This window comes from Chenopodium quinoa, unplaced genomic scaffold (assembly GCF_001683475.1).
Source record: "Chenopodium quinoa cultivar QQ74 unplaced genomic scaffold, ASM168347v1, whole genome shotgun sequence".
Lineage (NCBI taxonomy): Eukaryota > Viridiplantae > Streptophyta > Magnoliopsida > Caryophyllales > Amaranthaceae > Chenopodium > Chenopodium quinoa.
The window spans coordinates 2,790,406-2,862,494 of NW_018743977.1; the positions used below are offsets into that span (position 1 = coordinate 2,790,406).

The following is a 72,089-nucleotide window of genomic DNA, read 5'->3' on the forward strand; positions in this document are numbered from 1 at the left end:
TAAGAAATAATCGTGAGGAGGGTGTGCCCATTGTAGGGGAACCTCTTCCTTTATGCCCATGGCCCTTTAAAAGGCTAGAACTTTACACTTTTTTAAGGTGTATTAGGATTTGAATTCCTGACTGTTTGGGGGACCTTGAATTAGAATGATTCTATCATTACGCTTTTTTGTAAGAAACTAATAAGGAGTCGCCAATGAGTTTTAGGAAAACTCATAAACCTCGTTCATGCCTTTCTCCCAAGTAGGTTTTAAGGGATATTTAACTTGAATCATAAGTTTACCCATGCCCAAATTGGTCCACTTGTACCAGAAATGAGTTCGGGAGCGAGGGTACTAAAATAACATTCCTTTTAAAGAGGAATCACTATTCTAGCCCAAGTGCAGCCTCTACTAGCTCTTCCTTTTTACCATTTCATCACCAAAAAATATATGCAACGTGATACCTAAAACTAAGTTAGTTGATTTTATTTACAAGCATTGATCACATAAAGATTACATTGCGACGAATGTCGTTATTCTTTGTTATTCAAATTCGTGGAAGGAACAAGAAATAACAATTTCGTCTTGGCTTAGGTGATAAAACAATCAATTAATTAATCAAATTCTAGTCTTGATTAACACAAGAGTACTATGTGAAATTAATTAATCAAAGTTTATTTAAGGTGATCAAACAACACTAATTAATTAATTAAAGGTTATTTAAGCAAGAAAAGAAAGGTGATTTATCTGAGTGCTCGAGAATTTACCACTTTTCCTTGCTAGATCTTCATTTAGAACACTTATGGACTAGTTGTTCGGGAACCTCCACCGCAAAAACAAAACAAATAAAGGGTGAGTGTTTAGGACAAGAGGGATGATTATTGCATAAGTTCACAAAGTTACTGCTTACTTTTAGGCTAATTTATGTGTGTTCAAAGCTCGTATTGAACCTCTTATTTATAGGGAATGGGTGAGTTTAGGGTTTCAGACATTCTACCGCAGCAGGTTGCGCGCAGCTGCTGCGCGCAAGTGATTTAGTTGCGCTGCACAAGGCAGCGCAACCTCTGGTCTTTCGCGTGGCTTTATGGTAAGATTCGATTCTGTATATTTATGAAATTATGAATCTTCCGCAAGCGCATCTCTGGAGGTTGCGCTGGGTGTCATGCACGACTTTGCATGTTGCGCACGCCAGGCTAGCGTGACTCCTTGAGTTGCGCGCGGTTTTTCCTGCGGCAGCCCTAGATTTTAACCTAGGCGCTTCTAAATCCGTCAAAATTAGGTTTAATATCGAGATTAGGCCTAATTTCTGATCGGGTTTAGTATTAACAAGCTTTAGTTAATTTCGTTTGGGTCAAGGTAGTTGGTTTTATGTGTTTAGGCCTTAATTAGTAGTCCATAAGCATTCCTTACTCAGCTCCAATCTAGCACAAAGATGGAATTTTTTTATCGTCATAGCACTTTCGGTTGGGATAGGAGACCAAAATTAGATGTCTTCAGTTAGCCCCCACTTTGATCGAGTTTAGAATGGACGATGATCAAAGTAGCCAAGGAAATGAATCCGAGACTCATTCTGCAAAGTTCCTTAGGGATAAGGAATCTTTCAGTAGTGTTGAGAATGTCGAAACTATTCTTGATTCGCTAAGTGTTCAAGACAAGCAAGTAGCTGCTAAGACCAGAAAAGGTTTTTTCTGGTTTTAGTGCGCTAAAGAATCTAGATTGACCCTATGCTAGCATAGAACTCTTTTACAAGTAAAGGCAGTCCTGGGTGGTGTCATGTTATGAGAAGGTACCGGGTTTAAAAAGATTAAAAGGGGATGATACCCTCTCAATATGTCATCGGCGGTCTAATGTCCCTCAATCTGTCATTGGAACTCTAGTCCATGATTTTAACAAAGTAAAAGATGATAAAATGGGGGGTGCTTCGGCATTCGTAGCCTAACACTTGAATAAAAGATTGGCATACGCTTGTAAAACAAATACTCGATGTCCACAAGATAGAAATACATCTCTCGGGACTGGAGGCACATATCCAAATCCAGTAAGAGAGAAGAAAATCGGCAACCCTCTCAGCAGTTTTATCCACAAGATGAAAACACGCTTCTCACGACTAGGGGCACGTGTCTAAATACCAACAGGGGCCGCTCTTTATACAGGGGGTGGAAGGACACCCTAACTGTCCGATAAAGTTAGATTGTTTCCTAGCTAACTGTATTTGCTTCCAACAGGGGGCGTCTAACCCTGATGGTTTGGCGCGCTCGTCAACTCGTTTAAGATAACGCCTTGACAGAAATAGAAGTTCTACCATTTTTTACAGGAGGCAGATCACGTTGCTAGTGCAATTTTACGCAGCACATACGCCATACAATTTTATGCTATACGATACGCTGTATTTTTGTTATGGACGCCAAAAATATCAAAAACGTGACATTTCTAAAAGGGCAGTACAGGAAAATGCCAAACTTTCTATGGGAGCTCTTACGTAAAGCACCACTACATGATATTTTAAGACGCTTCACGAAAAACATCCAAAACGTATGCTTGCGACAGGCACAAAGTACGGTGTGCATGCAAGATGATGTAAAAAACTATCAAAGAAGAAAATAAACTACAAAACTCAAAGCAATTTAAAAGGATTTTGATGATTCGCGTGTTATTACGTCTAACAACGCACAAAACCGTTAGAAAAAAATTTTAAAACGGATTAAAATCCGGATACCGGTCTTTGAAGTGACCAGTATCCGCGCGCAACTCAGTAAGTAACACTGGCCAAGCGCGCGCAAGTATCTGAGTTGCGCTGGCTTGTTACGCATAACTTACAGAGTTGCGCACGAAATTTAAGTCAGCAAAAAGAAATCGTTGAGCGTGATTTTCATTTCGCTCTTTCTTCTCCTTCCTTCGCCATTTTCACTTCTTTCTCTCTCTAAATAGCTTGATTTTTGTTGCTTTTTGAAGCTGAAGGAAGTAGATCTCGTATCCCCTTCATATTTTCCAAAATCCAATGTAAGTTTTCTTGTTTTTTTTGCTCGTTTTTGGCTGAATTTGGGGAATTTCGAACCGAAGAACCCTAAATTTCGAATTTGGGGGTTTTTTATTCGATCCATAATTCTTGAAATTGTTTGTTCCAATGTTGTCATGCTATGTTTAAGGAGTGTTTTGCAACAAATTTCATGAAAAATGGTTAAGTATTGAACCTTGTATGAGCATGTTCTTGTTCAAGTTCGTTCTTCGCATTTTTTCAATTTTAAGTTCGAAACTTGCTGTTTTGCTTGCTCAATTGGTTATACTCGTTGTTTATGAGATGAATTATAATGTTATGCCTACAATTATGCTCATGAACCATATTTCTGAAAATTATGATTTCGAGAAATGGCGCGAAATGCATGTTTTTTTTTCTGAATATTATCGTTTTCAAGTTTCAAAATGATTGTTTTATAGACGATAACTATATTTAGATGATTTTTATTCATCTACGAACTTTTAATCCCAAGATTTATAGAACAAATCTTTAGAATAGTTAGTTGAACTGGTGTAGGATGGCTTTGTGGGTGTTTGAGCCCTCATTTACTGAGTTCAATCGCAGGTGTCATAACCCCCAAGCATTGGGTGGCTTTCGACTTAGCGTTTTTCCCTTTTGCAGCTGTTATGCTGCCGAAATGGGTCTAGGATTCATCCTTATGCTTCTTTTAAGATTTAGAAAATATATTTAATCGTGTAATTCCTTAAAATTCCATCGATTGTAGCATGGACTCTCCCCGGTTCGTTGATGCCGAGGAGGTCTTAGGAGGACCAGTTCCTGATAAGGTGGTTCACCCTCGAAAGAGGGTGACACATGCTCGTGAGGAAGGCCAGGAGCGGCGTGTTGGTGCTGAGCGACGTCGTCACGAGGAAGTGGTTTGGGAGGCTCCTCCCAACTGGGATCCGCAGGTCCTTAAATGGGACCCGGGTCACCATGCTTTGATTCGAGGTTGGCGCGGCATAGTGAGTTTCTTTGCGTTTTATTTTCTAACCCCCCCTTTTTGTTTCTTTTCAGACCCGTCATAATCGAGTTTTCCTTTTTGTTTTTTTTAGAGTGAGCCTAGCATACTCCTGTATGGCTTGGGTGACCTCAGAGGTTGGTTTGAGAGCTTACCCGATGTAGCGAAGGAGGTGATACAGTTTTCGAGGGTCGGTCCTCAGCTGGCAGCTCTTTGGGATTTATCGAGTCACCTTGCTTCACTTGCTTTCCTTCGCGGGTTGTTAGAGTTTTGGTGCGATTCCACCAACACTTTTCACTTCCTGTAGGGAGAGATGACGGTTACCCCTTACGATTTCTCCATGATCACGGGTTTTCTTTTCAGAGGCTAGCCCGTGGTTTTGGAGAACGTGAAGGGGTTAGACGAGAGACTGCGTGACCTCGTGGGGAACGTCTTGCGGCGACCCTCCATGCGTATGCGCAGTCCTGTCCGTTCTCGATTCTTGCCGATGTGTTGTCGGCTTATGAGGTCAACTGGCAATGTACTCCTGAGCAGCTGGCACGGATATACATTGCTCATGTTCTTTCCGTCACTATTCTGAGTGATCAGGGAGAGCATTTCGCCATCGGATTACATAGCTGGGCGAAGGTGTCGTATGCCTGTATGCTTACTACTATGGGAAAGGCGACTCAGGTGATGGATTCCGCGGCAACTACTGAGGTGCCCCGGATCTCCATTTCATGGCACGGTCGTATTCTCGAGGTGCGTGTTCATTCCTTCTCTCTTTTTTATATCTTTTATTTATCTTCCACTGTTCTTTTAAGCTGATTATGTTTTGTTTGTTTCTTTAGGCCTGGGGGTACTCGTACCTGCCTTTCTTAGCCCCCAGGAAACTTGGGCCGACTTGTTTCCCTATTGGCCATCGTTTGGCCATAATAAGGAAGAAACGAGCTACTGCAGCCGGCGACTTTCGCCAGAGGATTCTTTCCGCAACTCGTGCGTCGATGAGTATAGTTTTAACACCATATGTCCATATTTCTTTGTTTAGTCATCACCATTTTTGACATGAAGTTGTGTTTTGTAGGTCGACCTTCGCCCTTGGGACTCTCTTTGTTTCACCGGACGGATGCGTGATTTTTAGGCGACCGCGTCGTCTGGCAGTTCGAGGAGCCTTTGGTTCCTGCGGACCCTCCGATCCGGATGCTGCGTCCAGATCTGCTGTCTACCGGGGATCGAGCTCAGGCGATCCTTGGTTATCCTGCGGAGCAGCTGGTGCTGCCTGGAGCATTTTATCTAGCTTTCATTCCGGTTAGTCTTTCTTTCTCTAGATTTTGTTATGTTTTTTCGACGTTCGGATATTGACCCCTTGTTTGTTTTTGCTTTATTTTTTATAGAGGGTCGAACTAGTGGTTGGGTGCCTCCCGTGGCAAAGATCTCGTATACCGACGCCTTTGGATTGGTGATTCACGAGACTCTTCCGGCTGTGGAGGATGAGGACATACCGTTCGTCCCAAAGACGGTCGAGTCGGTATGTTTTGTTTCTCATATGTACATAAGTTTTTTTATTTATCATACACGTTTTTATAACTTTCCTAATTTTTTTTAGAGCAGGTTCCGCAAGAGACCGTGAACGGCATGGTGAGGACCCTTTGAGCTTTCCGAGCTGCTTATCAGAGGGCCCTTGTGGCTTTGTCATGCCGTGATCATCGGATGGTTACGGTATATTTTCTATTTTCTTCTCTCGTTTTTTTTTATTTCATCAAAAATATTACATAAATGTGTATTAATCTTTGATTTGGATTTTGCAGGATATGCAACAGCCTTCCGTGAGTCGCCGAGTACCCTAATTCCATTATATATTTTCTTTGATTTATGGAACATGTATATATATTTTTTTTACACATACGATTTTTTGTACATACGAAGTATTTTGTATATATCGTCATTTGTCTTTTATCGTATTTTATTTTTCCATAAAATATTTGCGCAAAAATAACGCGAAAAAATTCCCGAGGGAGGGAAAGGGTTCCCAACTTTCCCCCCTCGAAAAAAGAACGAAAAAAGGAAAGGAAAAGTTAAAAAGAAAAATAAAAATAAAAGGAAAAGGAAAGGAAAGGAAAAAAGGAGGAAAAAAATATATAAAAAAAAAAGAGAAAAAAGAAGAAAAACAAAAAATAAAGAAAGAAAAAGGAAATTAAAAAAATAAAAATAAAAATAAAATAAAAATAAAAAAAAGGAAGTATATAATAAAAGCAAGCGTGTGAGTTAATCATAAAAACCGTAATAAGATTTCCATTATATATTAAGTAAAACACGGAAATAACCAAAAATAAGCTGCGACAGATTAGGCGCGTGTAACCCCGTAGGTTGTGCACGGGTGTCGCGCGCATGTGAATTGGTTTCGCGCGGCACCTGCGGGTAAACTTTCATTCGATCGAATTTTGCCAAAAATCGGACCATTTTGGTTTATTTAAACACGGTTACGTTAGGCTTTTGATCATCTCACATTCATTCGATACCAACAACTAGTATTACTCAAAAGGCTTCTTATTACTTTCTTTTCCTTCTTAATTATTACAATGGTGAAAACTTTTAAGCAACGATTGAAACAATGGGTCACCTCCCTTTCTAGTGAGGATAAGTTAGCTTTATACCATCTAGATGCCCTATTAAGTTATATGCAACTCAATATTAACTTTGATTTTCTTCATGCCGCTGTAAACCATTGGGACTCTAACCATCATCTTTTCCTCTTTAAAGGGGATGAAATAATCCCATTACCCGGCGAGTTCGAGGCTCTACTAGGCTTCCTGCAAATACTCTCCCTGTGACTTATGCCCTTAACTTGTAAGATTTCAAACTTGCTTTTCAGCGATTTTTTGGCTTGAATGACAATGATATGGCCAAAATTGATACGGAGCATGGCGTGAATTTAATTCAATTCATCGAACATTTGGTAACTCCTCGAAAAAATGTAACTAAACAACGCTTTAAAATTCGTGCTTTATGTTTTTGTGTTGTTGTCAATTGTTTACTTAGGACAGGCAAAGAATATGGAGATTATTCAATGGTGTCCATAGTAGAGCAAATAGAAAGGTGTCATTCACCCGCTCCACTGACCTTGGCGGAAACTGTGCTTTGCTTGAATCGGCTAAGAGGAGATCCAAACGAGAACGATTACACCGGAAGTCCACTCCTCTTACATGTAGGTTTTTTTTAACGTATTCGTCAACGCACGCAACTCTGGAAGTTGCACTGGTATGTCGAGCGCAATCTTCACAGTTGCTCGCGGATGGCGCGCCACCTACTGTTGTAGCATTTGCAATCTAACTTTCGTTTTTTTTTTTTTAGATGTAGCTCATGGAGCGCTTGCGAATTGTTGATCAGCCACAAAATCTCGAGGCTAATGGAGTGAGATCATTCCCTGGTCGTCGTATTCTTTACAAACATAAGAATGAAGAAAAATGGACGACCTTTTTCTATCATGGGGTTCCTAACATACACTTTGTGATTCCTTGGTGAAACATAAATAGTATGGTCGGGAATAGTTCTAATTGTCCCAATATTCGCCTTTTGGGCCTTTCTAGTAATACTTACATATTTCCTTGTAGGTTTATGAGATAATACAGGATGAAATAACTTATCCCTCCACAAGATTGTGATGCTACCAAAGATGTGAATTTTAAGGATGAAAGAATTCCCCGTTGGATTGAGTGTTGGACTAGCCTTCCTAAGTAAGTAGTGCAAAATCCCACGGCAAGCATAGTTTTATCTTCCTTTTACAAGACTTGGATGAATGCGGCTGACAAGGGAGAATTGAATAAAGCTCGTCAACAAAGTCAAGCCACTTTGGCTCGCAATCCACCTAAGCCTTAAGTGCAACCGGCCACCACTATTCCTACTAATTGCCAAAGCAAAGGAGTGAGGAGAAAATTGGATTTTTTTCCATATCTCCTAAGGCTCGTCCAAGAGAACCTAAGAGGAAGGTTGCTCCCAAACCTGCACAACAAGGAATAAAAATTAAAGAGCCATCCTCAATCCTCGAAAAAAGGTTCCTTCAAACTCCAAAGAGAAGGGGAAAAAGGTAGAAAAGGGCTCCTATTCCAAATTGAAAAATAATATGTGGGTCAAAAAAAAAAAAAAAAAAAATAAAGAACATAAAAAATAAAAAATAAAAACCTACCACCTTGATTCCCTTTTTTGGCATTTTATTCAAGTACACTCCATTTACTCACATTTTCCCCACCTTCCTCTACAATTCACCCCTTGGAAATCATCCTAGCCTTCAAACTCCTCTTTATCCAACTAACTACAAGTCTACAACCATCACTTTGATCATATCTAAACGTTTCATTTCACCACACGGCCATACCAACACTGAGTAATCCACCATCACCACCCTTTCCAATACACCATAGGCACCACCCCATTTAACCCCCTGAAATCACTGATAACCATCCCAACATTTTTCGCCAATAATCCATCCGCCCACCCAACGCCAAAAATCCACTTACCAACATTAAAAATGATCTACCCACACTCAAAAACAACCTAAACGCCATTGAAATTTCACTCCATCCACCCTCTTCGAATATACAAGTAAATCACAACCTAAGGTGGTAAGCCTAAGTGCTAAGGGGTTGTTTGGGGTTGTTTGGTTCATTGCAAGGAAAGGAATCAGCAATGGGTAAGGAGAGGAAAGTAAGCCAAAACCCCCCTTTCAATTTCCCTCTTTTGTTTGGTTTGGGTGGGATAGGAATGTTGTTTCCTCATTGAGTGTTTGCTGCAAGAAATAAAAGCCCCTTCTTCCTGAATTTTTCTTCTCAGTCTTCTTCCCCACTACCACACATCCTCTACATTCTACAACTATCGACTAGACAAACCACCACTGTTACCATCTATCATACATCCACGATTCTACATCATTGACATCAAATTCCACCACCACCACCACTACCCGTTGAGATAAGGCTTACATGGTCAAACTCGTTCATAAAAGCTCCAGAGCTTTCATGGCCAAATTTGACCATTAAAGATCCTAAATCCTAATTAACCATGCTATGAAGGTATTTCCCACTCTACAATTGTTGATAGTAGGGCTGGCAGACGGGACTTGGAGAGTGGGTAATTAGGGTATTGGATAGCATAGGTGGTAGTAATTGGCAACAAGTGACAACTTGCGGCCGGCAATGGTGGTGGTTGTTGAGACTTAGTGGAGTCAATCATTACGAGATTTATTGTTAGTGCTTGTAAGATTTAAAGTGGCTAAGATGGTGGTAACTGGAGTAGAGGCTAACAACTACAAGTGTTGGTTGTTGACATTAAAGGCAAACTCCATGACAGTAGTAAATGGTGGTTAAAAGTATTATTAGAAACTAAAGACGAATAGGGGATGCAAGCCCAATTAGGTGAAATAAATGAGTTCAAAAAAATCAGTAACCCAACACACTGAGATGACGAGTGTTTTAATTACATTTGCCTCGCCACCACCAAACATCCCCTATTACTTCACTTTTAATAATTCCAGAAGTGATTGTAATATGCCTTCTCAGTGTAAAACAGAGTAAAGATAATAAAGACCTAGGTCTCCTCTCAAGTTTAAATTCTACGAAGCATTTACATTTTACTTTCATTACAGGGTTTAGCTTTGATAAAAGTATTGCTAGTATAGTTGTACTATATTATGTTGCATGCTATCGGGTGTAGATACAGCCATATGGACTTCCCTGTGATTTACCGTGTATACAGCAACGGAAACCACGTTCCAAAACGTATACCCTGAACAGCTAGATAATATGAAACCAATTTAACATGTGAAAAGAAAGTAATACATTTCAAACTGAGTATCAGGATTATCAAGCAACTCTATCTCAGTCATAACATAACAAGATCCACAAAACATATTAGCTGCAAAAAAAAATACTATGCTAACAAAATAACAAGGTCCACAGACCACCCTAAGTTCCCTCATCAGGTCTCGACACTATCACTTCACTTCTTGGCTTTCTTGGCCCTGTAAAATATTAGGTCTCGAGTTAGATAATCATACATTAATTGGAAACAAATGTTGGTACAATTACAGAAACTCTTGAAACAGATTGCGACAATCAACTTACTGTGTTGGCTTAGGAGCAGCTGCTGGAGCGGCAGCTGCTTCAGGTTGTTTGGGTGCTTCAGCATTTGGTCCCTGTAGAATGGACAACAAAAATTATAATATAAACTAGTGGCTAGAAAATACAAGTTACAAAACATTATTTTCAGATATAACAGTATATATTGCATATGAATTTACCAGAGCCAAACGCTCTTCTCTTCTGGCCAACTTCCTCTCCCTGCTAGCCTTGTTCTTGGCACGCTTAGCCTCAAATTGGTCGGACAAGGTCTTGTCTCTTGCCTTCTCAGCCTTGGTCTTGTGGATGCTCTCCATCAATACCCTCTTGTTTTTGAACACATTACCCTTGACCTTCATGTACATGTCATGGTACATGTGCTTGTCAATCTTCTTTGACTCTCGGTACTTGCGGAGCAACCTCCTGAGAACTCTCAACCTCCTCATCCACAAAATCTTGGTTGGAAGCCTTGCCTCCCTGGTACCCTTACGCTTACCTAAAGTAAGCCAAAATCACGCTTAATATCACATAGTTTAAGTATAATCATCATCCTTCATAGTTAATTCAACTCAACTATCAACTAAATGGTTCCCATTTTATCAAGTAACAGCCAACAGGCCCGACACATTTATCACAAGATATGTCGAATGAGGGATCACTGCTAATTCCTGTGACTAGATACTTATTGAGAGGAACTTCATACACAGCAGCTACTCATTATACAGAGCAACAATTTTAGACAGCAGAAAATTTGACAATACACTTTATCCAGGTCGATGATATGCATACCGTGTCCTGAGTGACGACCCTTCCTCTTTGCCTCCATCATACGACGAGCACGAGACCTTGAATGAATCTTGGTAGGCTTCCTGATGATGAAACCATCCTTAACCAACTTTCTGATGTTTTGACCTGAACAAATCAATCAAACATAAATACCTATTCAGCCACATCTAATTACAAACAAAACCTCATTCACAAGTCAATCGGCAGCAAAATAACTAGCTTCAACTGCATAATAAAAGCCATATCGATGCCAATTAACTTCACAAAATTATTGCAAAATCACAATAATCAAGTAGCATATAACAGTAAAAATGGCATAATAAGACCTATATTGAAAAACAAGATACCTCCTTCAAACTCAAAAACAAATTTACGCAGAAAATTCGTCATGTGCAAAGCTCATATGTTCAAATTTCAAGTTCTAGATTTAAAACTGTGACAATTAAACACTAACAAAATCGATCGATAAATGCAATTCGTAAATAATTATGATCTCATCAGAAAACTTCCTACAATTCGATCGAAGATACATCAAAAGATTACCATTTTCCAGAAAAATTCACATAGACAAGCACTAAATAAACCATCTCAGAATTTCTAGGGTTCTAATTCATATAATCACCATTAAAAGCAGAAAAACATCAAAATCTAACAATCGATTGAAAAATAAATCACAATTACAAAAGAGATTGAAAAGAAAAAACGAAAAGCAATCGAAGTCAAAGGATTAAGAGAGAGAAGGAACGTACGAGAGTTAGCCATGGAAATTTCATTGCCTTCATTAGGATCAAGCCAAACCTTGCCACGACCACACTTGAGGATATCAGCGGCGAGCCGCTTCTGAAGCTTCAAAGACACCATTGTTGTTACTGCGAGTTTCTCTCTCCTCTCACTCTCTCTGTGGTGGGAGCTGCTAGAAGATGGGAAATGGAGGAAGTGGAGGCTTAAATATCACCAGTTTTCAGAACTAGGGTTTGGGATTAGGGGTTTACCCATTGCCCTTTTTTCTTGGGTTATTATTGGGTTGGGCTTTTTTTTTTTATGGCTTTGTTTAAGTATTTAATGGATTGGTTCGTATAGTTTTTTAATTTGAGGTCTAAAGAGAAAAAATACTTCGTATGCTAGATGGTGAAGTTAACATATCTACCTCGTGTATTTTGGGTGAACTTTTATCTCTATCTCATAAGTCAATTCTTAAAGAGATTGGTATTATTTTTTTTTTTTTTTAATTTTTTTTTTTTTGAAACAGTAAAGAGATTGGGGTTCTTAACAAGTACTACCTCTACCCTTTTTAAAATGTATCAATTTAACTGGCATAAAGTTTTAGGTGGGCGAGTTAAATAGAAAAGTAGAAATGGAAACTATGTGAGACATACAATAAAAAAAATATTAAAAGAAGATGTTCAAAACCAAAGTGAAGATGGACTTAAACACCATGGCAACATTCCCCTATACTTAGGAGTGTCAATTTGGGTAAACAGTTTGGGTTTGGATTGGGCTTATCAGTTTCAGGTCGTAAAGGGTCGGTTTATAACGAATTGAAATGATTAGCGGGTCGGTTTTGAAGATCATCGGGTCAGTTCGATTTGTTTTTTTTTTATTGAGGTTTCTTTTCGGGTCGGGTCCTAATCGGGTCGGGTTGTAGTTGGTTCGGGTCATAATCAGTTTGAGTTGAACCGGGTCGGTTTGAAAACGGGTTTAGCCGGTTTAAAGTGGGTTTCGGTTCAAAACAGTTCGAGTTCTAATCGGGTCGGGTTGTAATCGGTTCGGGTCATAATCAATTTGGGTTAAACCGGGTCGGTTTGAAAATGGGTTTCGGTTCAAAACAGATCGGGTGAAAATCGGAGGTTCGGTCATTATTGGTTCAGGTCATTATCGGTTTGAATTGAACTTGGTTGGTTTAAAAACGGGTTTACCCAATTTGAAGCGGGTTTCAGTCCAAATCATATTGGGTTTAAATCGAGTCGGATCATTATCGAGTCGAGTTAGTTAGATAATAGGTATGAACGGGTCATGTTATAATCAAGTTAAGTCATAAATAAGTTGGGTTTATCGAGTAGTGGGTTGAAACGGATCAGATCATAAACATATTAGGTTACAGGTTGTAAACGACTCAGTCACAATGGGTTGGGTTACAGGTTGTAAACGGTTCGATCTTAACAGGTTACAGGTCGTAAACAGTTCGGTCTCAACGAGTTACGGGTTGTAAACGGTTCGGTCATAACGGGTTACGGGTTATAAATGGTTCGATCACAATGGGTTGCAGGTTGGACGGGTTCAGGTTTATCGGATTTTGGCCTGGTTTAAACGGTTTTCGGTTTAGAATGAGTCGGGTTACTATCAGGTTCAGACGTAATCGGTTCGGGTTGTTTTCAGTTTTCGGGTTGTAACGGTTTGGCTTGATAACGGGTCGGTGTTAGTAACGGTTCGCACAAATTTGGATCAGTCAGGTTCGGATTAGAAAAAATGGGGACGGGTCGGTTTTCGGTTTTCAAAAAACGGGTTTTTAACGGTTTAGTTCCTTTTCGGATCGGTTCGAAACAGTCGGGTTTAACGGTTCGGGTCAGAAACTAACAACTCTACCTATACTACTTGCCCAATGTAGCTTCCCCCCTCCCAACATCTAAATATACGAAACAATTTTATACAAACAACTAATACAATTAGCTAGTCAAAACATATACGGAGTATAATAAACTAGTTATCTGATAATTACTAAACAACTACTAAAATTAAATGCTACTCGTAATGAAGTCTTAGATTGTGGTATTTAAAATTTTGGGTCCAATTTATTTTGGGTGAATTGTTATGGAAATTTTTTTAGGAATTCACTTATTGAATATGCACTTTTGTCTATGATTTTTCCCCTAACTTTTTACCACTGAAATTGGAAAATTTTAAGTAGCACTATCCATTTATGTTCGATAAGAATGTATGATATGTGAAGTCCACTCCTTAAATTGGTTCTAACCATCGACTTTATAATTAAACCAAATAATTTTATTCAAACAACTTCATGATTTAGTTAGTCAAAACATATAAGGAGTATAATGAACTAGTTATTCAAAGAAACTAATTTAATGTAGTCAACTCTTAATAACTAGCTATTCACTAATTATCAAACAATCCTAAATACAATAATCAAAACATCTAATGCAACTAGCTATTCACTATTTACTAAATAGGGCCTTTAGGATATGATCAAATGAGGCAAATGAGGGTAGGATAAATGGATAATGATGGAGAATTCGTAAGTGAAATAAGTATACAAGTATATAACAAATACCTTTTTTATTCGGTATGAGTTGGGAATACAATTAGGTCCATTAGGATATGTAGCAAAATAAAAATACAACTCTCCCCTTCCTTTTCTGTAAGTTGTATCATCATATCTTTAATTTCTTATTTATTTGAGATTACAAACATGTCAAAGATTCAATGTATAAAAGAAAAATGAAACAGAAGCAGGTCACTTTTGTTTAATTATCGAGCTTGTGCACGGTTCATTCATGTTGTTTAATTAATTTTCGATTCAAATCAAAATACTACATCAAATTAGTTTCAATCAAGCTCGGTTCAAGTCATCAGAATTCACAACGTCTAGTTAATTCTTAATGACTTTGCTTCATTTTAAAGCTTAACATGATTCATAAATTTCAAGTCAAAGCTAATCAGATTTTGAGTCCATTAATATCGTCAAATTTACTTTCAAGTACTTCTCAGCATTTTCTCTCAAAACCAACAATAAGTGGATCAGAGTACTATTAGACTAATATCATAAGTATATTCCGTATGCAAATAATGCAATATATAAAATTCTTAGACAAACTTAATACATAATTATTTTTGAAACACTACAAACATTATACTACATTCATACCATAATCAAAGGTATTGTGACACTACGCTTGCCATCAGTCCAAGAGACTGAACTAGTAGCTTGTTCATTTAGCATGATTCCTTGATCTTTCAAAGCCGAAATTGTAACAGAAAAACTTTGCTTATCCCATTTCTTCTTGAAACTTAATTCAAGAGGATTAACAGTCACATTAAAACCTGCAGGACTCGAAACTTTCGCGGTATACGTTGATGCAGTAGAACCCACACTTGTTAAAGTCCTATTAAACACTTTACCTTCAAAATCAGATGGCACAACTAAGGCAGGGTAGTTTAAGTCCCACTCGTTAACCTTTGATTTTTCGTCGCAAATAACTGATTTTTTCACTATGATTTTCATTTCAGTCGCATTGTACCCTGAAGCACATAGATTTTGAATGAAATCATCTTCACTGATATCATATACTAGCCCTGGATCATTCGCCTTTTCGGGATTCACGTGTCCTGCACCAGTAGCCCAATAAGACACCTGATCTTGATTTTGTGTCATCCTGCTCATCTCATGGTAACCAATATACGCCGTGGTCATCAAGGCGGACTTGATCATAGCCGGCTTCCAATCAGGATGAGCACTCTTAAGCAAGGCGGCTAAACCCGAGACATGAGGGCAAGCCATAGAAGTGCCTGACGCGATATTATACTTAGTAACCCTATGGTCCTCTTCCAACCTAGAAGGCGATACGTCTTCAGGCCAGGCAGCTAGTATATCAACCCCCGGCGCGATCATGTCAGGCTTCAGTACATACTTAGACACATTATTTGGTCCTCGAGACGAAAATGAGGCAACCACCGGAGCCGGTTTTTCGCCTATTTGAGTCCCTCGAAACACAATGGTCCCTTCTTTCACTTTCTGCTTACTTATCTCATCCAAGAGCTTTGTAGTTGCTCCAATAGGTATGGTTAACCCTGGTATCGTATACGGGTCACTTTTTTGGGTATCGTTTTCGCCTAATGTAGGATCATTCAAGGCGACAATCACACCCACTCCACCAGCTTTACCCACAACCACCCCTTTCTCAACTTTGTTGATTAGCCCTGGCGAGCAAATTACGATCTTACCCTTTACGTCAATAGCATCTAATGACCCTGGCAAACATTGTTCCAAAGCATAATCTTTTGCGAAATGTACTAAAGGGAATGTTTTATTCTTTGGTAAGGGTTCCCCTGTGTAGAGAGAGCTGCCTGAAAGAACCTCACCGTTGTCGAGGATGACATCAGCAGGGAATGTTCTATCAATGGTGCTAGCCCCGACGGAGATGTACCACGGGGCGGAAGCCGAAATTTGTCCAGGTAAAGGTCCGCCATTTCCAGCTGCAACTGACACAAACACCCCCTTTTGAAAAGCACCAAATGCGCCTATTGCAATAGGGTCTGTGGTGTAATCACGTGATGCGACGGGGCCTAAGGAGAGAGAGATGACATCCACGCCGTCCTCCACGGCTTTATCCATGGCAGCTAGTACGTCCGATCCAGAGCACCCGAACGCCCAACATGTCTTGTAGACAGCTAGCCTTGCCTTGGGAGCTATGCCTGTGGCTTCGCCTTCTGCGTACCCAAAGAAGGAGACATTTTTGGGACTCGTACGGCCTGCGATTGTGGAGGCCGTGTGAGTCCCATGTCCGAAGTCATCTCGAGCTGTTATGGGTTCGCCTTTAGGCATTGCACTAGCGAAACATCGTACGCCTACAAGTTTTTTGTTACATAGAGAAGATGGGAAGTCCACCCCTCCTTCACATACACCCTTAAAGTGCAATGGTACCGGGTCCATCCCTTGGTCGTTAAAGCTCGGGTGCTCGGGTTTGATACCCGTGTCAATGACTCCAACCACGACGTTAGAGCCTAAGTTGGAGTCCTTTAGCAAGCCTGACGGGGTATGGTACGTGTCAAGGCCAAGGAAGTGGGGTGATCTTGTGATTTGAGGTTGGTAGACTATGTCTGGAATGATAGAAATGACTTCAACTTGAGCTCTTAATGAGTCGGCATGCTCGGGCCTAAGCCGGGCCGAGAAGCCGTGGAAGACGGTGTTGTAAACATGAAGCAAGGAATCACTAGGATTAGAATTAATTCTACTAAGAATGGACTTGTACCAATCCTCAACATTGGAAAATGCATTGGGTTTGAGGTTGTTTTGGATACTAATAATGTAAATTTGTTTTTGTTGGTTACTATGAAGATTATGGTTTTGTACTGCCGTGGTGTAACGTAAGGAGAGAAAGAGTGTAAGAAAGATGATCGAAAAAATGTGAGACATTGTAAAATTTTGTGTTTGAGAGTATAAGAACTCTTGTTATGCTTTCATGCATTTATATACTACTAGGAATAGTTTAAGAAAATTAATCAACGTCAATAGAATTTATTTTGAATTAGAGTGTGAAATGACTCTACCAGATTTCATTGCATTAAGTATGCATGAGAATATGGGAGGATTTTACAAGATAATTACATAAAAGGAAATCCTTGATTAAAAAGAGGCAAATTGTTCCATTGATAAAATGCCTTAACTAAAATTTTATAATGGGGATTGATTCATAAGGACATTTGAAGGTAGATGAATAATGCGATTATTTAATACATTATGATTAGTTTGAACAGAATTAATGAGTTAATGCGCAAAATGTATTATCAATTGGTTTTACTAGTTATCGTGTCATGGGATAGTAGTTTGTGAGTGCAATGGCTCAATTTACTTAAAATGTGGAAATGAGACAAATAGTTGCACAATGATCAGATGGCATCATTACATAAATGTTGAATGGAGTTTGTTGTAGTTGTTAATTTTGTGGAATGACAGATAGCACTCTTACCATGTTTGTTGCACGAACTAGTATCTTTAGATTCTTTACCACCTTCTTCTCCACTATAGTCCACTTCCTCTGCTATGCTTCCTCTATTGCATTGGTTACTTGGGGAGGTAACTACGAAGTAATATAGCTACTAAGCTACGTCAACAAACAGCATGAGAAGAAAAAATTAACTTTGATATTGCAATGGATTGTTTAAAAGACTCATAAAAAAATAATGCTAGTTTTGGTACGGAGGATGTTTTAGTGGAGAGACCCACGTCACATAATGTTAATTGACCGGGAAATTAAGTTCTTATAATATCAAATCTGAAAAGAAATAAGTTTGTATCAGATATTCGTAGCTCCTCATCATCATCCGAGATTGAATTAAAATAAAGGTGAATCTTTCACAAGCAATGAGAAGTTAGGGTAATATGATACTTTCGAACAAATTAGTAAGGATATATAACACGTTAACTTGTATACATAGTTGATTCATGTAACTCACCTATACCAACAAGAGTTGACTCAAGTAGTAAGCAACTTGAGGTGGTTTAAGAGAGGTCTCGGATTCGAGCCTCACCTTATGCAGAAACTCTTGTTGGGAGACTCACCCACCATAAGCCAAGTGTATGATCTGAGTTGAATCCGAATTTAGTCAGAGCTAAGCTCCGATGAATTAGGTGGGCATCCTTAAAAAAAAAAAAAAAAAAAAAAAAAAAAAAAAAAAAAAAAAAAAAAAAAAACTTGCATATATGCCATGAAAATAGTCCGACTTGGACACAAGCTAGCTTAGCAATTTTGCATGTACATAATTTTTAATTATTAATTTTGGCACGAGCACTATAAATTATCTCTGCTTAATTGTGTCGAACCATGTCATACATGTCACTATGTGAGCTCCCTTACAAAAATTATAAAGCAAGTTTACAAGCGTGACACAGTTCGACACAATACACAGATTGTACTATACGTAGAAACTCCATTTATGAAATATCGACATGAACTAACTTAACGCATCACAACCTTTTTTTGACCTATTATTTCAGGTACAATTTGTTTACAAATTTTTACCTACATCCCTATGTAGGTAGCTCTGTCTGCACCCCCTTCCATTATAATGATGTCATCTTATAATTTTTCGGGTTTTGAATCACATATAAAATGTTCGTTTATATATATATATATAAATGTTCAATTTTGTATAAATAAATGTTCAATCTTGTTATACAACGTGCTACATTCAAATAAGTATATTTTTTTCCACTTTTATTTATAGACATTTTTTCTTATTGATTTGTCTTATTATTTAGTTAAATTAATAGGCTTAGTTTGAAAAAGTATCTTCAATGTTTAATAAAATTAAATCAATTACAATTATAATATCATTTTTAATTAATACATACTCATTGTTTCTTAATCATAAAAGGGAACTCTTTTAACTATTCAAATGTACACATGCTTAATTTTAAAACAATAAAAAAAAGTGCAAATCTTAAATTTCAAACATATACATATCATATATATATGTGCCTTACAAAATGATTATTGTTTTTTAATGTAATACATATGGTATAAATAAGAGTATATAGAATCATCGTCCTTGTCATACGGTTTTACCCCTTCTACTCTTATGCTGTTTTTATTTTTTGTTTTCCTTTATCATTGGCGGAGCCAGGTGAGGACTGTAGGGAAATAGGTATTCTAAGCGGAATCCCATGAATCATATTCATAAGCACCTAAACAGGATCTATGCACAACACATAAAGAAACACGTAATTATACCGAAGCGTGATTCCACAAGCGATCGACCACAAACAATTAGGAGAATAAGAGCCCCAAGTGTTGCTCCTCTACTTGGTCCACGGGCTAGGATTGAACCTCCACTAATGCTAGTTAGTCGGGCACGAACACTTCAAGCCACCTTCTATGGAGAGGGGAGGAAACGAACAAGCCACGAACCACCACCACCACCGTGCAACCACCTTGCGCTGGTAGTCTGTACTGTACAGACAAGGGGAGAGAAGGAGAGGCGTGTGAGAGAGGGAAGGAGAGAGTTTGGTTGCTTGCTTCATACTTTACTGCTTAGGTTAATTGTGACTTTTATACTTGACCTAGGCTTTGGACTATTTGACTAGCTCAAAGATCATTTATCATATCTAGCAACAGACAATGATGACAGGTGTACTTTAACCTATCAAATTTTGGCGTCGTTGCTGGGGAGACGGCTTAATTTTATTTAGCTTCTTATTTGGTGAGACTATTTTGTATATATTTTTTATTTTTTCCTTTTTTTTCTCTACTAATTCTTATGTTTGCAGGTTCTCTTGCTCTTTTGTGGATTTATTTTAATGGGTATTTTTTTATTTTCCACAATTTGAGAATGAGGTGTTTTGGAGATATTATTATAGGCTTGGTGACTTTGTTGGACCTAATCATGGAATTGAAGAATTAGATATGTGCTTAGTGATTTATGAGGGTTTAAATGAAGAAACTAGGTTTACAATTAAGTCTATTTGTAGTGGAGAATCTTTTGGTTGGGATTTTATTGAGTGGTTAGCTAGAGATACATATGAGTAGAAAATGACATAATATGCTAAACCAACTCTAGAAAATTTTTATTCCTTCACTTCTTTGACCAATATTCCATCCCCTTGCTATTGATCTCATTGCAGATCATATGATCATGATGACTCTTCTTGTCCTTACAATAATTTTTTCACGCATGTTCCAAACCCCTCTCCCAAGTATGAAGTGCATTCTATTGTAAAATCCAGTGTCTTACCATACATTTATAATGATGATAAAGGGTGGATTATGAATGAAAATTTTCAAGAGAACATGTATGAATTAATAGATGTTCATGATGAGAACAATGTGGATATGCTAGATATTTTTGAGGATGATGAACCGTTATATGATGAATTAGTGGTTGAGGAACCATAAGTTATGAAAATTCAAGCTAAAGATTCTTGTGCAGACATGCTTATAGAAGAGGGTGCGATTAATAATGGTAAAATCATGGATGTTGAGCCAACCTTACCTTCCCTTTATGTCCCATGTGTAGAGAGTCTTAATCTTGTGAATTCATCCTCTGTGCTTTATTGCTCTAACTTTCTCAAAATATCTCCATTGCATGATGGAGGCAAAGTGGACCTTGATGTTCATTCTAAAAACTTTATATTTCCCCAAGAACAAGTAGAGAGAAGTTGTAAATTCATCCCCTTTTCTTTCTATTTTGATTATTCTTCCTCTTCTTACTCTTCTTTTTCTTTTAATTTCTCTTCTGATTTTTCTAACCCCCTGTATTTCAAGATTTGTGTGCTTGTAGTGATCAAGCCATATACAGTGCCTAATGATATGTTTGCAGGGGCGTATGATAAGTTACTCAAGGTATTGGATTCTTCCGATTGATGATTTGAGTAGGGTCTGCGGGACCTTAAAATTAGCGCTAATCGGGAGGCAACCCGACTTCCTTTTAGTTTTTTATATTTCTTACTTTTTCATTTTTATTTTTTGTCATTTAACTAACAAAGCTAATGTGTGTTCAAGTGATGATGTCTCTTGTTAAGTACATGCATAACTAAATTTCTTAGTTTAGACATCTATCGTATTACAACTACCAATCATGGTGGAGGCGTCTATACCTTTTGACGCTCCCTTCGCTTACCCACCCCTTTGTGAGTTGTGCCTCTCCCTTATTTATGCTTTAGTTTCCTCTTTGTTCACATTGAGGACAATGTGATGTTTAGCTTGGGGGAGGATGATTGTCATCATCACTTTGTGCATGTTATTAATTGTGTTTTAGTTTAGTTTTATTGCTTTGTAGGTGTTATACGGTTTGTACCGCTCACTAGGGGTAGGAGTTTACGTACAACGAAAAAAAATGTATTGTTTTCTTAGTTTATTTTTGTTTTTGTTTTTGCATTATTCTTGTGCCTATCTTCCATAATTTTGACTTCGAATCGTGTGCGGACTTGGTTTGACTCTCTTGAGCTTCTTTTGATCTTAGTTATAATTCTATAATTTAGTCGATTTGTGCTATACATTGCTAACTGCTTGGCATTGTGTGAATCAATTGAATAGTTTGTGGTAAGATTGGTTGTCCCATATCAAGCGTAGCTAGCCAATTCTCTTGTTAGATCACCTTACTTTGTGTTTGTGTGATTGATGCAATATGTTATTCAAATGACTTTGGCTTGATATTTATTATTAGTAATTTGATTATGACTCACGCATGCCGCACATGATAAAGGCCATGTTCTTTAGGTAACCTTCAGATGATATTTAGATACATTTGTTCTCTTTGCTCGCCCATGTTGTTGCCTTGCCCATTTATTGATATATAGCTACATTACAAGCCTCTTTAGCCCCATTGGTTACTATTCCCAAGTCTAGCTAGCTTGAGTTTGCTTATTGATGTGTTGTCGTTGATTGTCATTGTCAAGCCTCAATTTTATGCAAAACATGGCGGGATAAAAAAAAATGTTGTATTTATAGTAGAGAAGTGTTACTTATAAAAAAAAAAAAAAAATAAAAAAAAAAAAAAAAAAAAAAGCTTGTTTATATGTACTTCATTGAAAAAGCCAAAGGAGTTGAAAGAAAAAGGGAAAGAAAAAAGGGAAAAAGAAAGAAAAAATTTATTCATGACGATGTATAGTTGATTTCAATCTTGGTTCTCTATAATGTTTTGGATAGAGTTGGTAATGTCAATTGGAGAATGAAGTTTTGATCATTATTTGGTCGCGTTGATGTTATTGGTCCCCAAGTTGGCTTTTTACTCAAATTTTCCTAAATATTTTCCTACCCCTTCACCTTAGCCCCATCACTAGTAGAAAAACTTAAATGAGCACTACCAAATGCGCACCGATTTTTAAAAACCGGTGTGAAAAAAAATAGGCGGGATTAAGGGAAAGAGTATTCGCACCGGTTCTAACCAAACCGGTGCGAAAAATGAGTTAATCGCACCGGTTCGGTTTGAACCGGTGCGAAAGCTATTGTAAAATAAAAAAAAACTGGTCTATATAATCTTCTTTCTTTCTCTTTCAATTCCTCGATCTCTCCTCCTCTCTCATCTGCCTCTCTCTCCTTCGGTTCAACAATGGAGGTTCAGTACTTTCCTCAAACTTCTTCTCTCTCCTTCGATCTCCTTCTCCATAACCGCCACTTTCCCTTTCCTTTCTTCTCTCCTTCGATCTCCTTCTCCTTCTCTGTCCGAAATTGGCGTCATTAGAACCAAGCACAACCACCATCGTTGTCGCTGTCAATTTGAACCAAATACAACAACAACAAACTTGAATCAATTATCAATTCAAAAATCACAAATTCGAGGTATGTGCTCTTTGATTTGAAATCTAGGTTTTATGATTTATTTATTTTTTTTATTATTGATGAACAATTGAAATTTTGATTGAATTTAATGGTGAGAATATGAGATGATAGGATTTCTGTTTTTTATTTATTTTTTTGTGATTATGGTGACGGTGGTCGGTGCTAGTGGTGGTGGGTTTTTGGGTGTGGTGGTGGTATCGTGGGTGCAGTGGTGGTTTCGTGGTTGCGGTGGTGGTTTCGTGGGTCGTGAGCTGCTACTACGAGTCTAGTGGTGGTGGTTTTGCATTATATTCACGCTTTCATCATTCATGGTCTTCGCATTAATCAAATCGAACATAGTCGTATTCTCTGCTCCTTCAATGTTCCTCAACGTCTCCTGGTTCGTTTCTCTTTCTTCAATTTTTATGATAATTTTTGTTGGGTTTTGTAATTAGGGTTTTTAATTTGACTCTGAATCTCCGAAATTGTTTTGGGAATGATATTGTAGAATACTGCGAATACTCTTCATGGTGGCGCAATTGCGTTTTTGGTGGATTTGGTGGGTTCGGCTGTTGTTTTCACTGTTGGAGCTCCGTCTAACAGTGTTTCTGTTGAGGTCAATGTTTCCTACCTTGATACTGCACTTCCTGATGTATGTTGAGGGTATTTTTGGGGAGAATTCGTAATTTTGTTGGATTTTTATTGCTTTATTGATGTTGATAAGTATGAATTTGTATGTGTTTTGTATATTTTGATGTTTTTGACATACTGAATTGTGGGAATGTTGGGGTTGAGCTTGTTGAAGTGATTTTATAATCTATGAAGATTGATTTACTGCTGATTTTATGAATTTAATTGTGATTTTAGTCCAATAAGGGTGCTATTGATGTAATTGTTTCTTGGGCGATAAAATTTAGGAATTTCGAGTTTTCGTTAATTGTCGGTGCTTGAAGTGATTCATCATTCAATGGAAGACTAAAGAGGGAAAATCCCTTTTTACAAGTTATAATTATGTACTTGGTATATTACAATAGTGAATGAGATTTGTTTCTATTTGTAATTGTAGTGCATTACTGGTAAGAAAGTTTAACTGTTTTGTTGGGTGAGCGAGCAATGGAACCTCTAGCTTCTTTTTCTTTTGATCAGAAGCAAACTAGGCTAGCTCCACCATACAGATTGTAGGTTGTGAAAGTGTGTATGTGGGGGTTTGATTGTAAGATACTAAGAAGTACGAAGGGTTAAAGATTAAGGAGTTCACTCTAGGTCTTTTTCGGGTTATATGCTATATCATATGATGGCTTCTACATAGATTCATTTACTTATTATGTGTGGAAAGCATTCGTCAAACTGATGCTTAATTAAATCTCTTGATATGGTGTGTTGCTGGTCAGAGTGAAAATGAGATTGGTTACTTTTATCTTCCTTGTAGGTTTTGAGGGTTATGTGGTCGTTTCTTTGCTACCTGAATATAGAAAGAAAGCAATTATATGGAAGTTACAGCATAAAGATGTTGAAGTGCTGGTTAATTGTAATATTATAGCCTTTTTAATGAAAATATGTAACTTTATACATATGTTAGTATTTCTATATCAATTTAAGTGAAAAAAATAAAAAATAAAAAAAATTTGGGCCATTTTTAGCACCGGTTCACAGAAAAAACCGGTGCGAAATCTAAGAATTGGCACCGGTTTTGAACCGGTGCGAAATCTTCTGGTTTTTGGCATCCCTCAAATTTAGACCGGTTCAAAACCGGTGCTAAATGGGGGTTTTGAACAGGTACTCATTACCATTTTTCGCCTAGTGCATTACAAGCTTATAAAGTCCTTTTGATCGGCATGTGTGTTTTGTGATTGAGTGAACATTATCTCTCGCTATCTTCATGTTACCTTTCTATTGCATCAAATATTTATATTCTACAAGGTGTGCGGCGACGACTACCTTGATTGGGAAATCGTTTGTGGCTAAGTTTGGTTTCAATTGTGGATCATAATGTTGAGTGGTTCTATTTATATCCGAGCTAGATTTTGGTCTTAATAACATTGGTTTGATCGTTTGCTCGAGAGTCGAGTCGGTCTTATTTTGGTTCCCTAGAAGTCCTATTTGTCATGTTTCTCAAATTTGAGTCTAGCGTTGCTTGGAGACAAGCAACGGTTTAGTAGCTTGGGGGAATTTGATGAATCACATTTATATAGGATTTACAGGCACATTTGTGCTAGTTTTATAGTTGCTTTTTAGGACACAAATGCATAAGTTGTTCGTATTGTGCTCCATTACACTTTGTTTGTGTTTTCTTAATATTTCAAGTGATTTCATAATCATTTGGATGCTTTCGGAGTGTTTAGAGTTGATTCGAATGATATGTGGATGGAAAGTTGATTGATCGAGTTTGTTGATCGAAGGTTATATGTTTGTGGATGTTTATTTTGAGGATTTTATGCATGAGGAATGAATATAGGATTCACAAGGGTCGCTACGCACCTTTCGGAAACGAATTTGAGTTAAAAACGAAGTTAAACGATGGTTTACAAAGTATCAAAAATGACCTTTGTCTACTCTTTTGATCATAACTTGAGTTCTACAGATTGGATTGAAGCGATTAAAACTGTGTTGGAAACTAGACTTGATGAGCTTTCCAACGATAGGTTACACTCTCCACGAAACCTCCTAGAACAAAATATATAGTGGTTTCAATCTGAGCAATGCGATCAGCGACGAAGTATAGTATCGCAGGGCTAGCAGCGAACCTGTCCCGCGACCACTCGACACCAGCAGGTGCTACTGCCTGGCCGCAGCTAGGCCTGCGCCCGCAGGTCTGGTCAAGCAGCCCTTGAAGCCACGAATAGCTTTGTCGTCCCACATCGTAACAAGTCTTCGTGCCCTGTCATCTTCTATCTTCCAATAGTATTGTAACTTGTGTATGTATTATTTTCTTATTTATTTTCTTTGATTATTTTTTGATTAGTTTTAGGATAATTTAAATACTCCAAGGGATTTTATTTTTCCCTTATGCCGCATTTTTCCTTTTATTATTAAACGTTCGTTTAGTTTTCTCTCTAGCCCTAGTTTTTCATGGACAACTCCATGGATTCTTCCATGGATTTGTCCTTGAGTTTGTTACTTTAATTTTGAGGTAATTTTATTTCTTTACTTTAATTATGCTTTCTTTATTAGATCTAGTTTTAATTATTTATTTCATGTTTGACTAGTTTTATTTCTAGGGTTTGGAAATCCATGTTTGTATGATGAATCTTGATTGATATTATTGATATGTTGATTATTGATTTCTCTAATTGATAGTGTTTTATTGTTAATCTTGCAACCTGATCAATTGTTTGATTAATTATTGTTAATAAGAGTTCGAATCGAAAGATCGTACTTTTAGAGGCTTACCTACAATTAGCAATTCTGATTATGTTAGCGATCGTACTGCACATGTTGAATTGAGAGTGTTAAGACCCGACTGTAGGCTTAGCAATTGCTCTAGATACTTGATTGATTGAATTGTACTGGTATTCTGATAGATTTAGAATTACAAGCATGGTTAACCTTAACCCTAGGCCTTTTTATTGATTTTAAAAATAACATGGACAAAATACAACTACAATATATCTATTTATTCTTATTTTTAAAATATATTGTAGTTGTATTTTGTCCATTTTTTTTTTAAATCAATAAAAAGGCCTAGGGTTAAGGTTCACCATGCTTATAGTTCTAAATCTATCAGTATACCGGTAACAATTCAATTAATCAAGTATCTAGAGCAATTGCTAAGCCTACGGTCGGGTCTTAACACTATCAATTCAACATATGCAGTACGGTCGCTAACATAATCAGAATTGCTAATTGTAAGTAAGCCTCTAAAAGTACGATCTTTCTATTCGAACTCTTAATAACAATAATTAATCAAATAATTGATCAGGTTGCAAGATGAACAATAAAAAAACTATCAATTAGAGAAATCAATAATATCAATCAAGATTTATCATACAAACATGGATTCCCAAACCCTAGAAATAAAACTACTCAAGCATGAAATAAATAATTAAAACTAGATCTAATAAAGAAAGTATAATTAAATTAAAAAAATAAATTACCTCAAAATTAAAGTAAAAAAACTCAAGGACAAATCCATGGAAGAATCCATGGAATTGTCCATGAAAAACTAGGGCTAGAGAGAAAACTAAACGAACGTAAAATAATAAAAGGAAAAATAAGGCATAAGGGAAAAATAAAATACTTGGAGTATTTAAATTATTCTAAAACTAATCAAAAAATAATTAAAGAAAATAAATAAGAAAATAATATATACACAAGTTGCAATACTATTGGATGATAGAAGATGACAAGGCACGAAGACTTGTTACGATGTGGGACGACAAAGCTAATCGTGGCTTCAAGGGATGCTCGACCAGACCTGCAGGCGCAGGTCTAGCTGCGGCCAGGCAGTAGCACCTGCTGGTGTCGAGTGGTCACGGGACAGGGGCTCAGCTAGCCCTACGGTACTATACTTCGTCGCTGATCGCATTGCTCAGATTGAAACCGCTATATCTTCTGTTCTAGGAGGTTTCTTGGGGAGTTTGACCTACCGTTGGAAAGCTCATCAAGTCTAGTGTCCAACACAATTTGAATCGCTTCAATCCAATCTGTAGAACTCAAGTTATGATCAAAAGAGTAGACAGAGGTCATTTTTGATAATTTGTAAACCATCGTTTAACTTCGTTTCTAACTCAAATTCGTTTCCGAAAGGTGCGTAGCGACCCTTGTGGATTCTATTTTCATTCCTCATGCATAAAATCCTCAAAATAAACATCCACAAACATATAACCTTCGATCAACGAACTCGATCAATCAACTTTCCATCCACATATCATTCGAATCAACTCTAAACACTCCGAAAGCATCCAAATGATTATGAAATCACCTGAAATATTAAGAAAATACAAACCAAGTTTAATAGAGCACAATACAAATAACTTATGCATTTGCGTCCTAAAAAGCGATAAAAAGACCTAAAAAGCAACTTTAAAACTAGCATAAACGTGCCTATAAATCCTATATAAATGTGATTCATCAAATGACAACCTAAAAGAATGAGCTTATTATCTCCATAATATTGATCCGTGATATATCTAGTAATTGCACTTGACGAAGACATAAATCCTTCAATCTCCCACTTGTTTGAGACAAGTGTGCAATATTCAAATTCCTTAAGTCAATTAGTGTCTGATTTGATAATATGATTGCATCACATGTCGAGATCATATTAATCTACAAATCATTTCTTGAAATTTGAGTTAGAATTGCAAAACAAATGATTACTATGTAATCTATTTGAGCACGACGATGTAATCCATTTGAGCACGACCAAGCATTTTTTCTCAATTCTCCCTCTTCAAGAGGCCACGACACATTCCTAACTAAATAGGTAAACTCAATCCATGACAACTAAAGCTCCCACTCAACTTTTGAAGTAACCAGGAAACACCCTTTATAGTTCCCTTTTACGGAAAGGCGTTTGATGTACCATAGTTAAATCAATCATTGAATGAATTCAGTGTTCCACTCATGTCAAAGGAATCCACGAATATATCCGGAAGCTATATACTTGAACTTCAAAGTAGGACAATAATTCGATCATGCATCATTCATGCATATCCATATGATTGATCGAGCATCTCTATGCCCCTATAGCCCATGAAATTGTGTTATCCAATCAATCTTACATGCCAGTCCATTTATTGAAATCATTTATGTCCAATTTAATGATTTTGAACCAGGAACTTAAATAATCTATGAATTTAGCTCACTTGTGGGGTTTCATTCACCAAATCACGTATTTGATTATCCCATCAATTCATAATTATTTTGGACATTTTATTTAATACTAAACCATGATTAAATAAAATTGAAACTTTGTTTCAATTGATAAACATAGGGAAACATGACTGATGATTTTGCAATTGTGACTCCCTAGCACACAATCAAAACCATCCATCATCATGTTGATTTCAAATGAGCCCTTTGTGTCTTTAGGCTATTGAAATAGTTTAGTTGATACAATTCATGAAATATTCTCATAAACATGAATTTTGCAACTTCTATATTTTATAATAATATTCATCTCCATACACTAAGAACCTTCCTTCATCCTTCCGCAAGGAATTTAGGGATTTCAAAATTGTATTCCAATGTTACATTGGTTTTTCAATTGATATCTATCATCACATGTTCTTAAAACATGTGAATCAAATAGATGAGTATAGTCCATGACATGCATGATGCATCCTTTTCAAAATGCACAAGGAACATCACTCAAACCCTTTAATTTCATCAACCTTTCTCAAAGCATTAAATCTTATTTAAGCAATGTGCCATGTTACATGGGATTGAAACTCCTTTCAATATAATGTTGAGCTTCATAAGAATCTTTTCAATATAAATTTCTTAACCAAGCTCAAACATCCTTCGAGACCTATCTTTAAAGATCTTGATTCCCAAATGAACACATCATCCTCTTCAAGGTTTTTCATAGAAAATGCATTATCCAACGCTTAACCCTTCAAGCATGGAATAATCGCTCTCTGTACTAGACCAAGAAGAATATATAGCTCCCACCAAACATCTTGTATACACAAGACCTTTTCTTTATTTTATGAGTATATCAAGCAATTTGATTAACTCACAAAAATTAAGAACATTAACTCCATGATGCTAACCTCAATCCATTAAAGGATCTTTTATGCATCCCTAAGATTATTGGATTTTCAAAACCATTCTGATTGTATCATATACAAATATTCTTTCATAAACCATTTCAAGAAAGCGTTTCTGAAATCCATCTACCAAATCTCATAAGGTAGAAATCACTAAAATATCTTTAATAGATCTTGGCAACATGACTAATGTAAAGGTTTCATCATAGTCACACTATGAATTAGTTAAATCCTCTAACAAAAAGTCTTTGCTTTGCTTAGAAAACATTTTTTTTTTCTTATCAGTTTTGCTTATAATGAGTCTTACCCAATTAGGCAAGTTGATCAAGTATTACACACTTGTTTTCAGACATAAAATCTATTTCAGATTTCCATGGTTTTTAAACCACTTGGAGTTATAACTTGTCAAATCATCTTTATTACTTGCATAATCATTATGTTCCAAAATTAATATTTTTGAACTCTTAGTCAATATGAAATCATATTTCTTTGGCTAAGTTTTAGATATACTAGTTATCATTGTGGGTCTTTATACAATAATTGAAACTTATACAACAACTTTGTTTAATTTTCAATGAGAAACGACAATAGAAGGTGTGCACTTGGAATGTGCTACCTTCGACACATAGTTATTATTCCCATTACACTTTAATGAGACCATGTGTTGTCATTTGTGACATGAGGTGAATCATGCTCATGTTGTTGCTTTTATTCGATTACTTCTCGAATTTCTTCAAGATTTTCAAACTAACTTTTCTCAAACTCCTTCGAGGCTCTCGAACTCTTTCGAGATTCATATACTCCCACTTGCCTTTTTTGAAGAGGCACATTAGCATGAGGTGAATCAATCATGGTTTGAACCATGTTTGTTTGTTGCTTTTCTCGAACTCTTTCGAGATTTACACTACTCCCACTTGACCTTTTGGAAATGAAATATTTTCTAGAAAGGCATTTACTTGAGCAACAAACATTTTGTGCTAAGTATGAGTTGTGTAGTAGTACCCCGTGTTCTTACATTAAACAATTTAATACAATTTTCTTATCCACATCACATATGAAGCCTTTGGTACATTTTGATTACACATGTGTAGTTTTGTTTAGTATTGTAGCTCATTTTAAAAGTATATCCCTTGAATAATGGTTGGAAGATAAGGTATTTTCATCCATTATCAAAATATATGTCATATAGATTGATAGCTCATTTCATAAACACTTCACAAGGTTTCCTTTCGGAGTTTGTTGTAAAACAATTTCACAACTCTTGAATGTTTATCAAGGTCTTGGCTTAAATTCTCATTATTACGATCATATCGCAATACTTTGAATATCTTTCCAAACAAATGTCTTGACTCAAACTTTCACCATTACAATCATATTGTAATGTATTTATTATCTTATCAAGTTGATTCTGAACTTCATACTGGGCCTTTTGAACTTTTCAAAAAAAAAAACTTTCACTATTATGCTTCAACTAAGCACAAGCGATCGTATCACAAATGAAGTTTCATTGTCCGTCTCTAGCCCGTCAATTTTCAAACTTAGAATGATATTTACATATATTAATAGATTCATAATCTAATGATATTGATAGTCCATCTCTTTGAATCTTCCGCATTCAATGTTCATTTTCATTTGAACCATTTGACATTTTAGAGACAATTTATACATATAGAAATGGTTTATCTATATCTGCCATATAGAACTTTTAACCTATTTAGCTATTCAAAACACATTTTGATTCAAATAAGCATAAAATAACAATTATACCATGTTTTTGAATCCTCAATGCTTAGTCATTACTAATATTGATTGGTGTTTTGATAATGACAAGAATAAATAACATTTATTTAATTCTAACTAATTACAAGGTGAGGTAAAAATGTAAAGTTACAACTTTTGCTTCTAAATTTGTAGAATCTACTTGTGAAGTAGCAACATTTGCTTCTAAACTTGTAGTTTTATTTCTCCCTTAGCCATACTTCTTCTTTTAGTTCAACCACATTCTCAATGAGAGAGAACTAAATATGACATCGTATGTCCAAGAAGTAGTAATATGCTAAATAAATTTCTATAATATACTTCTTAAATTGGAACATTTCCATTCTCTTATCTTCCAACTTTATGAGGTAGTTTCTAATCAAATGGAATTGATCCATTTAATTGGAAACATTTGTTGTTCATAACAACTTTTAGCATATAAGTAGTTTTAGGTTTTAGAAGTAGCAAGTTACTTGCAGTTCTTAGCCTATAACTTCTTAATGATATCCCCATATATTCTTAAACATTTCCCATTTGATCCACTTAGAACATTTCTCTTTGGTTCAAATTATTGTTTTGCTTAACTTCTTTAAGCACTTTTAATGATTTTGCTAAGTCTATTCAACATTATTCATATTAGAGTTTAATCAACTATTTAACTCCATACGAAATACATGAAGAATAATGTCATTTGATCATAGAGACTTCCTACCACTTTCTTATATTCAATAAAATTGAAGATAAGAGATTTTATTGGAATTCCATACTTGTCTTTTAAAAGGTTTGTACCTCCCATCTCATTATATCCCTTGAAACACTTTTCAAAATGAAGATGGTGTTGGCATTTCACTCACACGTTTGAGTTGAAGAAAACCAACTTTTAATTTATTTAAATTGTTTAGTGACACGCATATGTTCATTTAGATATACCGTTATGTTCATTTTCCAAGAGAGTAAAATGTTTTTTTTAGGTGTTAAGAGAGCCACAAGGACGGGGGTGAGAATCGATCCCAGGATTTTCTGGAATCGGAAAGGAAGATCTAACCACTTAAGCTATCCCTCACTCTCCCTAGAGAGTAAAATGTTCATTTCTATAAAATCTCATGACATATACGTAGTATAAATTATAAATTCATCTCTTTTTTTACAGGTGATCATACAGTATGACTAACATCACAGAAAACACGTTGGTATAAAGAGTTTTGTTTTAATATATATATATATCCTCCTAATTTTTCTGAAGTAACGCTGCCACATCTTTGATTAGAGATCCAAAAGCACAATAATGTCATCAGATAATCTACTACTCGTATCATTCATTTTTATTTTCATCTTGATAAATGGTTTATATGCATTATTATTGTAATAAATATACATCGTGTACAGAGTATTATATATATACATATATTTATAATGAACATGCTCATTTTAAGAGATATTTGTACATTTATGAAGCTACAATATGACATATGTTCATTTTCAATGTCACAAGTTGAACATATAAATATACGGTGGTTTGAGCTCTTTCGATCTCTCTCATCCTCATCAATCCTCTGATCTAGCCGCTTAATTAGTCTGACGATGAAACTTCAACTCCAGGCACAATAACTATTGTTGCCTCATCGTTGTCGTCATCACCGACATGACAACAGCAATTAAAAATCGTCATCGTTACAACCTTTGTGCAAATCTTCATCCCGACCAAAATTAGGGAATTTTGGCTTAAATTTTCTTTATTATTCTTGTGCTATTTGCTTGTTGTTACTTCAATTAGGCTTGTAATTTGCTTGTTGAATATAAGTTAGGATTATCAATTTGTGATCAATTTGGGTGAACTCGATTGACGTGCATATAAATTCGACAACTTCTCTAAATTGCTCTGTTTGGTTCCTGCCGTCGTTATTACTGTAGGGATAAGGGGTTAGTACGGTGCTACAGCCTACAGAGCAGCAGAGTAGGTGTGTGTGAAGTGCAGTGATGCGGTGTTGAGACGCGTTTCGTATGGTCGTTAGAATGGGGGGTATAGGTATTCTCAAAAATTTGTATTATTTAGAGCACTAGCAATGGTGAAATTTTTTTTGCTCATGAGCATTTTTTGTGAGGAAACAAAATGATCAATGGTTACAATGGTGAGAATTTGTTAAAATGGAAAAAAAAGCCCATGAGCATTTTTAAAAAAGCTCAAAACTTGAGCATTTTTTGTGATGAATAGTAACTCAAGTGGGGCCCACACCTGGCTGACAAAGCAAAAAAAATTCGGACACCCCACCATCAAAACGACGCGTTTTGATGAAGCTCCCTCAAAGGCGCGCCTCAAAACGCGTCGTTTTGAGGCTGGAAATTAAAAAAAAAAGTCTGACGCGTGCAGCGAATGGGCGAATTAGGTGGCGACGCGTGGCGTGTGCAGCAAGATAGCCAATCAGAAAATTATAGCCGTTTCCAACGGTTATATATTTGTAACGTATTTTCTGAAAAATATATTTTGTAAAAAAAAAAAAAATTACCAACGGTCATAAAATTAAATTCTCTATAAATAGACATGCATTTTGATATATTTTGATATAATTTCGTAAACACTTTAAAATCCTCCAAATTTTAATTTTCTTAAAAGTATTTTAAATTTGTAGAAGAATATTGTTGTTGCAATTCAGCCATATTGATGTAAAAAAAATTTTATTTAATTTTTAAAATCAGTTATATAATATAAGTAGTATATATGTGATTTTTATAAAAAAAAAAAAAAAATTGTAGGCCATGTAATTATATTGCAATATGTAATTAAACAAAGTTGTGTATATTTTGTCCATAAATTTCTAAATTTGTAGTTATTAAAGTGTTGCAATTATTGGTTAATTTTTTTTGCTATATATAAATGTAGTTAAGTAATAAAATTAGTATATATGTGATTTTATGGAAAAAAAAAATTATAGGCCACAAAATTAAATTGCATTATGTAATTAAACAAAGTTGTGTATATTTTCTCCATAAATTACTAAATTTGTAGTTATTTAAAGTGTTGCAAGTATTGGTTAATTTTTTTTTTTGCTATATATAAATGTAGTTACATAATAAAATTAGTATATGTTTGGTTTTTTGGAAAAAAATTAATATGATAGGCCACGAAATTATATTGCATTATGTAATTAAACAAAGTTGTGTATATTTTCTCAAGAAATTTCTAAATTCATAGTTCTTAAAGTGTTGCAAGTATTGGTTAATTATTTTTTTTAATATGTACATGTAGTTATGTGTTAAAATTAGTATATATGTTATTTTGTGAGGAAAAAAAAATATTGTATGGCATGTAATGTAATTGCATTATGCAATTGAAGAAAGTTGTTGATATTTTTTTGGATTTGTTATCATTTTAATTTGTTTTTTGAGTAAATGTTTGTAACGATATTTTTCTTTTGTTTTTTGATGCAGAATCTTTTAATGGATCCAAACAACCCAAATTTCCGTCAACAATTTTCGGGTTTTAGTGATGATTTCCTAACTAATCCCGAGTTTCAATTGTTCTTGCAAAGAATGGGCAATATGTCGTCGCAACCACCTCCACTGCATCAGACACCCACTGAGGTTCCCCTACAAAACCCTGCTAATGAAGATCGTACACCTGAAACTGATCTTGGTAGTAACACACTCTTCGATGAGAGCGAAGAGGAAAGTGTACCAGAGACGCCGCAGTATCCTCCTCCACCAGTTCGCTTGTTGGAACCCAACCAGGTTCCTGCACGAGCTACCCGTATTTGGTCTGTTGCGGAAGATGAAGCTCTGATTGGGTTGTACTTGCAGATTAGCGAGGATGCTATTAAAAGTACAAGCCAAAAAGCAACTAGCCTATGGCGCAATGTACACGCAGCATATCAAACTTTGCATACGCAGAAGCTGCATATAATTCCGCCAAGGCCTATTAAGAGTCTGACGTCGCACTGGAGAAGGTTGGCAGCGGACACACTGCAATGGATATCTTGCTATGATGAAGCAGGTAGACTTCCGGAGGGAGGGAGTGGTTACAATGAAGCTGATCGTATGAAAAGTGCGGCGAAGCTTTTTCATGTCGCCTTAGGTCGCAATTTCACTTTTCCTCACGCAATTGAATTGCTTAACAAGGATCCAAAGTGGAGACCAAAGCTGAGATGGTCAATGTCATTGAAGGAAAGAAAAGCTGCTTGTGATGCTGAGGAAGAAGGTAGTGCTGGAAGTGGGAAGAGGTCCAGAGATGATGTAGAGGATGAAATCCCTACGGATGGTTTTTCATCTGGCGGTTTACAACGACCCGAGGGTGTCAAGAAGGCAAAGGCGAAGCGTAAAGGGAAAGCAGTAGTAACAGAAAGTGGTTCGTCTGAGCTTAGAGAACGAATGAAGGAATTCGCTACAATTCGCGAGAGGGAGGCCATTCTGAAGGAAGAGAGGATCAAAATTGAAAAAGACAAGGAACAGAGGAAAAGGGAGGAACTTGACATTCATAAGATGAAACCTGGTTTGATATGGTGCAAGCTATGAAGAATTCGCCTACGCCACTCACTCCTGAAGAAGAGTCGTACAAGAATTTTTTACTGGGTAAATTACAAGGCTTTTAAGCATGTTTGGTTGTAGTCTTTTATTTATTAAGCGCAATTTAGTCATTTATTTTTAAGTTGTATTAGTGGTGTGGTTAATTTCAATGTAAGAAAGATGTACACTTGTATTCTGATTTTCCAATATTGAATGACAAGTTGTTTAACAAGTTGATTTAAGTTGCCATTCATACTGACATAATTGCTTTAAATCTCTGTCATTGTGTAGTCACATTTTTCTGATTTCACTTTATCAGAATGCTTTAATTTTGTGTCATTGATACCGACATAATTTCAATAAATCTTTGTCATTGTATAGCCACATTTTCCTATATTAACTTTATCAGAATGCTTTACCTTTGTGCCATTGATACCTACATTATTGCACTCAAGACTTGTCACTGTCAACTAGCATAGTATACCTATTCCGTGGTTGAAAATTTGATTCCTTTACTTGGTGTGGTCATTTAGATTTGTAACCACATATTCATTTGATATTTCTGCTATATATAGTAGGCATGGCACATATCCACAACCACACCCATTCATCAAGTAACAATATTAATACGAGATGTATTCTAGACCATCATCAAGCTCAAGTTCAAGCTCATCTTCTTCAAATACTGAAGAATATGATCAACTTGTTGATGAACTCTTCACATACCAACCCCCATCTGTCCTCATGCCCCAAACACAATCCCAACACACTTCAAAAAAACCTAGAGGGGGTACGAATAGAAGAGATAGGGAAATTGGACATGCCAGGTTGTTTAATGATTACTTTTCCGATAATCCTGTGTACAACACCACCCAATTTAGAAGAAGATTTCGTATGCAACGACCTTTGTTTGTACGTATAATGAACAAGGTCGTTGAAGGTGATGTTTACTTCCAGCAGTGTAGGGATGCAGCTGGAAGGTTAGGTTTATCACCTCTGCAAAAATGTACAGCGGCGATAAGAATGTTAGGCTACGACATGGCTGCGGACGCCGTGGATGAATACGTTCGGATCAGTGAGTCAACCGCTCGAGTTTCCCTTCAACGTTTTTGTACCGGGGCCATTGATCAGTTCGGAACCGAGTACATGCGAAACCCTACAACTGATGAATTGGCCAGAATACTGCATCAAAATGAACTGCGTGGTTTTCCAGGCATGATAGGCAGCATTGATTGCATGCATTGGGAATGGAAGAACTGTCCAACGGCATGGAAAGCGCAGTACGCCGGTAAGAACAAGAAAGCAACGCTAATACTGGAAGCCGTTGCAGATCAGGATTTATGGATATGGCATTCCTTCTTTGGGATTCCTAGATCTTGTAATGACCTTAATGTCTTATACCGTTCCCCAGTGTTCGATGAGGTTCTGCATGGTCGAGCTCCTCCGGTAAATTTTACCGTTAACGACCATGAATACAACATGGCATATTACTTAGCCGACGGTATTTATCTGAAGTGGGAAACTTTTGTTCAGGGTATCACAACCCCTCAACTTCAAAAAGATAAATTGTTCGCTGACCACCAGGCTGCTGCTCGAAAGGACGTTGAAAGAGCATTCGGTGTTTTGCAAGCTCGATTTGCAATAATACGAAAACCGTCACTGGCGTATGATGAGGACATACTGCGAGACATAATGAAAGCATGTATCATTATGCACAACATGATTGTTGAAGATGAGCGCCACAACTACACTCGAGCCGAAGTTCTAAGAGCCTTTTACGAAGAAGATCAACAAGAATCAACACCAGCATCAACATCTACAACGCCATCGTTTGAATTCAACGTAGGCCGACCTACCAACTTTGACTTCAACGCATTTCTACAGCGAAAAGTTTCCCTCCGTGACAGAGAAATTCATCTATCTCTGAAATGTGATTTAGTCGAACATATTTGGCAACGATACGGGCCACGTAATTAGGGAGAAATTAGACGACTTAAATAAAGCCAAGTACTATGGCGTAGCTACTTTTCCGTACGCAGTCGAGTTATTTTTTAGTTGTTGTGTTTATTTTATTTCCTAAGTTTAATTACGCATGACGTTGCAAATGTAATTGGTTTCTAGTATTGTACCGCTTTTAAAATAAATAAAAACATTTAACAAATTTGGAGCTTTTTTTTACAATTTTTTTTATATAACGTACTTAATTTTACGACAAATTTTAACGATAAAAAAGACTATAATAAAAAAATAAGTTACACAAATTTAAACTAGTTTTTATTTATTTGGAGTAACATTGTTAAAATATAAATGAAATAAATAAATAAAGAAGTGTTGTGTAAGAGAGAGAAAGTAATGGTGGGGTATTGAAAAAGTAAGAGAGAGAGAGAGAGTGGTGGGTGGGCATTTTTTTTGCTCACCATTGGGAGAGAAAATGTGAAAAAAATTTGCCCATGAGCAAAAGTGATTTGTTGAGAGAGAAAGTGGGTAGAGAGAGAGTGGGTGAGCATTTTTTTTGCTCACCATTGAGAGTGGTCTATGTGGCTTGTCATTACCTTACGAGGCCCATGAATAGGTTTCATGCTTTATTCAATTCATGATCCTTATGTGTGATCTTATAGAATCCATTCTACTGGGCTTTGGATTATTTGACTAGTCCAAAAATCATTTATCATATCTAACAACAGCCAATGACGACCTAAAACAATAAACTTATTATCTCCATAATATTGATCTATGATATATTTAGTAATTACACTTAACGAACACATAAATCTTTCAGGGACAAGGGGGGACAACTATCCCCCCCTTTTTTTATAAAAAAATAGTTATAAACAGTTGTTCGCTACACAATAATAAAGAAAATAGGTTGATTCAGTGATCGTGTTCTTTATAAGAGCTTTATGTGGGGTTCAATCCTTGTATCCAGCATTCTTTTTCCTTCTTATTATTTCTATTTTATAATATTTTTTTTTCTTTCGTTGCTCATTTCCCTACTTCAGAGTTCATACATATGTTTTTTATTTTATTTTATTTTATTTTATTTTTTAATTCTATTCATCTATAAAACAATTCCTTATTTTTTTCCCTTCCTTCACTATAGCAATTTACATAAATATTTTAATAATTGCTCAAATTGCAACCCTAAATTGTTGGTTGTAATAGGAATTTTGGGAAAAGGTAATTGATTTTATTATATATCTCAATATAAATTAAATTGCTAAAGGGGTTTTGTCAAATTATATAATGTCCTTAATTCGTCCTCCCACGAGGAAAATTCTGGCTCCGCCACTGTCCTTTATACTCTCCCCCTTTTTTTTATACGCTAGAGATGAGATTGCTCAGAGTTTTAGGAGGTTTAATAAAATAAGATGTTAGTGGGGTAGATAAGGTTGTTATTTTATTGAAAAGTAAAGAGGTGTGAGAGGTAGTGGGGACCATTGGAGGAATGAGAAATGATAAAGTAAGAAAGAGTGGGGACATAAGTGGGTGAAGATATATTATTAAATTGTAAAAGATTTCCAAAAATGGAACTCTAGCTTATAAAAAACCGAACGAAAATAGTAACTCTACCTTATAAAAAAAATAAAAAAAAACAAAAAAAAAAACCGGAGGGAGTACATATCTTATGCTCAATATATACGTAACCGTCTTTAACTTTTTTTTATTTTTATATTTCATTGTCCTGCAATAAGAGATCAAAATATGTTAAAGGAAAATGTTAATAACAATCAAAATACACTATAAACAAAACAGGATAATTAATTAACTAAACATTTACAAAAACAAATTTGAACACATTGTCAGAAAATGAACATAGTTCAATAAGAGAATGAACAAGTATTGAAATCTATATGAACATCTTTCTACACAAAAATGAACATACACCAAAAGTCAAATGAACATCTTTAATACGAGAATCAAATATAAAAATTTAATTGAGCATTTTTTAATATAATAATAAACAAGTATTATTAAAAATTGAAACAAATATCTTTTAATATGAGAATGAACAAGTATAAACTAAATCAATATGTTTAGATATAAAATAAATATTGTGTTAAATTGCAAATGAACATCTTTCAATATCAAATTGAACATGTAATGTAAAGAGAATGAACATGTATCATATTTAAATATACGTATATTAATATGAAAAAGATCACAAATGAATATGAATTCCATCTATAATGATATTTTTTCCATCTAAAACAAACATTTACGATATGATAGATTAAAATTTACTAGCCAAAATTTGTTAAATAACAGTTTTTAGTGACAAAATAAATAATATTAAATGATATTGATGGTTCAATTTCATAAATCAAATTGATAATTTGTCTTTAATTTTAGTTATTATAATTTGGAATTTTTTTGGCAACTATAATTTGAATATTAATCGTCTACAAATGAACATAAAGTCCATCTAAAATGAACATTTACAATAAATTAAATGTACTAGCAAAAATTCACCAAATAACAGCTATAATTAAATTATGTTATAATTATGGAAAACTTTTGTAATAACATAATGCAATTATTATTATAAAAATCACTTTCATTTAAAACTATGAGAGATTACAAACTCTAATTGAATTTCTTATTAGATCTGTGAAGAATTCTAATGATTATCTATTAATATGTGAATGACCATATACTAATCTATAAATGTATAAATGAACATTCAAAACGAAAATGAACATTCATTTAAAAATAAAAATAAAAAAAAACCTCCATGATGAACTAAATTTACATTTCTATAATCCTATGAAATAGATAAAATTGTCCATTATATTAAGACAATTGAACTCTATTTTTAATTTTTTGTGTCTAGTAATTTTATAAGCTAATAACACACACCACAAGTTAAATCAACTTAAAATAGAGTATATCAAACATCATTCTACTATAATCATAAGAAATCATTATTATGATAAATATTATAAGAAATCATGAATTGCTACAACTGAAATATCATATTATTGAAATAAGGCAAATAAAAAGTTATAGTTTGAACTTTTTTTTCGGAAAATAAACAAAATCATCAACTTACAATTTGATTGTTGGTCGTTCTTTTGTAGAAATTTTCTTCGATTTCTCGATTTCGTCTCTTACATATAATGTTTTAATAGAGATCTAAGAGCCCCTTTGATTTATTTTTCAAGAAAAATTTGGAAGATTTTGGTAGTGTAAGAGAGAGAAAGTGGTAAAACTATAAGGAGAGAAATTTTTTGAAATGTTGGTAAAATTATGAGGGAAACTAATTTATAAAAGAAGAAAGAAAATGTGAGAAACTGATTTTTATTATTCAAGTTAGACCTGGCAATCCTGACCCAACCCGAATGACCTAACCCGTGACCCGAACACAACACTGACCCGACCCGACCCATACCCGACCCGAAGTAGAGTTGACCCGATACTCGAATTGACCCGTCCCAAATTAACCCAAAACCCGAATTGCCCCAACCCGAAATTGACCCGATACCCGAAATGATCCGACCCGAAACCCGAAGTGACCCGACCCGATCTTGACCCGAATTGATGGACCCGAACAGACCCAAAACCTGAAGCGACCCGAACTATACCCGAAATGACCTGACCCAAAATTAACAAATACTCAAAATGACCTAACTGCGCAATTACTTTACCCGAATAGACACTTATCGAAAATAACATAAACATTATAGTCTTGTGTGTATAGTATTGTTGGAATGTGCGTGTAATTTAATACTCGTAATTTATGAAGAGTTCCACTTTATTAGGAACACTTGTTATAGTGATCATACATATGAAACTATACAGTCTTGTGTATATAGTACTGTTGGAATTGTCTAATGAATATATTATTAATATTCAATTGTTATACTTTATATTTATTGATAATTATAATATATTATTGGTTAAATTTCTACATCGACATAGATAAAGATTGACCCAACCCGAACTCGACTGGAATTCAACCCGACCCGAACCACCACTGACCCGATACCCGACCCGATCCAAACCACCATTGACCCGAAAATGAACCGAAATCCGAATTGACCCGACCCGACCCGAATATTGATTGACTCAAAATTAACCCGACTTAAACTGCCCGACCTATATCCAACCCAAATGACCCGTTTATCAGGTCTAATTCAAGTTATATAGTAACTCCAATTTGCTTGAACACGAGGTCTATAACATGGCCCACGGGCTTGCACAAGCACAACCCTACGGCCTCGTCCAACTTTCAACCAAAACTTGTCGGAATACACAAAAAAACATGTAGTCCATGCTAGTGCTCTACTTTGCTTATTCGAATAATAAATTTATTGATGATCTATTCATCTTTGTTCTAGAACAAGGGTTGAAGGTCAAAATGTAAACGAATAAACGATTGACTATTTCTTTAATTAAATTTGCCAATTAAATTGATTGACTTGTAACTTTGTTAGTAATACTGTAAGAGTACAATATTGAATAAATTAAAGTCCAAAACAAGACAGTTTAAGCACAAGCTGGAACTGTGAGTCTGTGAGCGCCCACAAAGACGTAATTCCAAAACTATGAGCGCACCTGAGAACAACACTTGCAACTTGCTTCACCAATATGCAACCATGCATCGCATTCTACGTGTTCAACATTCAACGACCACTACATTCATTGAATTACTTTTAACATTTTATTACTAGAAATATTGCTCTTTTTGGAAAGGAAAAATGATAGATTAAGTTAGAGTTTAAGTCAAATACTTCGTATAAAACTTTACATTGAAACATAACCCCCATCTATATAAATTCCTTAAGGATGAATTTTTATTTAGGATCTTGGTAATGAGCATCCTGGGGCATTCGTTAGATAATTACTTTATATACTGTATAATCTAAAATAGTATTAATTTTAAAAGTACATGTCAAAATCATGTGTCAATCTGTATAATAATATTTATTTTACCTTAATATTCCACTTTCAGTTCTCTTATCTAATGTAGGCCCAGAACCTTATTAGCTTTTTGCCATTTTTTTACCCTCCAACATCACTCATTATTAATTTGACTGCAATTCATTGGATTCATTCAACACATTAGTCTGTTAGACCTCTCTAAATATAAAGGTATATTCATTTTTTTAAAAGATTAGATTTATGATCAAAATTTTTTTTTTAAGAAATTTATGATCAAAATTTGGTTAAATTATAAAAAAGAAACCAAATTAGATTACATTATTAAATTAACCCGATCAGACCAAAATTTGGTTAAATATAAAAAAGAGATCAAATCCGATCAGGTAAATTGGACATAACTTTTCTTTTTTTTTTTTTTTTTTTTTTCCAACAAGACATATCTTTGAAATTGTCACTCAAATAAATTGAGTCAATAGACAACATTTTGTCTTGTTTTGTTTCTTTTTTGAAGAAAGTCAATAGTCAACATTTGTTGATTAAAGATATATGATGAAGTATAATTTTACATAAAATCTATTCTTGTATTTGTAAATAATAGAGATCACGAATTAATTGAAGTCACTTAAAATATCTAAACAAAATCAATGACGAAAATACAAAATCATCAATGCGTCAATCCTAGAATAAAACTACGTCGTGGAAACTTCACTACCTCATGGCTGATCAGACGAAGCATCTTCATGAATTGAAATATTCAATATGAAAATAATTTATAAATCATGTTGATTACATTTTCTAAATAAGGTCATTGCCGAAAAAATTTCAATTCAACCTGTCATAATAATGTGAAAGATAAATGTCAAGTCGTAAGATAAAAAGATAGAAACACTTCACCTGAATACATATACTTTAATTATAAAAAGTTTAAACCTTGAAATAAAGTTGAAACAACTTCCTAAAAAACATAGTCTAGTAGACTAACTACCAACAAAAAAGGAAAATTACTTTTTTTTTTTTCTCAATTAAATTTCACAATTAAAAATTAAATCACTTATTAAAATTAGTAAATTACAATTACAAGGCCATAAATCAATCTTCAAGTAGAAGCAGCAGAGAGAACAGTAGCATCATCATCGAAATTCCAAAGCTCCAAAGTAGCATTTCCCTCTAGACAACCACCCAACGACGGCTGAACAGTCGCAGATTGACCATCCAAATATGGAATTTCATAAAATTTCATGTAATTTTCATAAGCCATCAACTCCTCAGACAACTTTTGCACTTCATTTTCCTCCTCTTCCACCACCGCAGTCTCCGCCTTCGGCACTGGCACTACTCCATCCGAATTCGGAGCATTGTAAGCAGATTCTAAACCATACCCAGTTGATTTCTCTATACTTGATTCCAATCCATTTGACGAAAACTGCTGGTTTCCGTTTAAGTAATCGAACGACAAGTAATCAATTGTTTGGCTTTGAGAAACACAGTTGTTGTTGTTGAACTGTTGTTGTTGTTGCTGAGCTTGAAAAGAATGAGGATTGTAGTTGTAATTGTAGTTGTTTACTTGAATATTGTTAGTACAATGTTGTTCATCTTCATTAGGGAAATTGACCTTAGCTTTTTTACCACGGATTTTTCGAGCTTCTTTATCGTAAGCGCGAGCAGCTTCTTCAGGAGTATTGAAAGTACCGAGCCAAACACGAACACCATTCCTTGGGTCACGAATTTCCGCTGCCCATTTCCCCCATGGCCGCTGTCGTATTCCCCTGTATTCTGTCTTCCTCTGTTTTTTCGGCCGCTTTTCTTGTCGTGCATTGCTACCTGTTCAATAAAATTAATTACAACGATCAACACGTGATTTAAATAAATTAATAACACCAATCAACGTGTGTATTTTTTTATGATGTCGAAAAAGGAGAGAAGGATGAGTACCTGAAGAGGAGGAAAGTGACCTTTTAGGAGGAGGATAGGAAACTTGTTTAGTGAAGTTGTCTGATGAAGTTGAGATGAAATCATTAGGCCAGAAATCTGAACCAGAGATAAATCTGCCTTGATTTCGTGGGATTAAATCAGCTAAAATTGCACCTCCACACATTTTAAACAAAAATAAAAAAGATTAATACAAGTAAAAGGTTTATGTTTTGGGAGCTTAGAAATAAATTTTTTTTTTTTGTAAAGAAAGGTTTTTGTATTAGGGTAATGATTTTATTGGTTTTTTTGGATAAAAAAGTTGTGAAGTGAAATGTAAACATGAGGGGAAGAAAGAGGATAAGAAGTGTATTTATAATGGCGGTGAAAAGATTAAATAATAAGTGAGTTGGAGACAGCTGAAGAAAGGAGGTTTCGAAGTATGATACTTCACCCTTTTTCCATTTCTTTAGTCATGGTATGACTAGCAACTTTCAATTGGTCTTTTGCGGCCGGCAAGTTTATCTTTTGGTAATACGTATTATATCGAAACGTTTCATGGTACGGAATTTATTAGACATGTACTTTGGAGTTAAATTACATGAACTTTGTTAATTGATTTTGTAGTTCAATTTCATTCATTTTTGGCTCTTATGTTTATCTAAAGTTGATGTTTATTTGTGTTCATTGGATACACAATGAGCATTGTGCGCCTGGATACACAAATCAATAATTGAATTGCATAACAGATCGTTTTGTTGTGGGCCAAACTATCATCAACAATCATGATTACATTGTTAAATTCAATAATAATTAATTGTTAAATTTCTTAATATGTATTATCATATACGAAATAGTTAGTTTGAAACTCAATTTGGATTTTTTTTTTAATGAGCTAGGCGTCTTTCGGCCTTTTACTTGACTTAAGGGGGTGTTTGGTTCATCAAGTTGGAATGGATTGGTATGAAATCTCATACTAAAGAGATATGGAAACTAAAATCCATACTAGTCCAAAATTGTTTGGTTTTATTGTTGAAATGGATTCTATCCTTCATAGAATGGATTGTGAATCTTAGGGGGAGAGGTGGGTATGAGATTCCATGGGTATGGGGGAGAGTTAGAAACCCTTGGGTATGAGACTCCATTACTAAAAAAACTTAATCAAACAAAAAATTAGATGAAACGGATTCTAACTCCATTCCAACCCATTCCAAATGATCCAACCAAACGATCCCTTAGTTTAAAACCACAACCTTGTACTTGTACGACACTTTTTACTTAAAATGTTAGTAATGTATTTATATTTCTTTGAGCTATAAAAATTGATAATTGAAATAAGGAAAAAGTAGAAAATAACACCACAAATTTCACAAAAAATTGATTATAATACCACAAAATCTCAAACTTTTATTTTAACACCACAAAAAAAATCAAAAAAATTTTGATTTCACCACTATCTAACGGATTCTTGGATGGAATCCGTTAGTGGGGCTCACTGTGGACACGTGTCACTCAACGATTTTTTTTTTTTTAAGAAAAAGATAAATAATAAAAAAACCCTAAATCCTAACCCAACCCAACCCCACCACCGGAACCACCTGCCAAAGCCGCCGACAGCCCAAAGCCAACCGTCGGAACCCTCTAACCTTTTGCTGGAACCCCCTGACCCCACCAAAACCGCCGACTCCACCTAATCCCCCTTTCCTCCTCCCCAAAAACCACCCTAGCCACCGCAACCATCTCACGCAATGCCCCCACCGTACCGACTCCAGCACCCAGACAACGACCCACAGACTCCCGCCTGCCCGACGACCCCCGCCCTGATCCCCACCCTAGTCTGGGAACCTATCCCTTGCTAGCGGCGACTGGGGTGTGTTTTAAGGATGGGTTAGGTGGGTTTTTCGGTGGCTGGGGTGTTTAAAGGTCGGCTCAGGTGGGTTTTGCGGGGGCTCGGGCTGCCAACGGTGGGGCTGGGTTAGGGTTTAGGGGTTGTCGGCGGCAGTTGCATGGTTTCCAGTGGTGGGGCTAGGTTAGGGTTTAGGTTGTTTTTTTTTAAAATTTTTTTTAACCAATCAATGAATGACACGTGTACTTGGTGGGTTCTACTAACGGATTCTATCCAAAAATCCGTTAGATGGTGTTGAAATTCAGTTTTTGGGGTTTTTTTTTGTGGTATTACAATAAAAGTTGAAATTTTGTAGTGTTATAATCCAATTTTTAGTGAAATTTATGGTGTTATTTTTTAATTTTTCCTTCAAATAATAATGAACACTAAATAATTGAAAACATGAATTCAAGCCCGGCCCAATAATGGCTTACTTGGTGATGAGGGCCAACCTACTAGGTCGCAGGCATGCTAGCTACATACGTACGGAGTAGAAGAATTTATTTGTAGAGAAAGCTCATGAATCACAGCACCTTGTAAAAAGAAAAAAATCTAGAAAGGCCGAGTACAATCAGTACATATCCGGATTGGAAGTAGTTGTAGTGTTAACTTATTAGCTTGTACACTTGTAAACCCTAGAATAGGCAAAGTAGTTTGTTTGATTTCCATTATATAAAGTTTAGAAAGATTAGGGAAAGTTCATTCAGCCTATAAATCTGCATATTTAACATTGGTTCATGGGTAATTAAGCATTATTCCTACATCCAAAAATCTTCATGGGTGTATTTGATGAATATCAACCATAAAACAAAAACCAAAACCAAAGATTGAGAAAACTAAAACAAAATAACATAAACTCCAATCAAAATAATAACATCATATTAGTTATAACTAATTAGTTTTCAGGAGTTAATATGTAATTCATATTAAGTTTTTTTTTACAAAAAACACTATATTATAAATGGGATCACTTAGATTAATGGTTACAAAAGTTATTAGTTACAAAATTTAATTAGTGACTAGTTTTAAAATGTCGATCGTAAAACCATGATCACAATCCTATTTATCACCATTTGGTTATTTGCAACTATCTTATAAATTTTACACCTCATATTTAAAAATAAAATTAAAAAGTGGCTGTAAAAACTATGAGTGAATTTGAGAAATTTTTAAAGCAATGGGTTTTTAGATAAAGAAACCAATTATATGTAATAAATATGGTTTCTTAGAATATTAAATTCAAAATCACTTGTTAAATAAAAAGATATGTTGTCTTGATAAAATTAAATTAGATAAATCTAAACCTGGTATAAGATACCCTAACTTGTGAAAAATGTTTTCTTTAATAAGCTAAAGAAATTGTCTTTATTCTTAGTCAATGTAATTTTTTCTAGTTTTAATTCTATTATCAATTTTGATTTTTTATCTTTAAATTGACATATTGCAAATGTTAGGCTAATCTTTTTCTTTGTTTATATTTTGTGCAAAATTGATCTTATTTAGTTATACAATAGAAAAAACATATTTTATACTAATTCTTGTTTCAGAATGATTTATTGGAAGAATTAATATTATTACTAGCAACTTTAACCGAAAAGGTACATTTAGTGATTCAATGGTGATAGTATAGACAAAAAAAGAAGCTGTCAAATTTGGCTCGTTTAATAATAATTTTATACCCATACTTCTAAAAAATTACATTTAATATTGATTTTATTTAATTACATATTATTATGATTTAAAATACTAAAACCTGCAGGAGGGCGAATCCTCTAACGCTTAAATTAGATATCAAACAATGTATAATTTGAGTGTATTTAGGGAAGAGAGTAGATTTATTCCTTTTAGATAATAAGAGTGACCTCCCTTTACCTTGAGTATACCTATATCCGTGGTATATATAGTGGAATATGAGTGGACAATAATGAGCCCTAGTAGTGTATTTGGCTTATTTGGGCCTTGTGAGCCCTTTGGTGCTCCTTACACTTGTACGAGTAGGATTAACTAGGATATAATTAACCATTTTAATACTCAAACAATAAGTATAGTGGTAAGTCAAACAACTACGGAGTACATGAACATTTCCAAATGCAATTAATTTAATTTGACTAAAGTAAGGAAACAACAATATATATATTTTTTTTAAAAAAAGGGAAAAAAATATTTTATTGCTTATTTTGTTAAACTCAAGGATAATTGGAGAAAACAAGCAGGCAATTTCACATAACTAGACAACAAATTCTGCAATTTATTCAAGTCACCATAATAAACTGCAACAGACCGACTTCTTTGCTTACAATCAGCAATATCATGCTTAAGTTCAAAAATACGGGGACCGTTACCAAGAGAATAATGATCACGTAAATCATCCCACAATGCTTTAGCATCATCAGGAATAATAATAGTTGAACGAATACTAGCATCAAGAGTATTACAAATCCAAGCAACAACAGTAGAATTAACAATACCCCACTGCGATAATCCGCGTGCTTTGAGTCGGGCTTGACAATAGCCCATCAACAAAACCGAGCTTGCTCTTGGAACGAAGATTGTTGCGAATCGATCTCGACCACTCTTCATAGTAGTCGACGGTAAGCAACATGGGACAAATCACCAATTGAGAACCTTCACTCGGATGAAGATAATAATCGGTGAAAGGCTCGTACTTAGGAGGAGGTGGAGGAGGAGGAGAATCGCCTTCACCCATCACACCAAATTACGAGCAACACAACACTCGCACAACAACAGCAACACACGCACAAACCAACTTGACGCACCACACACGATACGCACTCACCACACCTAGCGCACCACACAGCACGCAACAACATCACCAATTACCATGCAACACATACACCAACGCACCACACAACACGCACACACCAACCTAGCGCCACACAGCACTACACACACACACCCAGCACGCACTAGTGACGCACCACACACGCACATCACGCACAAGAGGCGCACCACACACACTCATACCTGGCGCACCACACTTGGCAGCACACCACAACCACTAACATCACACAATTTCTACGCAGCACCACAAACAAGATGCCACCACACAACAACACGCAATCCAATACCAAAATAAAATAGGGTTTGATAAACCCTAAATAAACCAATCAATTTTGGAAATATCGAAAATAAAACAAAAAAATTGAAGCCCTAATTCCACTCAAGAAATGCGGAAAAAAAAAATTGAATATGATGGACGAACCAAGATAAAAAAAAAATCTCTAGAAATTAGAAAGGCTGTTATACCATGTTAAAGTCAAGGATAATTGGAGAAAACGGCTTAAGCTTTGCATTAATAATTACCACAATATATATACACAATACAAAAGATCTAACTTGCCTAAAAATCCTAACAAGATAAACTTGACATAAATACAATATTCACAAATATAAAACCAACCGACTTCTAATACTCCCCGTCAAGTTGGAGCATGTAGATCACGAATGCCCAACTTTCATAACAAAAACCCAAATTGTTGTCGTCCAAGGGCCTTCGTAAGAATATTTGCCAACTGATGATTCGTCAAAACATATGAAGTAGAAATATTACATTTAAACAACTCATCACGGACAAAATGACAATCTACTTCAATATGCTTCGTACGATCATGAAACACCGGATTCTTAGCTATATGCAAGGCTGACTAACTATCACAAAACAACTGCATAAACTTCGATTGTCCAACACCAAGAGCAAACAACAATTGCTTCAACCATTTCAACTCACAAGTAGCAACTGCCATATAATGGTATTCGGGTTTAGCCGAGGATCGAGATACGGTAGGTTCTTTCTTAGTCTTCCAAGAAATAGGTGAACGACCTAGAAACACAAGATAACCTGTTAAGGAACGCCGAGTCAAAGGACACGCCGCCCAGTCACTATCACAAAACGCCATCAAACGTAAATCCTTCATAGGTCGTAACAAGATGCCTTGTCCCGAACTACCCTTAAGGTAGCGCAAGACACGAATAGCTGCATCCTAATGAGAAACCTGCAGTTAACTCAAAAACTAAGCCAAAACATGCACCGAATAACTCAGCTCTGGTTGAGTGACTAAAAAATATACCAATAGTCCAACCAACCGACAATACTGTTCAGGATGAGCAAATGGCTCACTAGAAGCATGTGCTAGACGATGATCCTGCTCAATCGGAGTGTCATTGTTTTTGCAACCCAACATACCTGCCTCAGTCAAGATATCCAAAGCGTACTTTCGTTGAGAAAGAAAGATACCCTCTGGACTACGAGCAACCTCAATGCCTAAGAATAACTTAAGCACACCCAAATCCTTCATATAGAAGCATTTGCATAAATAAGTTTTAAATCGAACTATGGCATCATGTGAGGACCCTGCAATGATCAAATCATCCACATAGACAAGGACGTGCAAAGACACACTACCCTGTACATGGCTAAATAGAGAGTAATCGACATATGAGTTTTTAAACCAAAAACCTCGCAGAGCACAAGACAACTTCAAAAACCACTGTCTCGGGGCTTGTTTCAAGCCATATAAAGACTTACGCAACCTGCAAACTTTGCCAGGTGTCGAAGTTTTGTACCCTGGAGGAAACTTCATATATACTTCTTCATCCAAATCACCATGAAGAAATGCATTATGAACATCCATCTGATGTAATTCCCAATTCAAAGACACAGCTACAGCAAGAAAAAGACGTATTGTACCCATCTTTGCAACAGGAGCAAACGTCTCATTATAATCAACACCGGCAACTTGTCGATGCCATGAACAACCAAACGAGCCTTGAGACGTTCCACCTTTGAATTGTCAGTGTACTTGATTTTATACACCCAACCACTGCCAATTGCCTTCTTGCTAGGAGGAAGATCCTCAATGGTTCATGTGCCATTACTCTCTAAAGCGTCAATCACATCTTGCATCACCTTACGCCAACCGACATCTTTAACCGCCTCTTTGAATGATAACAATTCCTTTCCCTTAGTGATCGTCGCCAAAAAACACCTGTGTCTCATAGAGAAACGATTATATTCAACATGACAAGCTATAGGGAAAGGTTTACCTGAAGAACAAGATTGAGGAGGGACGACAGTTGATGTAGCGGGGTCTATATTATCAATAATAGCAGTAATCGTAACATAGTGAGGATGCCACGAAGGAGGACGTTTTTCACGATGACCCCGACCTAAAGTATCCGACGAACTCCCCCTCAAATTCAACGGCGAGATAACAATATTTTCATCGACTATATCATGCTCAACAACTGTACCCGAGCTGTGACTTGCATCATTTGCCGAACCAAGACCACGTGAGGGCTGATGCGGAGCTGCGGGCTGGTCAAGGTCAGCACCAGCACCCGTGTGTCGCTGCAGCACGGGGCTGTGCTATGGCTGACTGAGAGCAGAGTCCTCTGCGCTGCTGTGATGCTGCGGGTGGTCTACTGCATTGCTGTTCTGGCCTACAGGCTGGGCAGCAACATGTGGCTGGCTGCTCGCCAGATCCTGCGGGCGCGGGGTCTCCCTACGGGCAGGCAGAAGCTGGGAGGGTGTGCGAGGGGGCGCGGGACAGGAGCGTAGGTCTAGCTGCGGCTAGACTTCGTGGCTGTCTCGAACAGTCGTAGCTCCCCTTGTCGGAACACCATGAAACAAACTAACCTCTTCATCGTCCTCCCAAACCAGGGGGCTTGCAAAATACTTTTCCCACAAAATTCTCCGCTCATCTGGAAGAGACTCGAGATATGGGAATTTATCCTCGAAAAATTGAACATCCCGACTCACAAAAAATTCATTTGTATCCAAATCATAGAGTCGCAACCCTTTTTACCATGCGGATACCAAACAAAAATACACTTTCGGGAACGAGAATCAAACTTATCTTTAATCCGAGGATGATTAGTAGCATAAGCAAGGCAACCAAATAACCGCAGACCATCAAACAACGGAACTTGACCAAACAAACACTCATGAGGTGTCTTACCATTAAGTACAGGAGTCGGAGTCCTGTTAATCAGATGCACAGCTGTCATAACACACTCACCCCAAAAATACTTAGGTAACTTTGCCTGAAACCGAAGAGCACGAGCCACATTTAAAATGTGACGATGTTTACGTTCAACTCTACCAATCTGCTGAGCCGTGTCAATACACGACGTCTGATGCAAAATGCCCTTCTTAACAAAGAACGACCCCAAGCTAAGAAACTCTTGACCATTATCACTACGAACCACCTTCACTTTCCGGCCAAACTAAGTCTTAGCCATAGCACAAAACTCACGAATCAACTGTACCACCCTAGAAATTCCTTTCCTTTAAAATACCTGTTTTGTTCTTTTAAAATACGAAATAGGAAATTCTTAGACATTACCACCACCGTGAAAATAGCTAAGGCAATTATCAAAACACACAGCGGAAGACTATCTTTAAAAACCATTCAAACAAGTCAACTTAAAAGGTCAAATCAATGAAGATAAAGTCAACATAAGTAAAAAAAAGTTAACCTACAACTTGGAACCATTGTAGGCCCTTAATAAAAACAGAGAAAATATATGTGAAAACCTTTGCGTTAGTCTCATAAGCAAAATATATAATAATTAAAGCAACGAAACCACATTATATTCTTATGAAAACTAAATATGATTCGCTCTTCACTCATGCCCATCATGAATATGCAGCATCACTTGAAAAGCTCCTCTTTACTTTGTCCCCACTACTCAAGGCCAAACAAACATACAACACACAATCAGCAATGCTGAGTACATAAGCGTAAACTGTACACACTAATATGCTTTAATCCTATCAACACACAACTTACCTTGTTGCACCTGTTTTCCAGCATACAACACAACCAACCAATAAATAGACCACTAAATTTCTTATTTAATTTGATTACGCATCGAACAGGTTTCCCACCAAAATCCCTCCCCCAAACAAATTGAGGTAAACTACGCCGAGAGCTAACCGAGCAGACAAATGCTACATGAAGTGATTGGACGTCCTGCGCATAAAATAAATAAAAAGGAAAATACAGCGTCCTATACTCCCAGTAGAAGTCATGGATAAATATAAAACCCCATAACTCTCCCCATATGTTCATACTCGAGGTATATACGTTCCAAGAGTTTTGGTGCGTAATCTCTTTCACTTTACATTGTTTACATATTTTAAAACTTGGTGAAGACTCTTAAACCATAACACTATTAATCATAATAAATCATTCAAGGAATCAAACATACCAAATTAATTCTTGAATAATTAGTGACCACATAATTTAATGTTGAATCCTTTTTTTAAACTAACTCGGTGTTAAATAACACCTTAAGTGCATAAGGCACCGCAAATCCTATCCCTCGGTGTTTAGGACACCTTAAGTGCACATATGCACCGCAATATAATTTATACCTGTGTACTAAGACACTTAATAGCTCAATTCTCATGCTTAAAGCATCAATAAAAATTATATGAACTACAATAAAATTCCCTTTTTATATTTCAAACAAAATTAAACATTTAGTTTAATTAAACATACTCTCAATCATGCCAATAATAAAAGTGTAGTTCATATTCAACATGCCAATATAATTAATTCCAACCATTATTCCATCATAAATAATTAATCCATCATAAATCAATCACCAACATCAATCCAATCACCAATTCCAATTCATACCTAACATGATACTACCATGGAATTAATTATACAAAGCCTAGCATGTTTCTATACACTTAAATAATTGCCGAGTACGCGAATGTACCTTGAATATGATCTCAAAATCGCTGCGACTAAACAAAATGACTCGCTTGGAAATCTCCTACAACCCAAAATTACAAAGAGACATTAATACCTATTAGTATAAATTTTCAGCAATATATACACTATTTAAATCACTCATAAACCCTCTAAAACAAGCTGAAAATTAATTTAAAACCCTTACTTTTATTCTCAATTAATGGGTAATTAAAAATCCCTTCAAGAAACATAATTATAGCCTTTATATAAAAATTACAGCTTTATAAAAACATGTAAAATTGCTGTAATTATGTTTAAAAACATCTAATTTATTAGTTTCAATCAGCCACAATCAATTTCCATCAATATACATCAATTTAGAAACCTAGGGTTTTCAATTTGGGGCTTTTTAATTCAAACACCAAATCTGAAAATTATATACATAATAAATATAATCTAACATCATAAAAATCATCACACAACCCAAAAATAATAATTGAATCAAAGCTAGAATTATTTTAAGAAAGTAAAGAAGAATTTTTTTGTAAACAAAACACAAGCACACAAGAGGAGAAGGGAAGGTGGCTGGTGCCACCTCCCACGATTGCTGCTGTTGCCGGCCCTGTGCTAGCGGCGGCGGCTGGTTGTGGTGGTGGTGGCAGCCGGCCACTGTGGTGTGTGTGGTGGTGTGAAAAATTAAAAAGGAGAGGGGGAAAATTAAAGGAGAGAGAGAATAAGAGGAGAAAGAGAGTTTACCTTTGGGTATTCTCCACCTTGGGCAAGATCTAACTTGCTCATAAGATGGGTATTTATACCCTCTCTTTATAACCCTCCTAAGCTTAAATTCCCTTTCTACCCTTAATGATCTCTTCTCCTATTCAAACTAGTCCTTTGACTTTCCTTAAATACCATTGACTTTAATTTAAATTTCCTTTTATAAAATAATATGCCCCAAATTTTCTAAACAATAAAATAAAATATTTTCAAAACAATTAATTAAATAAAAATAGACCTTTAATCAAAATAATTCTTCTTAAATTAATAAAATACCATAAATAATTCATTTCAAATTATTTAAATACTTCATAAAATAATGATTTAAATTAAAATACGTATAAAAATACGGGGTATTACATTCTACCCCCCTTAAAAGAAGTTTCGTCCCGAAACTTGGGTAACGAAAATCAAACTTTTTCCTCACTTTGTATAATATTGTTGTACTCTTTTGACATACTTTTACCTTTAATGTCTCCTTGAAATAAAAAATTACTCGAAATAACCATTAAAAATGTGCAGAAAGCACAAAAATAATTGAAAATATAGGAAAAACGCGAAATTGCCGCATTCTACCCCCCTTAAAGATTACGAGTTACGTCCCCGTAACTCCACATACCTTAAACAACTCGAGGTATTTCTTTTTCATCTCATCCTCAGCTTCCCAAGTTGCTTTCTCATATTCTTGGTTAGACCATAGCACCTTAACTATCTTAACTTCCTTGTTGCGTGTACTACGCACTTTACTGTCAAGGATCTTAACAGGTTTTTCTTCATAAGTTAAGCTTTGATCTAACTCAATTGTATCGGGTTGTAGCACATGTGACTTGTCAGGTATATACTTTATTAACTAAGATACATGAAATACATCATGCACTTTACTTAGCTCCGTAGGTAAGGCCAATCTATAAGCTACTTTGCCTACTCTCTATAATACTTCGTATGGGCCAATATACTTTGGGCTAAGCTTTCCTTTCTTCCAAATTCTCATGACACCTTTCATTGGTGACACGTTTAATAAAACTTTGTCACCAACCTCAAACTCTTCCTCTCTACGCTTCAAATCTGCGTAGCTTTTTTGGCGATCTTGTGCCGCTTGAATCTTAGCTTGAAGCTCTTTTACTTGCTTTACTGTATCCTCAATCATTTGAGGCCCTAAGATTATTGTTTCACTTATGTCGTTCCAACAAATAGGACTGCTACACTTTCTTCCATATAATGCCTCAAATGGAGCCATGCCAATGCTTGCATGATAACTATTGTTACAAGAAAATTCAATTAAGTCTAAGCTATCTTCACATCCCCCTTGGAAGTCAATGACACAAGCCATTAACATATCTTCCAAGGTTTGAATAGTTCTCTCAGTTTTTCCATCTATGGCAGGGTGAAATGCTGTACTCATCTTTAGTGTTGTGCCAAAGTTTTCTTGAACACTCTTCCATAACTTCGATAGAAACCTAGAATCTCTATCAGACACAATATCCTTTGGAACTCCATGTAACCTTACAACACTTTTGATGTAAGCTTTTGCAAGTTGTTCCATCCTCCAAGTCTCCTTCATCGGTATGAACACCGCATATTTAGTCAGTCTATCCACCACTACCCAAATGGTATCATTCCCATTCTTTGACTTTGGGAGGCAAGTCACAAAGTCCATTGAAATACCATCCCATTTCCATCCAGGAATTTCCAATGATTGCACGGTTCCTTGCGGTCTCTTGTGCTCTATTTTCACTTTTTGGCAAGTTAGACTCTTTGCTACAAATTCCGCAACTTCATTCTTCATTCTAGGCCACCAATACATCTTTTTCAAGTCTTTGTATAGCTTGTCCCCTCCTGGGTGTACTGAGTATGGTGTATCGTGACCTTCTTCCTTCAATTTTCTCTTTACTTCTTCACACTTTTGTGGTACACACCATCGACCTTTTTATCTTAAACTTCCATATTCATGAATTTTGAAATATGTAGCTTTCCCTTGCCTTATTTTCTCACGAATCCTATCCAACTTAACATCTCCTGCTTGGTTCTCCCTTATCTCATCATATATTGTTGGTTGAATACTCAGATTTGCAAGTGTACTTGCTGGTACTCCCCATCTACCACTTCTAAATTCATTTTCCTCATTTCCCTACACAACTCATCAGCCACTATCAAAGTGTTCAGTCCATAACTAGTCTTACGACTTAAAGCGTCTGCAACTACATTTGCTTCCCCTTCATGGTATTGTATGTCCAAGTCGTAGTCCGTTGTAAATTCTAACTATCTCCTTTGGCAATAGTTTAGATCTCTTTGGATAAAAATGTACTTTAAACTTTTATGGTCTGTGTAAATCCTACATTTTACCCCATACAAGTAATGTCTCCAAATCTTTAGTGCAAAAATGATTGCAGCTAATTCTAAGTCATGAGTAAGGTAGTTTTCTTCATGAGGTTTTAATTGTCTTGATGCATATGCAATCACCTTCCCATTTTGCATAAGCACACATCCCAGACCATTCTTGGATGCGTTACTATATACATCATAGATTCCACTATCATCTGACAGTGTCAGCACTAATGCTGTAACTAACTTTTGTTTCAAGAGTTGGAAGTCTTCCTCACACTTCTCATCCCACTCAAATTTCTTGTCCTTCTTCATTAGAGAGGTCATAGGCTTAGCGATCTTAGAAAAGTCCTTCACAAAACGCCTATAATACCCTGCTAAACCTAAGAAACTCCTAACATCAGACAACGTCTTTGGCGTAGGCCATCCTTTCACTACCTCAATCTTTGTTGGATTTTCTTCTACCCCATCCTTGGACACAAAATGACCTAGAAATGTTACTTTCTCCAACCAGAACTCACACTTGGAAAACTTCGCATAAAGCTTGTTCTCCCTTAATGTTTGTAGAATTGCCCTCAAATGTTCCACATGTTCTTCCTTATTCTTTGAATACACCAGAATATCATCTATGAACACCACAACAAACTTGTCCATAAATGGATGGAACACCCTATTCATCAAATCCATGAAGATTGCTGGAGCATTTGTTAACCCAAATGGCATTAATGTGAACTCATAATGCCCGTACCTTGTTCTAAATGCAGTTTTAGGATATCTTCGTCTGCGATCCTCAACTGATGGTATCCAGATCTTAAATCAATCTTAGAAAACATAGATGCGCCCCTTAACTTGTCAAATAGGTCATCAATTCTTGGTAATGGGTACTTGTTCTTATGGTGACCTTATTTAACTCCCTATAATCAATACATAACCTCATACTTCCATCTTTCTTCTTGACAAACAACACTGGTGCTCCCCAAGGCGATGCACTTGGTTGTATCCCTTTTCCAGTAAATCCTGTAATTGCTCCTTCAATTCACTCATCTCTGCAAGTTCCATTCGATATGGTGCCTTGGAAATTGGTGTTGTTCCTAGGACTAACTCGATTGTGAAATCAATTGCCCTCTTAGGTGGCATTCCTGGAATTTCATGGGAATACATCCAGAAATTCATTCACCACTTCTATGTCCTCAAGCTTGGCTGCCTCTTCATGTTCTAAGTTCCTCACACTACAAAAATATACTGGATGCCTCTTCTTAATATACTTTGCCAACTTCAACACAGATATGATCCTTGGGCACTTTGTTTCACCATGTTTCCAATATGTTACCAACTCATTCCCAGTCGTACTCATCTTTACTTTCTGCGATCGACAATTAATCTTTGCACTGTACTTACTCAAGCAATCCATTCCCAAAATGACATCGAAGTCACTTAACCCAAACTCGATGAGGTCAGACAGAAACACTTTTCCCTCGATTTCTAATGGTACATCCGTAAAAGTTTTGGTACACTATACTACCCCTCCCATAGGAATAACTATAGGTAAATCTATAACACCTACAGTTTTCAAACAGTGTGATAGTTTTGAAACAACGGCCTTTGAAATAAAAGAAAAGGTTGCACCATAATCAAACAAACCTTTAACAGGAATAGAGTTAATAGAAAAGGTACCAGTAATAACATCCTTCGTGGAATCAGCCTCATTCCTACTCATCACGTTGAGTTTTCCTGGAGCTCTATTCTTCACCTGATTATTCCCATTATTGTTGTTTTTCGCTCTATTCTATTGTGCCCCCTTATTCCCTGAATAGTTGTTTCCCTGAAAGTTCTTCTGAACCCTTCCTTGATTATTTCCCTGCTTGTTTCGATTAGGATCTTTGGAGAAACACTCATACTCCCTGTGCCCTAACTTGTTACATGCGCGACAAGTAACCAAATTTCCCTCATTACCAGGGTGGTTGTTCCTACACCTCTTGCAGTAGAAATGCCTTGGTCCTTTGTTATTTTCTTGGTTAGAGTTCCTAAATCCACCATTAAAGTTTCTCCCACCTTGGCGAGGTTACCCTGGAAATTGTTGTTATTGTGGAAGTTGTTGTTGTTGTTATGGTGGTACTTCTGCATCTTAAAATTGTTCTGGTTACCTTGCGGGTTTCCAGAGTTTTGCCCCACCTCCTTTATCTTTTCCTTCCCTTCTACCTCAGCCAACTCTTTCTTTTTCTTCAACTCCAACGCATAAAGGTGTGCAGCCCTCCCATGCACTTCATCCAAGGTTTCGAATACTTGTCCACACAGCTTTAGTTGCAAATCAGTAGTCAATCCACTCTCAAACTTCCTAGCCTTTGACTTTTCTGTAGCAATAGACTGCTTGGCAAATCATGACAGTTCAATAATCTTGGTGTAGTACTCAGTCATTCACTGACATTTCTCCCATTGCTAAGTTGGCAAATTCCTCAGCCTTTTGTTTCTGTAAGAAACTAGGATAAAACTTGTCCCTAACCTTCTCCTGAAACATAGTCCTGTTAAACCCAAGTAGCGCCTTAATTGTAGCCTCATTTTGTTGCCACCAAATGTCAGCTTCACCCCTGAGGTAATAGGTAGCACAGCCTACTTTCGAATTCTCTGGGCAACCAACTGCCCCAAACAGTTTCTCAAATCCCTCAACCAGTTTTCCAACACTGTTAGATCAAGCTCTTAGGTTGGTGGCTTGCTTTGTGCCACCTTCTTGAAAATCTCTCCCTGAGCATCTCCATTGTTGTTCGAATTTCTTGCCAACTGTTGGGCGACCATTGCCAACTGCCTCACAACCTCACTCAGTTCTCCTTCATTATTGTTGTTACCACTTCCTCCTGACATCTTTCTTCGCCTGAATTAAAATAAGGGGTCTTTATTAATTATGGTCATGGTTAACTCTCAAGTTAGACACCCCTCTAACCAACTTATACCTTTTATACACACACATTTAATTTTAAGCTAACAAATTGAGATTGCAAAATGACAATTCCCCAAATTTGCAGCTTGATCAACCAAATATTGATTGCTAACCAACCATACATTTAATAAAGTATTATAATAATAAATAAAAATAATTCAATGAATTCCCAGAGTTTAGAAATGGATTATTGGAATTTTTTTAGTAAGAAATGGCTTATTGGAGTAGTGATACGAAATGAATGATTTGAGAACGAAATGAATTATTTGACAAGAAAATGCATAGAATTTTATTGCTGAGTAAGAAAATGAATGGAAAACTAAAATGAAATGAGTTCGAATAACCTACGCAGCATAATAGGTTTATTGACTCTTGAGGACCTACCACTTATTAATATACTGACAAAAGAACTACTTAAAACTGCGGAAATGAAACTAAGAATCCCTAGAGAGAGATGAAACTACAAAAATCTAGTCATTTCGAACATTGTCCTTCTTGTCCTTCGATTGTTTGTAGCTTCCAGGATCGAATTCAGGGTCATCTTCCTCCTCCATTGGTTCAGGTGTCTCTGGATTTTGTTCTACTTGGATGAACTCTTCATCTTCCTCATCGTCCGATGAAATATCAATTATAATTGGAGTTGGAGGTGGATTTGGATTTGGAATTTCCATAATGGAACTATCAACAGTATGGTTACTCTAATCCCTTAGCTCTCCTTCCTCTTGCCCTCCATTTGTTCCTGCTTGATTACCCTGTGGTGGAGAAGAATTTCCTGATTGATTGCTAGTGGTAGGGGAATTATTCCCTCCTGGAATGTTATAGTAGTAATTGGGATATGGAATGTGTAAGTGATCGCAATGATCTTTCTCAACTCTAACGAGGTAAGAAATCAAGTATCTGTAGTCAGGGTACCACTGTCCATAGAAATTTTTGTATTTGGAATAGTTTGGGATGTCCCCAGGTAAGTAAAAATCAGAAAACTTTGCTTTGACAGCAAGATATGGGGGTTCATATGGAAGACAGTGAATAACCATGGCTGAAACACGATCAGGAAGGTCATAACGCTTGTCTCCTAGGACATCGCTCAAATGGGAACAATAGAAATGAATTTTCTGGACATAGTCAAAAGGATGTTCATATTCTTTCTTAATTAGAGTACCAATCTGATAGTTATTGCTAGGAAAGATCGGCATCTTGTAAAGGAAAAGACTTAGAAAAGAATTAATTTAAAAACTTCCTCGGTGTTAAATAACACCTTAAGTGCATAAGGCACCGCAAATCCTATCCCTCGGTGTTTAGAACACCTTAAGTGCACATAAACACCGCAATATAATTTATCCATGTGTACTAAGACACTTAATAGCTCAATTCTCATGCTTAAAGCATCAATAAAAATTATATGAACTACAATAAAATTCCCTTTTTATATTCCAAACCAAATTAAACATTTAGTTTAATTAAACATGCTCTCAATCATGCCAATAATAAAAGTGTAGTTCATATTCAACATGCCAATATAATTAATTCCAACCATTAATCCATCATAATCAATCACCAACATCAACCCAATCACCAATTCCAATTCATACCTAACATGATACTACCATGGAATTAATTATACAAAGCCTAGTATGCTTCTATACACTTAAATAATATTACCGAGTACGCGAAGATACCTTGAATATGATCTCAAAATCGCCACGACTACACAAAATCACTCCCTTGGAAATCTCCTACAACCCAAAATTACAAAGAGACATTAATACCTATTCAATATAAATTTTCAGCAATATATACACTCTTTAAATCACTCATAAACCCTCTAAAACAAGCTGAAAATTAATTTAAAACCCTTACTTTTATTCCTAATTAATGGATAATTAAAAATCGCTTCAAGAAACATAATTATAGCCTTTATATAAAAATTCCAGCTTTATAAAAACATGTAAAATTGCTGTAATTATGTTTAAAAACATCTAATTTATTAGTTTCAATCACCCACAATCAATTTTCATCAATATACATTAATTTAGAAACCTAGGGTTTTCAATTTAGGGCTTTTTAATTCAAAAACCAAATCTGAAAATTATATACATAATAATTATAATCTAACATCATAAAAATCATCACACAACCCAAAAATAATAATTGAATCAAAGCTAGAATAATTTAAAAAAAACAAAGAAGATTTTTTTTTTTAACCAAAACACAGGAACACAAGGGGAGAAGGGAAGGTGGCTAGTGCCACCTCCCAGGGCTGCTGCTGCTGCCGGCCCTGTGGCGGCGGTGGCATTTAGCTGTGGTGGTGGTGGCAGCCTGCCACCGTGGTGTGTGTGGTGGTATGAAAAATTAAAAAGGGGAGGGGGGAAAATTAAAGGAGAGAGAGAATAAGAGGAGAAAGAGAGTTTACCTTTGGGTATTCTCCACCTTGGGCAAGATCTAACTTGCTCATAAGATGGGTATTTATACCCTCTCTCTAAACCCCTCCGAAGCTTAAATTCCCTTTCTACCCTTAATGATACCTTCTCCTATTCAAACTAGTCCTTTGACTTTTTTTAAATACCATTGACTTTAAATTTCCTTTTATAAAATAATATGCCCCAAAGTTTCTAAATATTAAATAAAATATTTCGAAAACAATTAAATAAATAAAAATAGACCTTTAATTAAAATAATTCTTTTTAAATTAATAAAAGACCATAAATAATTCATTTCAAATTATTTAAATACTTCATAAAATAATGATTTAAATTAAAATATGTATAAAAATACGGGGTATTACATCAACTGTGAAGCCTGATATTTACCAACCATCAAAAAGACCCAAGTAGCACGAGAAAAATCATCAACAATAGTTAGAAAATAACGAGCATCACAACTACAGGCAATCTTATTCGGACCCCAAATATCATAATGAATTAAATAAAAAATATCAGATGCTTTATTCATACTTAACGGAAAAGAGTTTCGGGGTTGCTTCCCCATAAAACAAATGTCACAATCAAAAGAACAACCAGAGTTACTACTATGAGTACTAATACTATTAGAAACTCCCAGAAGAGAGCTCACAACTTGCATTGACGGATGCCCGAGATGCCTATGCCATAACAAACTTGTATCTGAAATAACTACTTTGTTCGCCTGCAGATTTCGAGCACGAATCAGCCGAAAAATATAGACCCCATTGTTTCGGGGTTTTCTGATGTCCTGCGGGAGAGTTACAACACCAAGACTGGAACCGGCCGCCTGTACCTGCAAAATAACGGAGACTCCTGAGAGCTCCGCCTCCAACGGTCAAGTTAGTACTTGTTTGAGGAGTAATAAATGCGGAAATTAAAGGGGGGAGATCTGGTTCCTCTAGGGGAGGAGTGATCAATGTGTTTAGACTTCTCTAGGTGAGAGTCATTCCGTTGAATATGGAGGCTAATGACATGTTTATATAGCCTCGAAGTATGTGCCCAATACTAGGTTTTCTGGGAAAACCTAAGACTGATTGGGCTTGCCTCGGGAATTGGGCCTGCGATGGCCGTTTTCCAGGTTGGCGGATAATGGGCCAACATGATGTGACCTGATTAGTCCATGTTGGACCTATTAGGGTGACAAGTGGCGGACGCTGATTGGCCCACGTGGTGGACACGTGGCAGGTCCGGATTGGTCCATTTGTCATGGGTAATTTTACCCTAAACATTTGCCCCTCGGAAGGAGTAATTTCTCTTTCCAGGAGGGATTGCTCCTTTCGAAAGTTAGACCCTCGAAGCTTTGCTAGGTCGGCATCTTGTCTAGTTCTAATGGGAGATGGATTTGATTAACTTAGAAAATTTTGATACCTTGGGCGGTATGACATTTTCAAAGTTAATCAATCATAATAATGATTGCCGCCGAACTAGACAGATGCCGATTCTTTGCCCTACTATGCAGATAGCCCCTGATCAGGTGGACTGTCAACTATTGCATAAGGGGTAAGCGTTTAGCATTATTCGGGCGTTGGCCTCCGTTGATTCAATATACTAAGTTTGGTACTTAGCTTATTTTGTTGGGGGATGGCTGGTCGTCTGCTTTGGTGACTGCATAGAAGCAGGCGTCAAACAGGACGTCCAACCAAAGTAGCTACGCCTGTTAGGTTACAGACGGCAGCTTTAAGTGTAGCCAACCTAGTATGAATAGTGGTCGAGTACCTCTGTTTTCCAAAAAACAGGCGGACTCCTCATACCTTTTAGGCTCCATACTAAGTTTGAGAGAGTGACTATGAGTTAACTTAGGAGTTACTCAGTCTCCGTCACACTCTAGCTTGAGTAGTAGAGGTACCAGGCGGCGGAGGCCGGCTGATCCCCTTGATTCGCCAATGTTTGTTGGCTATTAACTCAAGAGGTACCCCCTGCATTTATCCCAAGTAATACAGGCGGTCATCTGACTCAGATGTCAACTGCTACCACTGGTTTGGTTAGTGATAGAGTTATCCTTGTCTCAAAAACGGCTACGTGGTTGCCCTTGGGGACAGTCGTATAGGTGCCGTGTAGTTAGTTTATAGAACAATGTTCCACCCAAAAGGGAGCTGCTCTCTGCGACGAATTTCATCCGGAGGGATGCCGTCGGACGCCTGCTATGATGTTGGGACAGGTCGTATTAGATTTGTAAATTGATCAGGTGGCTTGGCGCCTGGTCTGATCATTCGGCCGGTGGCCTTGGTAAGTTCTTGGTGAACGTAGGTGCTAAGTCAAAGAAGGGTAGCCGCCTGTTAGGCACAGGGTCGGCCAGGCCCTAATCTTTTTAGCTAAGTATTGTGAGTAAAATACTCAATGGAGAGTAGCCGACTGTAAAGGAACAGACGGCATGCCCCTCTGAAGATAGAGTGAAAAAACTCAATGGAGAGTAGCCGACTGTAAAGGTACAGACGGCATGCCCCTCTGAAGATAGAGTGAAAAAACTCAATGGAGAGTAGCCGACTGTAATGGTACAGACGGCATGCCCCTCTGAGGATAGAGTGAAAAAACTCAATGGAGAGTAGCCGACTGTAAAGGTACAAGTGGCATGCCCCTCTGAATCAGTATCAAGTGGAGGACGGTCTTCAGCATGCTTGATAGATTGTCACACAAATAAGTGGAGGACGGTCTTCAGTAGGGTGCCGCCTAAACAGCCGGTTTTACTAACCTTAGGCTTTTTTTTTTTTTTTTTTTTTTTTTTTTTTTTTTTACTTGCAATCATAATAATGATAATGTGCTTATGGTGACAACTCACACATAAGATGAGACTTCCTGAACAATCATGCGGCAAGTTTTATACGATATGCAAGGCGTCAAGCCCCTCACATGCTTGCAATGAACAAGCAATCGGCTACTCTTTGGGTTTTGAGGCCGGCTGCTTGAGCTACGACGCTTTACATGCCGCCTGCTCAAGCTTCACATCCGGCCAAGCATGGTGTCGGTCTCCTTTGGTGGTTGATCAAAGAGAGCTGGCTCTCTCATAGCACCAAGATACGAGGGGGTGTTTTCAATAATCATTTGGCATGCCGCCTGTCTATTGCCGAGCCACTTGTATATAGCTTGCATATTCACAGGTGGCTTATTATGCCGCTTGTGTTTCTAATTCATCTTCAGTTTTCCACTCAGCAAGGAGTCTATCAAACATACGGCTTTCGCCCCTTGCTTGTGCTACTGTCGGATGCTTTAATCATAGGTGCCCATGCTCCACCTTACTTTGTCGATGATTTCAAAGGCCGGCTGGTTCTGCCGTGATGTGCCGGCTGTTTTTAATTGCCGTATAGCCTGACTTGTGATGGTAGCGAGAGCCGCCTGTATAGATGGCGGGTGGCTGGCTGCTTGTGAGCTTGAATGTTACCGGCTGGTTCTATCAAAATAGCAAAGATCATAAATATGCTCGCATGTCGGGCCGTTATTGTTTCTCTTGCTTTGAACCTGAAGTAAACCGAGCACAATGGAGCTTTGCGTATGGCCGCCTGCTCTCATTAAAGGCAGGAGATGCTTTGTTATTAAGGTCAGCTGCTCAAGCTCGAGCTAGTTGATTTTGCTTGATCCCGCTGGGCATTATTTAGACCAAAGTGATCTGAAAAACATGAAGACCCATGTTATCTCACGCATGGCTTGATGCGTTTGCTGTGGATGCCGCTTGCTTGGCTGCCGTTTGTAGGATTATTGAGTGTCGGTTGAGACCATTGACTTAGCTTGTTTTGTGACCGGCTGCCTTGCTTTTGTAGTTCAAACAAACTTGGGTTGGTTTGTAATCATGATGGCTTCGTTTGATATGTCGCTTGTTATTACAAGTTTAGCCAATCATGCCACCCATCACAAAGTTGGGCAAGACATGCCGCCTGCTTCTTCAAGTATTTGCCCATTCAAATACTCCTCCATGTGCTAAACTCTCCAAGATAATGTGCCATGCCGTCTGCTTATACTCAGCCTTGCACATTGAATGGATTTAATGACCGGCTGATTAAAGGTGGGCTTTTACGTGCTTGCTGATGTTTGAAACAAGCATGGCCACACCCGGCTGCTCCTAATCTTGGCTGATATTCTCCTAGCAGCTCGCAAGAATTGAGACATACACGCGTGTGTAGGCTATATGCTTTTGAAATGAAGTCATTGTATTCAAATTTCGGCATCGAATAGCCGAATATTCATGCGACTGTTGAGACAGCCGCTTGTTTTTAGAGTTAAATTCAAGACTATCACATACATAAGCCGGTGGTTACGGCTGTTTGCTGGGCAGGTGCCGCCTGCTTCATCTTTAAACATGGCCGCCTGTTTATTGCAGCTGCTGCCGCCTCTTTCGGCTTTTTACGAAGCTTTCTTACCTCCAGGCTGTACATGTGATTGCTTGTTTGCCAAATGTACCACCAAATGCTTAGAGTTAGCCGACTGTTCACCTCATCCCAACACAGCCAAGTTTAAGATACCTGACCGGCTGTTTTTAGCATGTTGACGTACTTAGCCAAAATCGTTGTGATGGCCGGCTGTTTAAGTGCGTTGGTGATTTAAGTAGCCCCTGACCACTGGCAGCCAGCTTGTAGCATAGAGGAAGCCGCATGTATGCTCATACATTTAATCTCATTCGAAGCTTTGGCGTTGAATGGACGAATGCTCAGGAAGCTAAATGTTTATACAGCCGGTTGTTTCCACATTCCACCATAATAGCCGGTTGCTAGTTTGCTGGATACACAACGAAATGCGTAAAGATGGCCGACTGTATTATTTGCCCAGTGTCTGAGCTATCCACATAGTGCCGGTTGACTTGCTTATTATGCATTGTTTAACAAAATTCGAAGATTGCTTTGTTTTCATGGAGTTGAAACCTTTTCGCCTCGAACTCGGCATTTGGCCGTGTATTTTAGAGTTAGCCTGGCACATAATTGCCGCTTGTTTATGTGGAGTTGGGAGGCTTGTTGGCTATGCTTGTGATACTGCCGGCTACTTTTATGAATTAGCCGGCTGTTTTGCTAATCATGGTTGGTTTTATTGCGGCTGTTATATTTCCTGCTAGCTTGAGGCTCGACATTGGGGTGCCGCATGTTCAAGCTTCTCTCTAATGTACTTGTCTCTTTAATTGTTGTAGTGGGTTGCCCCCTAAGGCTCTTAAGTGGAGCTTTGCCATACATATTACCACTAAGTTAGGCGGACCAGGCGCCAGATGTGGAACGAGGCGACTGTCAAGCTGACAGTTCTGAGAGAGGGACCAAGGTGTTCCCTTCTCATCTAACCGTGGACATGTCTAATTTACCTTCTGCTCCTTCTAGGGGAGAGGAGGCGGGCCCCTCTAGGAGAGGGGAGGCGTCGTCCTCTTCGGACTCGTCAGGGGACGAGTCCGATTCCAGCTCTTCTGACCATAGTTCTTCTGACCATAGTTCTTCTGACTCAGAAGAAAAACATAACCGCCTACAAGAGGCGAGAAGTTCCCATGCAGTGGAGAAGGGGGATAATTGGGCAGAGCCGTCCGCCTCTTACAGAGAGGAAAACACCCCCTACTACTGCAGGGTGCCCCGGGGCCGGATCGCAACCATGCGAGACAACGTGGCGAGCTTTATTGCTAACCACAAAATGGGCCCGGAGTATTTACTGTTTGTGCCGGATCCAGAAGATACTGTCGTCTGGCCGGCTGGTACCAGCTATGGTGACGGCTGTTTTGGCTGCTATGATAATAATAAATAGCTTACAAGCTTGACCGTCTGACTCTTTGCATTCGGCCGTATGACGCCTGCAGTAGTTGGCCGCCTGGTCGGATGCTCGGAGGTTGGTATATTGCCGGTTGTACCCAGTAGTTTCATGCGAGGCGCATGTAACTTCAACTGGGAGTGGTTTGATCTGGCCGACTGCTCCTTTGGTGGAGCGGTAGCCTTTTTATTGACAAGCTCTTGGATCTTTCCCTTGAAAGTACTCATGAGGGCCATGAGTTCATTCCTGGTTATAGGGGCAGATCCCTCGGCCGCCTGTTGATTTAGCCAGGCAGGCTCCCCGTTCCTTCCTTTCGGGTGCGTCGAGCTCTGAGGGACCCGTCAGGGGCCGTGTGAGTCTCAACTTCATATTCTTCGTCGGTATCATGGTCCGACTGATCTTGAGGGTCGTCTAGGGGACGCCTCTCTTCAAGAGTCGGTACAGACGTGGATGCCATCTCAGAAGTACTCTCCCCACAGACGGCGCCAAATGTTTCGGGGTTTTCTGATGTCCTGCGGGAGAGTTACAACACCAAGACTGGAACCGGCCGCCTGTACCTGCAAAATAACGGAGACTCCTGAGAGCTCCGCCTCCAACGGTCAAGTTAGTACTTGTTTGAGGAGTAATAAATGCGGAAATTAAAGGGGGGAGATCTGGTTCCTCTAGGGGAGGAGTGATCAATGTGTTTAGACTTCTCTAGGTGAGAGTCATTCCGTTGAATATGGAGGCTAATGACATGTTTATATAGCCTCGAAGTATGTGCCCAATACTAGGTTTTCTGGGAAAACCTAAGACTGATTGGGCTTGCCTCGGGAATTGGGCCTGCGATGGCCGTTTTCCAGGTTGGCGGATAATGGGCCAACATGATGTGACCTGATTAGTCCATGTTGGACCTATTAGGGTGACAAGTGGCGGACGCTGATTGGCCCACGTGGTGGACACGTGGCAGGTCCGGATTGGTCCATTTGTCATGGGTAATTTTACCCTAAACACCCATCATACTGCACCCCCGCTCCAATCAGGTTCCTCAAACTGCGGTCCTGAATAATGCATAGCTTGGGCTAGTGAACATAATTAAATACCATTGTTTTTCTAACAGTTTAGACACAGATAACAAGTTGCATTTAAGAGCAGGAACATATAAGACATTATCGAGAGTTAAGTTATCAGACAAAACAACTCTTCCTTCTTTCGTAGCCGTTGTGCTCTTCCCATTGGGCAAACCAACAGGCAAAGAAATATCATGCAAATCAGTGAAAAGATCAATATTACCAGACATATGATTGGAAGCTCCAGTGTCAATGAGCCACTTAATAGAATTATATGTACCAAGTTTAGTGCCATCTGACGAAGAACCAGACTTAGCACCCTTTACAGCAGCTATGATTTCCTTCCAGTGAGCGTCAGATTCGTAGGAACACTCCCACGATCAGAATCAGAGACCTGCTCATTAGAACCGCGAGAACTACCAGCAGCACCAGCAAACTCACCCTTTCCTCTACCAAACGACCGACCAGGCCACCATGACCTCCACGACCTCCACCCGGAAAGCCATGTAGCTCATAACAATGGTCCCTATCATGACCAAACTTCTTACAATAAGTGCACTCCTTCCGGTCCGATGATCAACCTGAAGCCGTACCTGTTGCATTAAAACCGAGAGTCGTAGAAGAAGAAGAGGTCTCATGTGCCTCAGACACAGATTGCTTACGCTCATCAGCAATAACCTTAGCATAATTAACATTCATAGTAGGCAAAGGATCACTCATCAACAAAGTAGAAACAACAGAGCCAAACTTCTTGGATCCAAACCAAGACAAAACTAATGCAACAATTCATTCTCATGCAACTTAGCATATTCTTTCGCAGCGGAACAAGTACAAGCAGACAATTTTACATATCTAGACAATAAATTCTGCAATTTATTCAATTCACCATAATAAACTGCAACAGACCGACCTCTTTTTTATAATCCGCAATATCATGCTTAAGTTCAAAAATACGGGGACCGTTACTAAGAGAATAACGATCACGTAAATCATCCCATAATGTTTTAGCATCATCAGGAATAATAACAGTAGAATGAATACTAGCATCAAGAGTATTATAAATCCAAAGCAACAATAGTAGAATCAACAATACCCCACTGACGATAATCCGTGTGCTTTGAGTCGGGCTTGACAATAGCCTATCAACAAAACCGAGCTTGCTCTTGGAACGAAGATTGTTGAGAATCGATCTCGACCACTTTTCATAGTTGTCGACGGTGAGCAACAAGGGACAAATCACCAATTGAGAACCTTCACTCGGATGAAGATAATAATCGGTGAAAGGCTCGTACTTAGGCGGAGGAGGATCGGAGGAGAATCGCCTTCACCCATCACACCAAATTACGAGCAACACAACACTCGCACAACAACAGAAACACACGCACAAACCAACCTGACGCACCACACACGACACGCACTCACCACACCTAGCGCACCACACATCACGCAACAACAGCACCAACTACCACACAACACATACACCAATGCACCACACAACACGTACACACCAACCTAGCGCCACACACCAACCTAGCGCCACACATTACTACACACACACCCAGCACGCACTAGAGACGTACCACACACGCACAGCACGCACAAGAGGCGCACCACACACACTCACACCTGGCGCACACTCGGTAGCACACCACAACCACTAGCACCACACAATTACTACGCAGCACCACAAACAAGATGCCACCACAACAGCACGCAATCTAATACCAAAATAAATTAGGGTTTGATAAATCCTTAATCAACCAATCAATTTTGGAAAAATCGAAAATAAAACAAAAAAATTGAAGCCCTAATCTCACTCAAAAAAAAAAAATCTCTAGAAATTAGAGAGGTTGTGATACCATGTTAAAGTCAAGGATAATTGGAGAAAACGGCTTAAGCTTTTCATTAATAATTACCACAATATATATACACAATACAAAAGATCTAACTTGTTTAAAACTCCTAACAAGATAAACTTGACATAAATACAATATTCACAAATATAAAACCTACCGACTTCTAATATATTTTGTCAAAATATATACCAATTCAATTTTATTAGTGCGGTGCAAATCTTAAAGTTTCATCGGCAGCAAACGTGGGCTCAACTTACCGCACGAAGCTATGGAAACATTGAAATAGATATCTTAAATGATGTTATAAATATAAAGGAGGCATAATATTAGAAGTGGAACTTAAAAAAATAAAAATGACTCATTATTCTCATTTCTTCTTAGCAACCTTTGTTGTTCTTGCGTTACTAAGCATTGCTTCAGCTGAATACAGGTCCGGCCGTAGCCTGAAGCCGTACCGATCCGATGATCGTTCATCCTATACGGCTGGGCGTAGCTTAGAGACTTACGAACCGGAAGAAAATGTTCCAAGTTACAAGCCTGGTCATAGCCTACACTCATACAAACCCCAAGAAAAAAGTGCTGATGCTATAAATATTCAAGGAATGATCTATTGTAGAGAATCCAAAGATTTGATTCCCATGCAAGGTAAATAATTAGTCTGATGCATAGCAATTGATAGCATTATATTATGTATGCCAATTATATCATACTACTTCTAAAAATTCACAACTATAGCAAGAAATAACAATAGGGTAATGAGAAAGGAAAAACAGTAAAATACAAATCAAAACTATTTAAATCCGTTA

The 72,089-nt window shown here is 37.1% G+C and overlaps 5 protein-coding genes across 5 annotated transcripts; 2 read left to right on the plus strand and 3 right to left on the minus strand.

The window, feature by feature from the left end:
• Positions 1 to 9,719: 9,719 nt before the first annotated feature.
• LOC110689789 (60S ribosomal protein L19-3-like) lies at positions 9,720 to 11,761 on the minus strand. Its single transcript, XM_021866595.1, has 5 exons — positions 11,578 to 11,761; positions 10,832 to 10,954; positions 10,225 to 10,538; positions 10,049 to 10,119; positions 9,720 to 9,945 (listed from the first exon to the last, which is right to left on the minus strand). Exons 1-5 carry the CDS (start codon positions 11,687 to 11,689, stop codon positions 9,924 to 9,926), a joined length of 642 nt encoding a protein of 213 aa, XP_021722287.1. The 5' UTR covers positions 11,690 to 11,761; the 3' UTR covers positions 9,720 to 9,923.
• A 2,941-nt stretch (positions 11,762 to 14,702) lies between these two features.
• LOC110689876 (subtilisin-like protease SBT1.5) lies at positions 14,703 to 16,385 on the minus strand. Its single transcript, XM_021866707.1, has one exon. The coding sequence runs from the start codon at positions 16,383 to 16,385 to the stop codon at positions 14,703 to 14,705; it is 1,683 nt and encodes a 560-aa protein (XP_021722399.1).
• Positions 16,386 to 24,216: 7,831 nt separating this feature from the next.
• LOC110689877 (glutathione S-transferase T3-like) lies at positions 24,217 to 35,795 on the plus strand. Its single transcript, XM_021866709.1, has 2 exons — positions 24,217 to 24,339; positions 34,716 to 35,795. Exons 1-2 carry the CDS (start codon positions 24,217 to 24,219, stop codon positions 35,793 to 35,795), a joined length of 1,203 nt encoding a protein of 400 aa, XP_021722401.1.
• A 624-nt stretch (positions 35,796 to 36,419) lies between these two features.
• Positions 36,420 to 37,763, plus strand: LOC110689878. Its single transcript, XM_021866710.1, has one exon. It carries the CDS (start codon positions 36,420 to 36,422, stop codon positions 37,761 to 37,763), a length of 1,344 nt encoding a protein of 447 aa, XP_021722402.1.
• A 5,777-nt stretch (positions 37,764 to 43,540) lies between these two features.
• LOC110689790 (ethylene-responsive transcription factor ERF073-like) lies at positions 43,541 to 45,117 on the minus strand. The gene is made up of 2 exons (XM_021866596.1): positions 44,601 to 45,117; positions 43,541 to 44,489 (listed from the first exon to the last, which is right to left on the minus strand). The coding sequence occupies exons 1-2, from the start codon at positions 44,761 to 44,763 to the stop codon at positions 43,765 to 43,767; spliced, it is 888 nt and encodes a 295-aa protein (XP_021722288.1). The 5' UTR covers positions 44,764 to 45,117; the 3' UTR covers positions 43,541 to 43,764.
• Between the last annotated feature and the right edge of the window lie 26,972 nt (positions 45,118 to 72,089).

Coding starts and splice junctions, on each gene's coding strand:
- LOC110689789 (XM_021866595.1), bottom strand. CDS start 11,689: ATGGTGTCTTTGAAGCTTCAGAAGCGGCTCGCCGCTGATATCCTCAAG. Junction 10,539..10,831: donor GGGTCGTCACTCAGGACACG/GTATGCATATCA, acceptor GGCTTACTTTAG/GTAAGCGTAAGGGTACCAGG. Junction 10,120..10,224: donor GAGAAGAGCGTTTGGCTCTG/GTAAATTCATAT, acceptor TCCATTCTACAG/GGACCAAATGCTGAAGCACC.
- LOC110689876 (XM_021866707.1), bottom strand. CDS start 16,385: ATGCCTAAAGGCGAACCCATAACAGCTCGAGATGACTTCGGACATGGG.
- LOC110689877 (XM_021866709.1), top strand. CDS start 24,217: ATGAGATTGGTTACTTTTATCTTCCTTGTAGGTTTTGAGGGTTATGTG. Junction 24,340..34,715: donor ATAAAGATGTTGAAGTGCTG/GTTAATTGTAAT, acceptor TTTTTGATGCAG/AATCTTTTAATGGATCCAAA.
- LOC110689878 (XM_021866710.1), top strand. CDS start 36,420: ATGTATTCTAGACCATCATCAAGCTCAAGTTCAAGCTCATCTTCTTCA.
- LOC110689790 (XM_021866596.1), bottom strand. CDS start 44,763: ATGTGTGGAGGTGCAATTTTAGCTGATTTAATCCCACGAAATCAAGGC. Junction 44,490..44,600: donor GTCACTTTCCTCCTCTTCAG/GTACTCATCCTT, acceptor TTTATTGAACAG/GTAGCAATGCACGACAAGAA.